This window comes from Castanea sativa, chromosome 7 (genome assembly GCF_040712315.1).
Source record: "Castanea sativa cultivar Marrone di Chiusa Pesio chromosome 7, ASM4071231v1".
NCBI classification, from domain to species: Eukaryota; Viridiplantae; Streptophyta; class Magnoliopsida; order Fagales; family Fagaceae; genus Castanea; species Castanea sativa.
In genome coordinates this window covers 10,732,743-10,784,602 of record NC_134019.1, presented here as the reverse complement: position 1 = coordinate 10,784,602, position 51,860 = coordinate 10,732,743, and the positions used below count along the sequence as shown (strand labels likewise).

General features: G+C 39.2%; 3 protein-coding genes across 4 annotated transcripts; 2 read left to right on the top strand and 1 right to left on the bottom strand.

Moving 5' to 3' along the window:
* Window positions 1-13,668: 13,668 nt before the first annotated feature.
* On the top strand, window positions 13,669-18,174 carry LOC142642373 (small RNA-binding protein 11, chloroplastic). Of its 2 annotated transcripts, XM_075816724.1 has the most exons (5): window positions 13,669-13,944; window positions 14,029-14,080; window positions 17,411-17,479; window positions 17,572-17,678; window positions 17,797-18,174. In XM_075816724.1, exons 1-5 carry the CDS (start codon window positions 13,798-13,800, stop codon window positions 17,944-17,946), a joined length of 525 nt encoding a protein of 174 aa, XP_075672839.1. In that variant the 5' UTR covers window positions 13,669-13,797; the 3' UTR covers window positions 17,947-18,174. The 2 variants fall into 2 exon arrangements, with proteins under 2 accessions (XP_075672839.1, XP_075672840.1); XM_075816725.1 differs by lacking the exon at window positions 14,029-14,080 and having other exon boundaries at window positions 13,674-13,951.
* Window positions 18,175-29,882: 11,708 nt separating this feature from the next.
* LOC142643951 (uncharacterized) lies at window positions 29,883-30,446 on the bottom strand. The gene has a single exon (XM_075818652.1). It carries the CDS (start codon window positions 30,444-30,446, stop codon window positions 29,883-29,885), a length of 564 nt encoding a protein of 187 aa, XP_075674767.1.
* A 6,298-nt stretch (window positions 30,447-36,744) lies between these two features.
* On the top strand, window positions 36,745-43,536 carry LOC142643308 (choline-phosphate cytidylyltransferase 2-like). The gene is made up of 8 exons (XM_075817873.1): window positions 36,745-36,961; window positions 38,074-38,187; window positions 39,613-39,708; window positions 40,661-40,703; window positions 41,258-41,413; window positions 41,509-41,589; window positions 42,710-42,820; window positions 42,995-43,536. The coding sequence occupies exons 1-8, from the start codon at window positions 36,870-36,872 to the stop codon at window positions 43,151-43,153; spliced, it is 852 nt and encodes a 283-aa protein (XP_075673988.1). The 5' UTR covers window positions 36,745-36,869; the 3' UTR covers window positions 43,154-43,536.
* Window positions 43,537-51,860: the final 8,324 nt, after the last annotated feature.

Genomic DNA, 51,860 nt, shown 5'->3' with positions numbered 1-51,860 from the left:
AAAGAATGGGTAGATTTGCATCCCTGGTGGATTCAAACGAAAAAATAGAGCAGTTTAAGGTTAGGTACAAAATTCCCTCGAATGTATCCATTAGGTACTGTAACGAGGAAGAGTATTATACAAAAAGAAAAACGGGGGAAGTTGTAATCCCGATGATTGCGTTCATCGAAGGGGGAATGAAAATCCCCATGGGAACTGTGACTAGGGATTATCTTAGGGCTTTTAGATTGGCTCCCACCCAGTGCGCCCCAAATGTCTTTAGGATCCTAGGTTCCATAGATGCTTTAAATGAGAAGATGAACCTAGGGCTCACTCACCACGACGTGAACTGGGTTTATAACCTCCATCACCTAAGCAAAAAAGATGAATATTACCTAAAGTCTAGACACCCAGAAGTCAGGCTAATTCAATGTCTGCCTGAATCAAATAAGGGCCTAAAAAATGACTTCCTGATCGTATCAGGAAATTGGCACGACGGCCTCCCCTGTCCGACAAGGGAAGGGACTCCAGGTGAAGTTTCTTTTACATACTATTATCTTTCGTCTTTTTACTTATTCTTACCCACTTTTACTTGGATAACTCTGCAGATCCACACGCAGCGGATCGTCATCCTAACCTTGTGGATTTCGGGCGGTTGGATAGGATCCTACAAGCCGAGATCTTCGTGCATACCGACGGCCAACTCCGTGCGGCTCATCTGATCCTCGGCTACACTCCAATATCTAAAGCCTTTCAGGCGCCGAAGTGCGTGATTAAAGCCCGCGATCCTCGTCTTCCTCGGATTAGCGTTGTCGTGGAGGGTTTTTTGCTACCGGGGGGGACTACCATTCCTCAAGGTACTTTGGTCACCCAACCAATCCAACCGTCACAATTTGTTCCAGTTGGGATTCCCACAGTTCCTCTCTCCACAAAATTAACCTCTGGTGAAGCTGCGTCTTCCCACCTTACTGTAAAGGAAGAAGAAGAAGAAGAAGAAGAAGTTGAGGTACCAGATTCCGAAGACGAGTTTGAGGTTTTTAATCAACTCTACTCTCCTAAAGATTCAACTTCCATCCTCGGAACTTCTACCCAAATCTCAAAGGTTACCACTGAAGAACTTGACGATATGGGCATTCAACGAAAGATTAAGCCCAGCCTGAAAGATGTCCTTGAGGGCATTGACAAGGACCCTAGAGTCCAAGAACCTCCAAAAGAGGTGCGCCCTCGGACTCAAGAAAAGGGTGCTGACAAACGCCCTGAAGCTAGGCTTCCTCCTCCTCCCCCGTCCTCCCAAACTCAACGCACCAACATAGCTGATCTCAAAAGAAAAAGGGATCAGCCGAAAGGGAAGGAAGTTATGGAGGTAGGAAAGGGCTCTGTTTCCAAGGAGCCCGAGGTGGAAAAGGGTGGAAAGCAGGCCCGCACCATACAGATTAGGTCGGAAAGAAGAACCGACCAACAGGCGGTCGTGCGCGCCCCCGTATGGCTTCCTGACCTTTCTATGGACGATGAGGTCATTACCGTGGATGCGTCCATTAGAAATTCCGATGAAGGGACAGCGGCATGTGTTGCAGATGCTTTGGAGCAGGCACTGTTACTCCCCGAGGATATGATTGAGCTTAGAAAGAAAAGGGACCACACCGTCTTCATGACTTTGAAGAAGGAGCTTGCAATGGTGAGTTTTCTCTAAAAACCTTCACTTTTGTTTTTATTTCCTATATATATTTATATGTCTAAGTTTTATATGTTTTGTTCGTAGGCCGTTCAATCTGCCCACAGGGCAGAAGAGATTGCCATCAATTCCTACAAGTCTCTGAGGGCCGAGGAGTCCAGGCGTGAAACTGCTCAAAAGATCTCGGACCTTCATAAGAAAAAACTGCAGGAGGTCACAGCAACATTGGCTAAGGCTGAGAGTGCTAAGGCGGGTTTAGAGGCTGATCTGAAAACGACGACTAAACAGGCCGAGGATCAGTGCCTAATGCTTCGCCAAGCCGAGGATAACCTCTTAGTAGCACGAAGGCTCGTAGAGGATCTTAAGAAAGATCTGAACGAGTCTGAGAAGGCCAAAGAGGAAGCCATCAAGGGCAAAGAAGAAGCCATTGAGGAGAAGAAAAAGGCTGAGAAAGCAAAAGAAGAGGCCGAGAACTCAAGGGACCAAGCCGAACAAGACGGTTATGATATAGGCGTGAAGGAGGTCACTGAAACCTTCAAGGCTCAGGTTCCCGAGGTATGTAGGCACTACTGCCTCCAAGTGTGGAATGAGGCACTTTCCCAAGCTGGGGTTGATGCCTCTTCCACTCTTTGGAAAGCAGAGAGTGTCTACTATCCTCCCGTAATTCGCGATTCTTCCATTCCTGACGCTGCCCAAGAAGCTGCCCAGGGATCATCTGAGGATAAGGGGGGTGATTTGGCTGAAGACTCAACTCTTCCTGAAGATGCCCCTGAACAAGTTGACCCAGCATAAGAAAAGGCACTTGAAGACGTACAGCCTTCAAGTGATCTTCGGGAATCTTCAAAGGATGAGTTGGGTGATCAAGCTAATCCAATAACCTTGATAGATGATCCCAAAGGCAAAGGAATTGCCGTTGAGTCCTCGGCTCAGCTTCCATCTCCTCAAGACCCCAAAGGCCCTCTGAAGATTAAGCTGAAACAGTGACTGCTTGTCTGTCTTTCCTTTCTTTATTTTTAATTTATTTTGTCTCTAAGTGTAATACCTAAGTATAGGTGCAAAAGTACTATTTTGGAATCTAATATAAGAATGAATGTTGTTTTTAGATGATTCTTACTTTTTTGCTTTATGTTGATCATATTTTCCAAAAAGTATCATACTTTTGCTTTTCACCTAACTTAATAGCAACAAACTGGATTGAAATTGATACTTCAGGAAGGTTTAATTATGCCGGGAACTGCATCTAAGTGATGCACTTAAGTAATTGATTCTTCACTTTGGATCTCTATTTGAACTATGTAAAAATAAGGCATATGGTCTTTTAACTTAGGTATGTAAAGATTTCATGTTTTGACAAACAAGAATAGAAATGCTAATTCTTCCCAAGTAAATGATCCGAGGACCAAGCCTAACTTAGGTTTTGTTTAACACTTAGTAAAGAATATTAATTTAGTCGAGGTATGTGGTCCGAGGATCCAGGCATACCAAGCTTCAGCTTGATACTTAGACGAGTAAATTGAAATGTTAATTTTCTCGAAGTAGATGATCTGAGGATCAGACGTAACTTAGGTTCTGTTTAACACTTAGTAAAGACTATCAATTTAGACGAGGTATGTGGTCCGAGGATCCAGGCATACCAAGCTTCAGTTTGATATTTGAATACATTGAAATGTTAATTTTCCCAAAGTAGATGATCTGAGGATCAGACGTAACTTAGGTTCTGTTTAACACTTAGTAAAGATTATCAATTTCGACGAGGTATGTGGTCCGAGGATCCAGGCATACCAAGCTTCAGTTTGATATTTGAATAGATTGAAATGTTAATTTTCCCAAAGTAGATGATCCGAGGATCAGAAGTAACTTAGGTTCTGTTTAACACTTAGTAAAGATTATCAATTTCGACGAGGTATGTGGTCCGAGGATCCAGGCATACCAAGCTTCAGTTTGATATTTGAATACATTGAAATGTTAATTTTCCCAAAGTAGATGATCCGAGGATCAGACGTAACTTAGGTTCTGTTTAACACTTAGTAAAGATTATCAATTTCGACGAGGTATGTGGTCCGAGGATCCAGGCATACCAAGCTTCAGTTTGATATTTGAATACATTGAAATGTTAATTTTCCCAAAGTAGATGATCCGAGGATCAGACGTAACTTAGGTTCTGTTTAACACTTAGTAAAGATTATCAATTTCGACGAGGTATGTGGTCCGAGGATCCAGGCATACCAAGCTTCAGCTTGATATTTAGACGAACGAAGATAATGAATGCAATGTAGTTTATAACAAAAAACGGCCGAAGTGCCTTTTATTTAGTAATAGTACCTTCGTAGATTATTTACATTCCAGGGACGTTGTACAACATTTTCGTCCAAATCTTCCAGATTGTAGGCCCCTATTCCTGCGACCGAAGTAATACGATAAGGTCCTTCCCAATTGGGCCCCAATTTTCCCCACGCAGGATTCTTCATCGTGCCCAAAACTTTCCTTAATACTAAGTCACCTGGTCCAAGAGGTTGAAGTTTCACATGAGAATCATACCCCTGCTTGAGCTTATGTTGATAATAAGCTAGTTGAACATGGCGCTTTCTCGCCGTTCCTCAACTAAGTCTAAGTTTCTCATTAACAGATCATCATTGCTATCTGGAATAAAGCAGCTTTTCTTCAGGGTTGGGAACCCAGTTTCTAAGGGTATTACTGCCTCGGCTCCATAAGTCATGGCGAAGGGTGTTTTACCTGTGGATCTTCGTGGTGTAGTTCGATACGTCCACAAGACATGTGGCAGTTCTTCCACCCACCTCCCCTTGGCGTCACCCAACCTCTTTTTGAGTCCGCTCACTATTACTTTGTTGACAGCCTCGGCTTGCCCATTTGTAATGCCCAGATCACAGCAGTATTTCCGAAAGGCTTTGCTATCAAATTGTAAACCGTTATCTGAAATGAGAGTATGAGGGATGCCGAACCTGGTAACGATATTCTTCCATACAAACTTTTTTGCTTCCATGTCTCTGATGTTTGATAATGGCTCAGCTTCAACCCATTTGGTGAAGTAATCTGTTCCCACGAGAAGCCACCGTCTGTTTCCCGTTGCTTTGGGGAAGGGTCCAACAATGTCCAAGCCCCATTGGGCAAAAGGCCATGGGCTAGATAGAGGATTCAGGACTCCCCCTGGTTGATGTATGTTCGGAGCGAACCTTTGACATTGGTCGCACTTCTTTGCATAATCTTGCGCTTCTCTCTGCATATTTGGCCACCAATAGCCCTGAGTGAGGGCTCTGTGAGCCAAAGACCTTCCCCCTGTGTGACTTCCACAAATCCCTTCGTGTAACTCTTCCAAAAGTAGCTCCGTTGCCTCGGGGTGTATACATAACAAATATGGTCCGGAAAAAGAACGTTTGTACAATTTCTGGTCCTCGGACAACCAAAAACGAGTGGCTTTCCTGCGAACTTTATCTGCTTCAGTCTTTTCTCCAGGCAGGATGTCATTTCTGAGAAATGTTACTATTTGATCCATCCAACTAGGCCCAGTCCTAATTTGGAGAATTTGAGTAGACTTACCGTCCGTCCCAGTGGGTTTGAACAGATCTTCAACAAGGATAATTCGTGGTAGACTTTGTGCCGAGGACGTTGCGAGCGTGGCTAATGAGTCGGCATGGGTATTGCCACATCTGGATACATGCAATAGTAAAAAAGACTCAAATTTAGATTGCATATACCTGACCTGGGTTAGGTACTCTCGCATTCTGGAATCCCTTGCTTCTAGCTTCCCTTCTACTTGGCCTACCACCAATAGTGAATCCGAGAACATTTGCACCGTCTTTCCTCCCATTTTATGAACCATGTTCATCCCTGCGAGGACGGCCTCATACTCTGCTTCGTTGTTGGTGGCCGAGAACCCTAATCTCAAAGATTTCTCAAAAGTAATTCCCTCTGGGGATATCAAAACTAGTCCTATACCTGACCCCCTCTGATTTGCTGCTCCATCAACATGGACTTTCCATAATGGAGGCCCTTCACACGAAATCATGCCTACTGATTTTTTACCCATGCCTTCTTGATAGTCTTCTAACGAAGGCTCAGCAAATTCCGCCACAAGGTCCACGATGACCTGTCCCTTTATAGAGGTGCGAGGCATATACTTGATATCGAAAGCTCCTAGGACAGTTCCCCATTTGGCAATTCTTCCCATATAATCTGCACTTCGCAGAATTGATTTAAGAGGGAGTTGTGTAAGAACAACAACTATATGAGACTGGAAGTAATGGGGAAGTCTTCGTGTAGCATGTACCACCGCCAAGATAGCTTTCTCCAGTGGTAAATAACTCAGCTCGACCTCGTGCAGAGATTTACTTACATAATAAACCGGTCTCTGGATGTTATTGTCATTTCGGATAAGAACCAAACTAACTGCATGGTTGGCCACCGCAATATATGCAAACAGAATTTCATCCACTTCTGGTCGAGACATAACTGGTGGTCGCGAGAGATACTCCTTTAGCTGTTGGAAAGCCACTGCGCACTCCTCGGTCCATTCAAAACCTTTCCATTTATTTAATAATTGAAAGAAAGGTCTGCATCTGTCCGCGGACCGGGATATAAATCGGTTGAGAGCAGCAGTCATACCTGTTAGTCTTTGCACTTCTTTAGGATTCCGAGGTGGGTGTAAGCTGTTTATTGCCTTAACCTGAGCAGGATTCACTTCAATCCCCCGGTGAGTCACCATATATCCTAGAAACTTGCCCAATCCTACACCGAAAGAGCATTTAGAGGCATTGAGCCGCAATTTATATTCTCTCAACTTTTGAAAAGTGTTGCTCAGATCCTCCAGATGTGCAGAAACTTCTTTACTCTTTACAACCATGTCATCCACGTATACCTCAATAGTTTTTCCTAGTTGGGCCTCAAACATTCTCGTCATCATCCTTTGGTAGGTAGCCCCTGCGTTTTTCAAACCAAAGGGCATTACCTTATAGTGATAATTTCCTGTAGGAGTGACGAATGCAGTCTTCTCCTGGTCCTCGGCGGCTAAGGGTATCTGGTGGTAACCTTGGAAAGCATCGAGAAAACTCATCCGAGGATGCCCAACAGTAGCGTCAACTAACTGGTCAATCTGAGGCATTGGGAATGAGTCCTTCGGGCAAGTTTTGTTTAAATCTGTGAAGTCTACACAAACTCTCCACTTCCCGTTCTTCTTTTTCACCACCACCGTATGGGCTAACCATTCAGGATAAAACACTTCTTTGATAGCCCCTGCCTCCTTGAGTTTGAGCACTTCCTCTTTTACGGCTTCAGAATGTTCTCTGGAGCACCTCCGAGGTGGTTGCCTCCTTGGCACTACAGTTGGGTTGACCTTTAAATGATGACATATGAAGTTCGGATCAACCCCAGGGGCCTCATACGCGTTCCAAGCAAATACATCCATATTTTTCTTTAAAAATAAAATCAGTTCTGCCTTCTCTTCCTGCGGCAATTGAACTCCAACCTGGAAGAACTTCTCAGGATCATTGTCTATGAGAATTTTCTCCAATTCTTCACATACCGCTTCATCTACCCTGGCTGTGGGAAGAGACTTTGATTGCTATGCCTCTCCGTTAGCCGAGGCCGAGGAGTCTGGTTCTGGTCGACGCAGAATTGCAGCCGTAACACACTGTCGAGCCACAGACTGACTCCCAAGCAACTCCACCACCTGGTCTCCAGAATGAAATTTGACTTTGACATGCAAGGTTGAGGAAACAGCCCCTAATGCATGCAGCCAAGGTCTTGCCATAATAGCCGTATAGGGAGAATAAGCATCGACCACATGAAATCTACGTCTACCACCTCCGGACCTGATTGCACAGGCAGTCTAATTTGTCCCTTCGGAATAACAGCTCTCCCTTCGAAGCTTATCAAGGGTGAGTCATATGGCATAAGATCTTCAACTCTTAACTTCAAGCCTCTAAATAGGTCAGGGTACATGATATCTGCGCCACTGCCTTGATCAACCATTACCCTTTTTACATCATAGTTCCCTATTCTGAGGGTTACCACTAAGGCATCATCATGAGGCTGGATGGTCCCCATCTTGTCCTCTTCAGAGAAACTTAGGACTGGCAGGATATTTGCCTTAATCCTCTTCGGCTGATCCCGTGAATCCTCGGCCAATGTTCGAGCTACTGACATTACCCTGAAAGGAGCTGAGCCAGTCCTACCAGGTGCTACAAAAATGACATTGATAGTACCTAGAGGAGGTCTAGATGAAGGACCGTCGTGGTTTGCCACTCCTGATTGGTTTCCTCGCCCGTTGGGTTGGTACAGAAACTGCTTCAGCTTTCCCTCCTTAACCAATTGTTCCAAATGATTCCACAAAGTGCGACAATCCTCGGTGGTATGACCTCGCTCCTGGTGATAATGGCAATGGATATTTTGGTTGCGTCTCAAAAGGTCCCCTGCCATTTTATTTGGCCATTTGAAAAAAGGCTCATGCCTTATTTTCTCCAACAGCTGCTGCACCGGCTCCCTGAAGACGGTGTTGACCACTTGTGGGGGTATGTGACCAGCCTGCCTGGAAAAATCCCGCGCAGGTATATTGTTGTTGTATCTGTCCGACCTGAAATCCCTCCTTTCTTGTGGGATAACCTTCGCCTTGCCTTTTCCCTGCTGCTGATCTTCCTCAACCCTTTTGTACTCGTCGATGCGATCCATCAGTCGACGTACGCTTCTTACAAGCTTCTTCGTCAAGGATTTCCTCAAGTCATGCTCTGTTGGTAGGCCGACCTTGAAGGTCCTTATTGCTACATCGTCAAAGTCTCCGTCAATTTCGTTGAACATTTCCCAATATCTGTCCGAATACGTTTTTAGGGTTTCCCCTTCCCTCATGGCCATGGATAGTAAAGAATCCAATGGACGAGGAACTCTACTGCACGTGATAAAGCGAGAACCGAATGCTCTAGTAAGCTCTTTGAAAGAATCAATAGAGCCTGCCCTTAGGCCGTCAAACCATCTCATGGCTACGGGCCCTAGGCTAGAAGGAAAAATCTTGCATAACAAAGTTTCATTCCGGGAATGCACTGCCATTCTCTGACTGAAATGGCTTACGTGCTCCACAGGATCCGTCCGACCATTGTAAAGAGTGAAGGCCGGTTGTGTGAAGCGCTGAGGCAACCTCCCTTCCTCCAATCTGCGCGCGAAGGGTGACCTGGAGATTTGGTGTAACGCTCTGCCCATTGCGTCATTTCCTAAGCCCCTAGGGGGGTAGTCTCTGCCATGCCTCCCATGCAGATTGTCCTCCTTGGAGGAGACATATTCACCTGGGGGAGTTCTGGATCTCTACCCGTAATTGTCATCCTCGGATCCTTCCGAAGAGGGGTCAGAGACCGGAGGAGTTCTCCTTCTCCTTTCATGACGCAGTCTCCTCTTTAGGCCGTCAATCTCCTTCTGCATGGCCCTGGCATTTCTCTCATAAGGAACTCTACTTCCTCCTTGCGAATGACCAGCACTTCTGATGGTGTGTGTAGTATGTACACTTCCTTCTCGGTTCTCTCCATGATCAGGATGTAAGGAGTGATCCTCACGCTGGGAGCCCACGGACTCTGCACTGCGTGGTGGTTCTGATCCTACCATGATGTCCTAAACTTCCTTCAAAACTAAATCCCCACAGACGGCGCCAATTGTAAGGACACAATTCAAATTCCCAAACCACGACTGGGAGGAAAATGGGCTTGAAAGGCCTTTCTTCACAATGAATTTGTAGAGGGTGGGTTGGTAATTTAGATTTCAAGAACGGTTTAGACAATTACAAAAAAAGAACGGGCTTTGGGCCCAATGGAACAAAACAAAGAATCGTTTGCAAAGAGTAAGACTGAGAAATCGTCCTCGGATTGTTTCCGAGGATGGTTTATAATAATATTTCTCAAGTTTGAATACAAGTGTTCATCATCATTTACTATTGACTCTACCTCTTCTACTCCAAAAGTCCTCATTTTCTTCGTATGCCTTCCCTCCTATTTATATTCTTTTCTTTCCCTTCATCACCTTCCACTTTTTGGTTGCAATCCTCATTTTCGGATACTTGTCCCATCCATTCTTCCCTAAAGCCCGCTGGGATTAGGGACCAAGTTCCAAGCTCTATGCTCAGGTCCCATCCTTCCATCTATCCAGTCAGCGTATCAATTACAAAGCTTTTAATGTATGGGCGGTGGTAGCAGCTTTATTTTTAGACTTTCCACCGTTCTTTCTATTGTCCTCCACGTATACTGTGTATCCCCATAGTTGTAGGACTCTTTATAATATAACCCAGGGATACTAAACTTCTCTTCCTATGTCCTCGGCCTAGTAATCCGAGGACAAATCTGCTCCTCGGACGTATTCGGCTATTTAAATAGTCCACGATCATTTTGATGTCTTCGGATTTGGGTTTCCAGCCCAAAATACTTCGTTGGGCCATCCTTCATATATTACTGGGCCCAACACCCCTACATTTCTTATAGGCAGATTTATGGACACTGAGAACATGCTCTATTAGCTTGAACTCACATGTTTATAACAAAAACTACTCAAAGAAGAGATAAACTCGTGCATCGTACAGGTTAGCGACTAGTTAAAATAATAAAAAAAGTGAGAGAATTTGAATTTTTTAATTGAAGAAAGAGATATAATCTTAATAAAATATTTTATTTCATTTTAAACAACTTGCTACAGTCAACTGGTATTCAAATACTAGTTTAATGTAATTGCAAAAAATTTAGTTTTAGCTTCTCCAATAACACATGATTTTTTGGTTCTTTGGTGGTAAAATAGTTTTTTTTTTTTTTTTTGCTAAAAAATACAATCATCATTGTAAATATTTTTATTACTTTTGTTAAGTTTTTAGGTTGGATAGTTGTTATTTGAGTGATGCTTGCTAGGCTTATTGAGGAGAAGGGAGCCTAAGGTTTTGTAAAGATGCCCAACTGCAAAATAAAAAATATATATAATAACTAAAAAAAAATTTGGACTCGGGGGGGCCTGGGCCCCCACCTGAGTCCGTCCCTGCTTGGCGTAGAGCCACCTTTGTATCTTCTCTATTTATTTTACTGTTTTTTGGTCATCCATGACCTAATAAGGTTATGGCTAAATCATGTAGTATCTTTGAAAAATGCTAGGAATCTAACTTATTGCATAAATATTTCCTACAATTTGGCCATATGATGAATTGTGAGCGGTGAAGAAAAAGTAATGTGTCCATACAATTTCACATTTTCACCACTTATAACTCACCACGTATAAATAAATTGTGCTCCTAGTATTGCCAGTATCTTTCTTTTCCTTATTATTTTTTGATTTAGCTATACATTTAGTTCTCAACATTTTACCCCGTGTTTAAATTGATGTTCATTATTTGAACGACAAATTTGGTTGTAGCCTAAGCTTACAATTCTACTCAATATCCTATTATTGGATGTGAATCTTGACAAATCCACCATTGGATTACATTTTATTCTTATATCCTTCATGCTTGTAAAATTTATAAATAATAAAAGATCAATAACTATGTTATCAATTAAGTATTTAAATTTCAAGTTTTTGTAGGATAAAATTATGTATAAAAAATAAGTTTATGATTGAATGTTAGTAAATAATATCTGATTGACATTAAAGTTGACATGTATGTTAGGAACATAAAGAACATGCAATTCAACAGTTGAATTTTCAAAATATATAACCATGTTAATTTTTTTAGTGGAAGTTGTAGTCTTAAGCTACAATGAAGTTTGTAGCTGAATTTTTTCCTTATTTTCATTGTATTTCTTGTACTTTTAATTTTGTGTAAAAAAGTGTGCCATTAACTTTTTTTTTGATTTTCTTCTTCTACAAACAGGTATAAAAGAACTTAACAAAATATATATATATATTATACAAGATAGTAGAATATATATATTTTTTATATAAGATAGAATTCTACTCTAGCCTAATCTAAATGTATATGTGTGTGAATCTCCCTCCTAGAGACTTGAACTCCGACCCTTGCCCCTCACACCCCACAAGTACTTATACTTGTGGAGTGACCATCACACCAAGGGCGTGCGGTGGTCTTAACAAAATATTTGAATAACCAATCTTTTCACCTTTACTACTATCAAAATCCCTAAGATTTCGCTAAATCGATCTCAACTTAAAACCAAAGCAAGAGTAATGATATGGACCTTTTTAACACTACTTAAAAGTATATGGACTAAGATGAACATTTCAAATGATATGGACTATTTTGAAACATGGGACAAAGATTGAGAACTAAATCTATTATCAAATCTTATCATTTTTACAATTTTTACTTTAATTATGCTAGGCGTTAATATATTTTTTGGATTTAACATGTATACTCATTTCAAGTTTAAATGACGTGACATTAAATATAATTTTAAATTTATAATATTTAATATGAATTATGATTTGAAATATATTTACTTTAAATAGAGAGGATATATATTCTTTTGGAACATTTTAATATTATATAATTAAAATTGATTTATATTACAATATAAATATAAAGATGTGAGAATTAATATGGAAGATAAAGAATTAGTGAAAATGTTTAATCTTACATTGAAAATGAGAGAAATTATTTTATTATTTTTAATTGTAGTGATTAATGTGCTAATATGAATTGATTCAGTTATTGGGTTAGATACGTGCGTAAGGAAGAGGTGAAGAGAGGAGGTGTCAAAAATGAAAGCACTCTTATACACTAAAAAATAGAAAGGTTCTAGTGCTTGAGCACTTTGTGCTTAATTTTAAAAGTTTATAAATTTAAAAAGATTATGAGGGTAAAACAAAGCCCTCTAAAATATATTAAAACCAAAAAGCATTTGCATCAATGGGGAAAAACAGTAGCAATTATATATTTTACGTTTATTAGCCGTCACAAATTCAAATATTTGGGGGAAAATATTCCCACCATATATTTCTTTGTCAAAGGATAATAAGAAATTGTAGAAAGTACTTTATTGGTAGAATTATAAATTACTATCTTTAAATTTTTCCAAAATTCAATTTAATTTTGTAATTTTTGATTTATTTATATCGATCCTATGACTTTAACTTTTACTCAACGAAGTCTTTTTGTTCACTCCTATTAAGTGAGTTGTCATTAAGCACTCTTAAAATGATGTTGTTTTGAAATCTAAGAACTAGAAAAATGATGTCATTTTTAAGATAGTTAATGCAATGTTGTAATAAAGGGGACGAAAAAGACTATATTGAACACATTATCTTTTTTCTCCATCTTAATATATTAAGGAAATTGTCATCCAAGTTAAGTTAGAATGCGTGAAATCTGGATTTTTGTTAACCAAAATTTGTTTGAAAAATTCATAATTCGTGGCATTCTATACTTGTATGTGAGATTAGGTTCTAGCGGCCAATCACCTCATTCTCTACTTAACAAAAAAAAAAAAAAAATCATTTTTTGTAATCAAGTTATTAGTTAGTATTTTTAATTTTTTTAACTTTTCTAATAATTTAATATTTATAATGATAGAATATTTAATAGGGTTAAACTTTAAGCCTCTTTATTAAAAATACTAAGACGTGTGACTTGACTTGAGACAAAAAACATTAGTTAATATGTAATGTAAAAAAAATAACAAAAAAAAAAAAAAGGTAAACTACGTATTTGGTCTTTATTCTATACACCATATTTCAATTTGATCCCAACCTTTCAATTGTGTCAATTTAGTCCCTAACCTTTTAGTACTGTGTCAATTTAGTCCCTATAGTTATCTTTTAGATGAAAATTGATGACATGTCTAATGGCCAAATTAAAAAATTAGTTTCCATTGATATGATAATAAACTAAAATTTTATTTTGGCCGTTTGTCATGTAAGCAATTTTCATCTAATATATAATGGCAAGGACTAAATTGATATAACATTAAAAGGTTAAGGACCAAATTGACATAATTAAAAGGTTAAAGACCAAATTAAAATATAGTGTAAAGATTAGGGACTAAATATGTAGTTTACCCAAAAAAAAAAAATGGTAAAACGAACCCAAGTTTTGGCAGTCCCTGAAACGCAACGTTTCGAGCTTCCGCAGCTCTTCATTCCTTCAGTTTCAGGCTTATGAGCTAGTGTCGAAGTGGAAGACCAAAGAGAAAGATACATTTGACACTGTTGTTGATCTCGAAACCATGTGGGCAGCAACTACAATGGTCTCTTTCCCTTTTTACACAAAGGCGAAGCCACCAAATTCTCTATCTAGTTTTGCTACTAATAACCGCAACTCTCTGAAGCTCAAAGCATCTCTCTCTGACTATCCCCTTGCAAGCAGAATCATGGTCAGAAGTAAAGTCTCTCTCTCTCTCTCTCTCTCTCTCTGTATATTTTAATTCATTTCTCATCTGGGTTTTCTTCCATTACAGTTAAATTTGAACCTTTTGATTGATTTCTCATCTGGGTATTCTTTAATTCGAGGTATAATGCGTGGCTTTTTTAATTTGTTTGAGTTTAAGAGTTTGTTTTGTGTGTAAATTCTGTTGTTAGTATGAGTTTTTATATGTTTGTTTCTCTAAATTTCTTTAGTTAGTACTATAATAATAATTCATGAATTTCTGAGTTCATTAAGTCCTTAAGAGTATGTTGCTACTTAATTGTTTTCATCCTTGGGTTTCTCTAGTTCTTTATGCACAACTGTGGTTGAATAACCCATCTTGGTTTTCTTTAACCAGTGATAAAATGCATGAATTCTTAAGTTGATTTAGCATGAATTCTCTGCTATTTGTGCAATTATGTGTCTAGATTCTTCATTTTTGCAAATGCTTTCTATTGTGTGATTGTGTTGATTATGTTCTAGTGAGTTTGGTTCCATAACTAGCCCTCCATCATGTGCTGTGTGTGTGTGTGTGTCTGTGGATAAAGTGGTCTGTACATAGAAATTGTGGGTTAAGAGGGGAGAGAGAGGAGGAAGTCTCTAGGTGTATGCTTTTTGTAAATGATACAGTTTTAGTGGATGAATCTAGAAGTTGAGTTGATGACAAGTTAGAAATTTGGCTGGACTTTGCAATCTAAAGGCTTGTGGTTAATTAAGACTAAGAGTACATGAAATGTAAGTTTAGTAAAAGTTGAAACAAAGATGAAGGGGCAATAAGACATGATGGTTAAAAGATACCAAAGAGTGATAGTTTTCTAATATCTTGGATGAATAATTCATAAAGATGGAGAGACTAAAAAGGATGTGAATCATAGGATAAAAGCGAGGATAAAGTGGACAAGCACATCAAGAGTATTGTCTGATTGTAGAATACCTATTAATTTAAAAAAAAAAAAAAAATACATGATACACAGTTTTGGCGAGTGGGCTCTTGTATTTGTGGTTTACTCCCCAGGCGTGGGTCGAAATGGCCCTGCCTTGATGAGGTTCCACGTCATCAAAAAAAAAGTTGAAAAAAAAATTATAAGATTGCTATAAGACCGGTTATTAAGCAACTTATTGATAAAATGAGGGCAGTTGAAATGAGAATATGAGGGAAGGTTGCTTGAGATGGTTTGGTCATGTTTAGAGTAGAGTGATTAATGTGCTGGTGAGTAAAAGTGGGTTGATTCAAGTTGAAGGGGGAAAAAAGAGGTAGGGGGAGACAAAAAATAACATCAATAGAAGTTGTTAAAAAGGACATGTCAATTAGAAGTATCAAAGAGTATGACTTCGGATAGAACATTATATTCTTGAAATTGATAACATACTCTTGAAATTTCTTGTTATCAATTAGTTATGTTCTTGAAATTTCTTGTTTTTTTTTTTTTTTTTTTTTTGATAGGTAAAGAAGATAGATGAATTCTTGAAATTTCTGAAAGTTCTAAGTTATTTTTTAACTTGCAAAATAGTAGATTAATAACAATAAATAAGTAAATGAAATATGTAAGTAATGCCAATGAGCTCTGGCTTAAGATATGGTCCACACAGAGGACTATTGTTCTTGAAATCAAATCTATCCCCATCAGATTGTCATGTTAGGTCAAGAAGTAGACTACAGTGGTATCCAATCTCCAAAATTCAAGAGCCTGCTATAGCATTTAATGCAAAGTATGAAATTGGTTTGGGATATCTAGACTTTTGCCAACTCAATTCAAACTACCTACTCTGGGAAAGCAATTGTCTTAGATATAGGAGAGTTATTGGGGCGGGAAGAGGGGGTTGAAAAAATTGAGGTTTCAGTTATTTTCATTGGTTTGGGAGAAGTTCCGATGATGTCCTTTATGGCATGTTTGGGAGTTTAGAGAGGGAGGAGAGTAGAGGGGAGTAGAGGGGAGGGAAGTAGTGGGGAGGAGAGTAGAGGAGAATGATTACCCTCCACCTTGTTTGGATGTTTTTATAATTAGTAAGGGGGAAGGGAGTAATTAGCCCTTCCCCTTGTTTTTAACATTGTAATTTTATAAATATAATAAGGGTAAATTAGGTAATTTACTTTATCAATAATTTTATGTGCTCTACTCTCCCTCCAAATCTCTCCAATTTGGGGGAATTAAAAATGAGGGGGTTGGAGGTAGTTGAAACCCCTTCAAACCCTTCCCCCTCCTTCCTTAAAAAACTCTCAAACAAGGTAATTGAATTACTCCCCTTCCCTCTACTCTACTCTCCCTCCTTTTTTAAACATCCAAACAGACCATTAGTGAGACCACTTTATTAGTGTAAGTGTGTCTTGCATCTCATCAGTCCTCCAACAAATTGTTTAAAGAAAAAAGTGAAGATGCCAAACCATGTCATTTTATTCAACTGCAGCATCACTTGACATTTAAAGCGTTGATTGTGAGTAGAGCTGGACAGAGGGATCAAATTGACAACTTTATTGACATTACTAAAATTGGAACGATCCCAACTTTAGTGAGTTAATCCCTTATGTTGCCTCAATTACTGTTGGACATCTATGGAGAAGTTACTGTTGGAATTTTTCATCAACATCATTAATAAAAAGGAAATTGGTTATTGTGAAATTGGCAATGGCTGCATGAGTTTTCCACTTGTAATTAAACGTGTAGCACACATGCAATGTGTAACATATGTGACGGTTGTTGCCACTTTTGTTTTGTGTACAAACTAGCTTGAAATTCGATGTTAATGTTTATAGGTGGTTACATTTGAGGTTATAAAGTGACACCTGGTCAGCTTTTCTAATCAGTTAATTTCCATGTTACAAAATGCCCTCCAGTTGAGATTTCAACCGCTATATGTACTAATCCTTGTAATTTCTATATTTTACCTTTAAAATTTTAACTTTTAATATGATGTTTTCAATAAATACCAACCCCCCCCCCCCCCCCCAAAAAAAAAAAAAAATCATCACCTTTGTTACCGCTGCTAGTGGTTGTGATTAATTGAGCTTTGTGAATCAAATTTGACCGATTGTTGAACTCTTTAGATGTAGTCAGTGATTTTTGTTAACTGATTACAGATTACCTAGGCATTGGGTGAATGAGCACAGAGCCTACGGAGGCAATTGTCGGCTCTGGATAACTTTCCTGAATCTCTCTAGAAAGAAATACCAAAAGGGATTGTTTGATTTTTTTTTGATAAGTAAAAAAGGGATTGTTTGATATACAGGACCCATGCTCCATAGCATGTTGAAATGTCTACAATACCATAAATATACTAATAGAAAGTCCTAAAATTTAAAAATTCCATTGTTTTTTCATTTCTTGAAGAACACAAGTAGAATTAGTCAATTGCTTTTTGAATGCGATACTCATCTAATATTCCTTGTTTACATAGCTCTCTTCTTGCAAGTTCTAATTCTGTATATTACAGTGCAGATTTACCATATTCAACCAATGAAAGTAGTTTGCAACAGCAATTTTCAAATTTTGGCCAGATAGCTGAAGGTAAATGTCATATTATAAGTTTGGTATGTTTTAAACTTTCTTCCTGCCCTGCATTGGTTTCACTATGCTACTGTATTTACTATATCTGGCAGTGAAACTAGTCAAGAATGGAGCCACAAACAGGTCAAAAGGCTTTGCATTTATTCAATATACTTGTCAAGAAGATGCCATGCTTGCTCTAGAGACTATGGATAACAAGGTTCTACTTTGCCTCCTCCCTCTTGTTTTTCTGGATATATTAACCTCAAAGATTTACCTACAATAAGAAACTATATATTATATATCAAGTTAAGAGACTAATGTGATCTTTTTGTCAGAACTTTGATGGCAGGGTAATTTATGTAGAGCTAGCAAAGCCTGGGGGTGACGCCTTTAAAGGATACCTGAGAACCTTGGGACCACCAAAGTTGCCGCATTTGCATTTGCATTTGCAGGAGCAGGATGAGGTGCCAGATTGCTGGTACTAATCATTTGCTTTTGATCAAAATCAAGAAAATAGGATAGGTGACAATATGGGGGTGGAGTTACAATGGAGCATTGCTGTTCAAGTAGATCTGGACTATATGATCAATGTAACTGATAATGTCTGTGATTTACCAATGGCATTGGTTCTAATCAAGAGAATATGATAAAAAACTCTCCGAGCACTTGGTACCCTCAATAAATAATTGCATCACTATATTTTACACCTATAATCTGTGATCTCTGCGAACCAGAAAGCCATGCTTTGTTGCCTCAACAAAGAGGAGACATAATACTGAGATAAAAAAGATGAATAAATAGTTACTTGAATTTTTGTTGCAGGTATGCAAGGGTGACATTCTAAAAGTTCTCTTTTACTCACATGATCACTAAATAATCTTAATTGATCTTGTGACTAATAAATACATTATATGTTTTATAAACACAAGTTAATGATCACCAAATAATGGTTTAGAGAAAATTTTCTTCGTACTGTCTTTTTTTCAATAGTCAGTCTTGTGAACAATAACATAGTGGGTTGGACTGTCCCTAAACATAGGTTGGAAGAAAACTTTGGGTTTGTTTGGCTGGGAAAAAAAACAGGGAGAGGGTGGAAAACTTAAAAAGAGAAAATGGTGTGGTGTATTTCTTCCTAGGTCCACAAAAAAAAAACAAAAAAAAAATTTCTCTACAAATCGGAAATAAAATAAAGCAAGAAACTTCCCCTAATTGGAAAATGAGGCAAGTTTTTACTTCAAAACTTGTAAGTTCACACGTCATCTTTTTCTTCTTCTATTCATGCCCTTTACCAACCAACAGAAAGTATATTTGTTTTTCATCATTCTACTTTTTTATCCTCCCTTGGAAAATAATAATTTTTTTTTTTAATTTAATCTCATTTTTCTATCTTCCTATATTACCCATCCTTCTAATTTTCCCTCATCCTAACGGTAAGAGCACGAAACTTAGCGGCCCAAACCCGCTTAAAAGTGTGAAGTTCGTACCTCCTCACTAGGCCCAAACTAATAGATATTTGTTAAGAGATAGTGGATAAAAACAAGTTGAGCTTAATCCGAAGATTCAAACACGAAGGGAATGAACCGAAGTTAAAGTTAAATATATTGGAGGTTCTTTATAAGCTCGCCTGAGGACGATGTTCTTATGCTAAGATATACACTGTTCTTGTTCTTTCTCTCTATCACTGTTCTTGTTCTAATCTCTTTTTCTTTATTTTTTCCGGATCCCTTCATTTGGAACTTCCCTTCCTTTATATACTCCGCAGTTTCTTGCATCCTACCCCAACATCTGCAATCCTCTAGGCCCTCCTCAGGACACTTGTCCCCTTAGATTTCTGTAAAAGGTGGTAGAAGGAGCTACTTAGCTGTGAATCTACTGTTCAGGAGTCATTTCCTCATCAATGCGACTGAAAAAGCTGTTGCCAGTCATTTAATGCGGAGGCAGCAGGTGAGCTTTCACATGAAACTTCTTTCAACTACCTAGACTCTCTCTCTCTCTCTCTCTCTCAGTGCCATTCTCTCTACTCGGACTTCTAGGAAGTATTTTGTCTCTTCCCATCCTATTCTTGGGCGAACCCACTCCTCGGGCTTAAAGGGCTTCCATTTGAAGAACGGATAATGGTCACAGCAGTTCTATTCTTCCTCGGTCCTTGAGTCCCTACAATAGCCCCCTAAAACCTTGCTATTAGCTCTAAGGTAAAAGGTAAGATTTTAGTCATACTATCCTAAGTGATACGTGCCAACCGCGTTCCCACATGGTAACGTCTCTTCATCTATCTTCAGCATGTTCCTAATGCTTCGGTATCCACAATCTCGCATTTATTATGTCAGGTGGCTGCTTATCCCCCATGTTCTGCTATACGATAGTGATCCTACGATCGTCATTTACTCTAAGTTATGGCGGGAAATTTACCGCTCATTTTTCACTCTTATATAAGGAGAGGTTGGTGCTAATTTTGCTCCATTTATTCTTCTTGCAATTTTTTTTCATTAAAGTAGCAGTCCGAGGAGAGGTTCTTCCATTACTTATAGGTGCGTTTGGATTCATTTATTTTTATACATAGATTCTTTATTTCCCTTACTACAAATTTCCATGGGTAGATTTGCTAGGCTAGTGGATACCCTCGAAGGCATGGCTGCCTTTAAGGCTAAATATAGAATCCCTGACGGTGTTGAACTCCAACACTGTGAGTTAGGCGAATGGCTGGTCATAGACAAACCTCCTATTTCAGTAGTGATTCTGATGATCTCCTTCATAGAAGGAGGGATGGAAATACCCATGGGTAGGGTTACTGAAGACTTCCTTATCAACTGTAGGTTGTCCCCTACACAATGTTCCCCCAATGTCTTCAAGGTCCTCTGTAGCGTAAATATGATAAACCGAAAAATGGGGATCAACCTTACCCGGCACGATGTGAATCGGGTGTACAATTGCCAAAAAAGGAAGGATATCGATTATTATGTCAAATGTAGGGTCCCAATTGTTAGGTTAATTTCTTGTATGCTTGAGTCAAATAAGGGCATGGACCAGGACTTCCTTATCGTCTCAGGAGACTAGCATGACGGATTGCACTGTCCCACCCAAGATGGGGAACTAGGTAGGGTTCCCACAGACCTTAGACGAGCTTAGGATTTTCATAATTATATAAAGAAAACTTTTATAAGGACTTTTACTAACCTATGATTTATGTTGTATGTTTATTGGTAGACGAATTTCACACCGCTCCGGTCAAGAGCTTAGTGAATTTTCCCAAGCTAAACCGAATCCTCAAGTTAGAAATTTTTCTTCACAAAGACGGACAACTTCAGGCGATGCACGTAATCCTTGGGTTTAACCTCATCTTCAAACGTTTCCAAAACTCCAAACACGTAATCAAAGCTAAGGGCCCCAGGCTAGCTTTAATTGACATAGCAGTTCTTAGCTTCTTAATAACTCCTCCTTTCGGAACTCAGGATGCACAACTACCAGCCTTGCTCATAACCAAGCTACTTCACTCCCAGGAGCAACCCATACCTTTAAACGACGAGGTTGAAGAGTGCACTCCTGAACCCACTCAAGAGGTTACAGATAAAGACTTTGAAGTCTTCTATCAGTAGAAGGATCCCGAAGACCTCCTTGACCCCTCTCATCATCATCTACTACTTGCCCAGGTTAACACCAGCCAAGAAGCGGCCAACATCCTTGAAGGAATGGTGCTAGAAGAGAAAACCCTAGGCTTGCTGGCATTGCTTACTACCCATGCTAAGGGTGCTTCCCTAGCAGTTCCAGTGGTACCTCGACCACCAACTCCTGCCCCCATATGTGCATCCTTTGGTGATGCCGCTGACAAAAAAAGAAAAAGGGTCCAAGGGGGCAAGGGATCTGATGGTGCTGAAGAGGGAGAGATCACACGCCGGACGTAATAGCCACTAGCCAAGGAGCCCCACACAACAAGGGCTCAACAGAAAAAGAGTGCCCCTTCAGGGACCTCTAAAAGCTCTAAGGGGAGACAATAGCTAAAGGCTTCCGTCTGAAAGGCTTCCATATGGAAGCCCTCATTCGTGTTGAGCTCAAGGGACCCTGTCATGGATGATGCTACCCTCAGGGATCCCCAGAAGGGTAGGTCGGGCATTCTCTCTGAATGCCTAGAAAAGGCTCTTCTCCTTCCCAAAGACATGCACGAGCTTCAGTCTTTGCAGAAGTGTGAGGTCTTTCTATCACTCAAGAGAGACCTTGCCAAGGTACACACTCAACCTTTCATTTTTATAAACTTATATAAAACTTGTACATATACTCACACTTAGCAATTTTGCAGTCGGTGCAAGCAACTTTCATGGCTGAGGAGTGGGTGGACCACACCCTAGGCCAGGCCCGTGAAGCCGAGGGTAAGTTGGAGGTAGTTGAGAAGGCCCATGCTACGTTCGAGAAACAGCTCAAAGACACCCTCTTCCACCTGGCCGAGGTGGAAGAGTCTAAAAAAAACGATGAGTTTGCCTTGACTGTTTATGAGAAACAAGTTGAAGAGTCTAGGGCCTCCTTGAAAAAGGTTGAAACTCGACTGGCCTTGGCCATTGCAAAGACTAAGCAGTAATAGAAACAATTGGAGGCCAAGGATGCTGAAAAAGCTAAGGCAGAGTAGGCTGCCTATGATGCGGGCATGACCAAAACTGCCTAGAGTCTGACAGCCCAGCTTAGGGATGTTGCTCAAGCCTTCTGCCTTGAGGTCTGGGGTCAAGCCTTCAGTGCAGCTGGAGTTAGCACTGAATCATATCTTTGTGCTCTTGATAAAGTCTACTATCCTCCAGCTTTGCTCCTGACTCTCATCCTGACTCAGTCCTCAGCTAATCCCAGTTCAACATCAGCCTCGGCCCAACCTACCACCACTTCAATTGCTACACCCACCACTGAAAAAGAACAGATCAACCAACCCCTATTCCCATGGTGGACGTGGAATCAGAGGAAGTTGATAAAGCAGAGCAGTTGAAAAGGAAGAAGAAGGAAAAAGAGAAAGAGAAAAAGGTCTTGGCGTAATTTAGTCATAGGTCAAAATTATAAGTTAATTTTGTACTCGGACTTGGCTTAGTTAATGCCATTATCTTTATCTGACTGTAATCAAACTTTTGAACTTAAATGAATATATCCAAGTTTTACTTTACATTTTTTCATTTGTCTAAGTATAACTCGTGTTCCTTCCTTTTCTAATACTACTTGAAATGCACTGAACCATGTTTAACTTAATTTATTTCCAATATTATACCTTCCAATCTTGAATGTATCTCGAGGTAGCTATGGAATTGATACTTAATGTAATTCATGGTAATATTCTAATACTCAGACAAAATGTCAAATAGAACTTACCTTACCTAGGACTTATGATGTTCAAAGGCCAATCTGCTTAAGACTTGTGAGCTGAGGACTCGAACAAGACTATGATTCCACTCAACACTTAGAAACTTTTTGACAAAAGTTAATTTACCCAAGGCTTGTGACCCAAGGAGTCAAACAAGGCCAAGATTTTGTTTAACACTTAGAGATTTTTACCCCTAGGTTAATTTACCCAAGGCATATGACCCGAGGAGTTGAATAAGGCCGAGGTTTTGTTTAACACTTAGAGACTTTTACCCCTAGGTTAATTTACCCAAGGCTTGTGACCTGAGGAGTCGAACAAGGCCGATGTTCTGTTTAACACTTAAAGACTTTTACCCCTAGGTTAATTTACCCAAGGCTTGTGACCTGAGGAGTCGAACAAGGCCGATGTTCTGTTTAACACTTAAAGACTTTTACACAAAGGTTAATTTACCCAAGGCTTGTGACCCAAGGAGTTGAACAAGGCCGATGTTCTGTTTAACATTCAGAGACTTTTGCATTAAGAGATTATGAAATAACTTGCAGCCACAATAATGCATAGATGAACCAGAAATGAACAAAAAGAACTTCATATTATCAATAATAATAATGTCGTAAATTATTTACATTCCAAGGGCGTGGAATCACATTCTTGTTTAAGTCTTCCAAGTAATATGCCCCAATGCCTACCATTGATGTTATTTGGTATGGGCCTTCCCAATTGGGACCCAGCTTCCCCCAGGCTGAGTTCCTTACTATTCTTACTACCTTTCTCAAAACTAAATCCCCCGAGGTTAGTGGCCTCAACTTCACTCCTTTGTCATACCCTTGCGTAAGTCTTTGTTGGTAATGCACCATTTTCACCATAGCCACTTCCTTTCTTTCCTCAACAAGCTCCAAGCTGGTTGAGAGCAAGCAATTACTCTCCTCGACGTTGAACTGATCAGTTCCTAAGGTTGGGAATCTTGATTCAATAGGGATCACTACTTCAGCTCCGTAAGTCATTGAAAAAGGAGTTTCTCTAGTTGATTTTTGAGGTGTAGTGCGGTAAGTCCATAATACGTGGGGCAATTCATCCATCCACCTTCCTTTTGCATTATCTAGTCTCTTCCTCAGTCCAGAAACTATGTCCTTATTTGTAGCCTCTGCCTGTCCATTCCTTTGTGGATAGGCAAGAGTAGAATATCTATTCCTGATTCCTGATTCTTCGTCATACCTTCGAAAGGCCTTACTATCAAATTGAAGTCCATTGTCCGAGATCAATGTGTGTGGGACCCCAAACCTGGTGATGATGTTTCTCCATATAAACCTTTTAGCATCCATATGTCTGATATTAAACCTTTTAGCATTCATATGTCTGATATTGGAAAGAGGTTTAGCCTCCACCCACTTAGTAAAATAATTTGTCCCAACGAGCAACCATCTTTGGTTCTTGGGACTCGAGGAAATGGCCCCACTATGTCCAAGCCCCATTGTGCAAACGTGTGAGACCTAAAACCTGGTGATAATGTTTCTCTATATAAACCTTTTAGCATCCACATGTCTGATATTAAACCTTTTAGCATCCACATGTCTGATATTGGAAAGAGGTTTAGCCTTCATCCATTTATTAAAATAATTTGTCCCAACGAGCAGCCATCTTTGGTTCCTGGGACTCGAGAAAATGGCCCCATTATGTCCAAGCCCCATTGTGCAAACGGCCAAGGACTAGAAAGTGGGTTCAGAGCTCCTCCCGATTGATGAATATTTGGGGCATACCTTTGGCACAAGTCGCACTTCTGAACATAATCTTGAGAAGTTTTCTGTATGCTCAGCCATCAGTATCCTTGGGTAAGGGCTCTATAGGCCAAAGACCTCCCACTTGTATGACTTTCACAAAACCCCTCGTGTAACTACTCTAATAAAGGTTCCACTGCCTTGAGATGCACACATAGTAGATACGGTCCCGAATGAGAAAATCTACAATTTCTGCTCTTCGGATAACCAGTAACGTGAGGCTTTCCTACGTATTTTCTTTGCCTCACCCCTATCTTTAGGTTACAGTCCTTACCTTAAGAATGTAGTCAAGGGGTCCATCCAACTTGGCCAAACCTAGACACTATATACCCCGAACAAGGGCTTCTCTAGAAGGCTGGGATGGGTGTTGACACCTCATTTTGCAACTCGCATTTAACCTCACATGGAGGGTAAAAGAGTAATTTTGCCTTGGAAATATTCATCTTGATTCTGGTCATTAGATTCTTAATCTCATTTCACCAAAATGATCTTGATATTGTAACGATCAAATTGATTAGTCATAAGCCCTAATCGGACCATCAGATTAAAAGTTATCATCAAATCAAGTTTTAATGACCGAGATGCACTATCACAAATTGAGTCCGACTATATGTGATTATGAACAATTGATTCCAATTGGTTATAATTATAATCAATTTGAGATTAATGATGTGTCATGATTTGATTGGTTAGGACTATATTTTATGGTAAGGTTGCACACATCTAATTAATTATATAGTTAAACATTAATTATTCAATGAATAATTTGTGCAATTATCTTTTAATTATAGTAAATTTGGAATCAACTAAGTTTGAAATGAGAGTGATTGGAGCCATTTAATGTTAATTGAGAGCTAATTTGGAACCTATTAATGTTAATTGTGCTGAAATCATTTTCTAACAAATGACCTCTGCTCACCATTTCATCAATATCTCTCTGAATATTTTGAATCTATGAATGAGGTTAATTTTCTCAGAAACTAGACATCTGGGGCTTCAATTTGAGCACAAGAATGAGATAATTCCGATCAGAATTGAGTCATATATGATTTTTCGAAATTGGCTCTACGGGCTGTTACAGCAGCTATGGGAAAACCTAATTTTGGCTTGCTCCTTACTTCCATCAATCTCTATATTTAATGCACCAGATTTTCCCAAAGGTTAAAATGAGTTCTAGGTTCATGATTCTTTGTCAACCCTCATTAAATGACCTTCCATTCATATTTCCTCAACCACTACTATATAATCCCCCCCCTCTCCTCTATTCCAGGACACACAAAAACCCCCTCTTTTTCCCTCTCTTAAGTTCTAGTGAAGTTGAGTAGTCTTGTCATATCTTGATCTTCATGAGACTCAAGGTATTGAGTGAGACTCACTCTTCCTCTCTTAACTCTTCTTTTCCTCCACCCTTCGGAACTCTACCAAGAGTCTCCTCCTCCACCATATAGATTTTGCATGAAGGTATAATCCCTTTCCCTAACTTGTTTTTTGTGTTTCCATGATGAGAATTTAAGATTAAAGCATGATAGTAATTATTTAAATTCTCTTGAATATGTTTGAATATTCTTAAATGTTTTTATTTGTTCTTCACATGTTCTTGGTTTTTCATCACATGTTCATGCATAAACACTAGTTTTGATCTTAAATCCACATAAAAAATATAAAAAACATGTTTGTTTCATAATTCTTTCAAATCCTTGAATCTAAGATATCACCATACACACACATTCACTAGAATTTATTTTTCAATCCAAACGTAATGCTTAATAAATTGAATTAGAGTTCATCACATTCAACATGCAAATTGATTGACATATGAGATGATATGATATGAACGTTGGCCACCATAGTCTAGAAGACTGGTTTCACCGGGCAAGGTGGGTGCCTAACACCTTTCCACCTTGTAACATAGCCTCCGAGCTTAGATCAAGGGTTAGTAGATCCAATGTTTATCCATGTAATTTTTCAATTTTTAGATTGTAACTAGGAAACAAAGCCATGTACTTTATCTTAGATTGTACCTAGGACCAAAGCCATATAATTTTCTTATGATCAATGCAAATTCAATTGAAAATTAATAAAATGAGAAATTTTTTAATTTTGGTTTTCTTATTTATCCCAATAATTAAATAAGTGGCGACTTCATTGTAAAACCCTTAATCTAAAAGGGAAAATATAACTATTCGAACCTCCATTTTGAGAGGTAATAACACAACTCCATCCATTCACGTGGGTTTGGCCCGGCACCATATAAAAAAGGGGGCCGAGGGCGCGGTCTCTCACAATGGGGCATATCCACAACCATAACGACCTGAGGTAGATTTGACTCCAAAGAAGTTGCCAGCATAGCTAAAGAGTCTGCATGGGAGTTCTACCCCCTCGGGATTTGCTTTAAAGTAAAACTCTTGAAACGGGCTAGAGCTTGTTTGACCTTAATAAGGTATCCCTACATACGTTCATCTCTGGCTTCAAACTCACCATTGACTTGTCCTACAACCAATCACGAATCTAAATACACCAATACGGCTTCTCCCTCTAGCTTGTTAACCACCGTCATTCCAGCCAACAAAGTTTCATACTCAGCTTCATTGTTCGTAGCTAGAAACCCAAACACAATGATTTTTCCATCACCAGCTTCTCAGGGGTTATCAACACAATTCCCACTCCTGACCCTTTTCGGTTAGCTGCTTCATCCGTGTACACCTCCTAGGTGGCAACAACGGAGGCCGAAACCATAAAAGCATTTACTATTACTTTCCCATCATCTGCCCTACTCTTTGTAAACTCTGCCACAAAATTTGTCAAGACTTGTCCCTTTATGGCAGTACGAGGTATATACCTAATGTCATAGGCACCTAGCATGGTTTCCCATTTAGCGATCCTACTCATGTAATATGATTTTCTTAAGAATGCTTACAAGGGGAGCTGGGTGAGCACCACCACAGTATATGCTTGAAAATAATGTGGAAGCTTCCTCGTGGCATGTACGATGGCCAACACCGCCTTTTCCAAGGGTAAATAACGTGCCTCAGCTTCATGTAAGGATTTAACATAGTAAATGGGTCTTTGTGCTCCATTCTCATTCCTGACCAGAACTAGACTAACTGCGTAATACCTCTTCCTTCTCAGGTCTAGAGAGGACAGGGGGGTGTGATAGATGCTGTTTAAGCTCCCCAAAGGCCAATGCACGCTCCTTGGTCCATTGAAAGTCTTTCCACTTATGGAGAAACTGGAAAAATGGACGACACTTATCTACTGAGCGAAAGATAAATCTATTTAAAGCTGCTGCCAACCCTGTCAACTTCTGTACCTCCTTAGGACTCTGAGGAGGATGTAAACTATTAATAGCCTTAATTTGATCGGGATTGACTTCAATTCCTAGGTGCATGATCATGCAGCCTAAGAACTTTCCTGAGCTAACCCCGAAAGAACATTTAGATGCATTTAAGCATAGTCTATGTTCCCGTAATACTGAAAACACCTCCCCTAGGCTTGCCAAGTGCTCCCTAACTTGTTTACTTTTTATCACCATGTCATCAATATATGCCTCCAAATTCCTCCCCATTTATGCTTCAAACATTCACATCACCATTCTTTAATATGTGGATCCAGCATTTTTAAGACCAAAGGGCATCACCCGATAATGATAATTGCCGGTGGGAGCTCGGAAAGCAGTCTTCTTCTGGTTGGGTAATGCTAAAGGTATCTGATAATACCCTTGAAAAGCATCCAAGAAACTCATCCAAGGAGGTCCAACTATTGCATCCACCAACTGGTCAATTCAGGGAACGGGGAAAGGATCCTTCGGGCACACTTTATTCAAATCCGTGAAATCCACACACACACACGCCATTTCCCATTTTTCTTCTTCACCACCACAGTGTTGGCCAACCACTTGGGATAAAAGATTTCATTGATTGCCCCTGCCTGCTTAAGTTTATTAACTTCAACCCTTACTGCCTCAGCATGTTCTTTTGACGAACGCCGAGGTGATTGCCTTCGTGGTACCACATCTAGATTCACATTCAACCAGTGACATATAAACTCTTGATCAATCCCGGGTACGTCATAAGCACTTCAGGCAAACACATCAATATTGTCTTCTAAAAACTTCACCAACACTACTTTCTCTAAGGGTGGCAACTAAGAGCCCACTTGAAAGTATTTCTCCTCATTCTGACCAATCAAAACCCTTTCCTATTCCTCGGACAACACCCCTTGCGACTCGGCCCCAAGTCCACCTTTGGGATCCTTTAGTTGCTATGGGATTTGCTCCCCTTCCACCAAGGATTGATCCATGGGATTTTGTGTAATGGTTACCACCAGACATTGTCTAGCCGTTGCTTGACTTCTCACCAATTCCCCTACTCTTTCCTACGTGGGATACTTATTTAAATGCAAAGTTGACGATACTGCCCCCATAGCATGATGTCACGGTTTGACCAGGATAGCTATGTAAGGGGAATAGGCTTCCACTACAATAAAATTAACTTGCCCCTCTTCGTCTCCAGCCTACACAAGTAACCTTATCACCCCACGGGGGATTATCAATCTCCCATCAAAGCCCACTAGCGGTGAATTGTACCTTTCTAAGTCGTTGGGTTTGAAATTTAACCATTTAAAAAAATCTGGGTACATAATCTCCACTCCACTCCTTTGATCTACCAAGAACCTCTTTACATCATACCCACCAATCTTAATGGTTACCACCAAGGCATCATCGTATGGCTGGAATGTTCCCTCCTTATCTTCTTCTGAGAAACCCAAGGTGGGCATAGCCACCAATTTGGCCTTTTTGAGAGCATGACTCCTATCTTTTCAAGTCAGGGCCTGAAACCACAGACATAACCCTTGAGTAGATCCCAGCTTCGCTTATAGGCTTAGCAAAAATGACATTAATTGTGCTCAGGGCTGGCCGAGGAGCCCCATCCCTCTGATACCCAGCTTCAGGTTGCCCGAATTGACCCGCAAATTGTTGCAAGAATTGCCTCAACTTCCCTGCTCTCACCAATTGACCCAGATGATCAAGCAAAGTCCTGCAATCTTCCATTGTGTGTCCTTTTTCCTGATGATAATGGCAGTAAAAGCTATAGTTTCTCTTGGACAGGTCCCCACCCATTTTATTGGGCCATTTGAAATACGGTTCATTTTTTATCTTTTCTAGTATCTGATAAATTGGTTTCTTAAACAACAAACTAACCACTTGAGCACCTGCTGAGGGTGTTTGGTTGGGGAAATCTCTCCTTAGACGGTTATTGTGAAATCCTCCTCCTTAAGAATCCCTCCTTTCAGGAAAAGCTTTCACCTTGCCTTTTCCTTGAGTCTAATCTTCCTCTACTCGTTTGTACTTATCAATGCGATCCATAAGATAGTGCATACTATGGGCATGCTTCATTGTTAGTGACTTCCTCAGTTCATGCTCCGTTGGAAGCCCTAATTTAAAAGTTCTTACTTCCACATCCTCAAAATCTCTATCTATTTTGTTGAACGTCTCCCAATATTTGTTTGAATAGGTCTTAAGAGTCTCACCTTCCCTCATAACCATAGACAACAGGGAATCTAAGGGCTTGGGAACCCTGCTGCACGTCACAAATCTAGCACCAAACGCCATTGTCAACTCTTCAAAGGATCTTATTGAACCTTCCTCTAAAGCATCAAACCAACGCATAGCCACAGACTCGAAACTAGAGGAGAATACCTTGCACATGAAAGCTTCATCACCAGTATAAACTGCCATCTTCTGATTGAAGTGACTCACATGCTCTACTGGATCAAACCTTCCATTATAGATGGTGAACGTTGGTTGTGAAAAATGGTGGGGAAGTTTGGCCTTATTAATCCCCCCAACGAAAGGTGACTTCGAAATTTGATGAAATGCCTTACTCATTGCGTCATTCCCTATGCTATGATGAGATGACCCTTGCGCATGCTTAGACTTGCCCTTTTTCAGTTTATCCAAGCGAGAAGATGCTGAGAAGGACTCATTAGAGGGGGTTCTTGACCTATGGCTATTTGAACAATCCTTACTCTACCTTGACCCATCATTTGATGAGGGTGATGAATTTCCTCTATCACGCTCCCTTCACCGCAACTTTTGACGCAAGTGATCTATCTCTAGCTTCAATTTCTGCGTCTCCTGTTTGTGTGAAACATGACTTCTAATCCTTGAGTGACTCCTTTCACTACGCTCCGTATGGTATGATTCTACCACAACACTAGGTGTACGGTGTCTGTCTCTCTAGGTTAGCCATAGCTTGTCAAAACAAACCCAAAACAAAACCTTGTATTTCTTCCCATAGATGGCGCCAATTGTAAGAGCACGAAACTCAGCGGCCCAAACCCACCTAAAATTGTGAAGTTCGTACCACCTTACTAAGCCTAAACTAATAGATATTTGTTAAGAGAGAGTGGATAGAAACAAGTTGAGCTTAGTCCAAAGATTCAAACACGAAGGGAATGAACCGAAGTTAAAGTTAAATATATTGGAGGTTTTTTACAAGCTCGCCCAAGGACGATGTTCTTATGCTAAGATATACATTGTTCTTGTTCTTTCTCTCTATCACTTTTCTTGTTCTAATCTTTTTTTCTTTATTTTTTCCGGATCCCTTCATTTGGAAATTCCCTTCCTTTATATACTCCTCAGTTTCTTGCATCCTAGCCCAACATCTACAATCCTCTAGGCCCTTCTCAGGACACTTGTCCCCTTAGATTTTTGTAGAAGGTGGTAGAAGGAGCTGCTTAACTGTGAATCTATTATTCAGGGGTCATTTTCTCATTAATGTAGTTGATAAAGCTGTTGCCAGTCATTTAATGCGGAGGCAGCAAGTGAGCTTTCACAGGAAACTTCTTTCAACTACCTAGACTCTCTCCCTCTCTCTCAGTGCCATTTTCTCTACTCGGACTTCTAGGAAGTATTTTGTCTTTTCCCATCCTATCCTCGGGCGAACCCACTCCTCTGGCTTAAAGGGATTCTATTTGAAGAACGGATAGTGGTCATAGCGGTTCTATTCTTCCTCGGTCCTCTGGTCGACACACTAACCAAATGAACCATTTGGGCCTAATGCTCCAATGTCAATGTCAAGCAATCACCCATATTAGGTTAAAAAGATTTTAACTTAGGTGCAATTCAACTTCTTTAGATTTTTTCCCCTTTGCTTGTGTATCTCCAATTAGTAGGATTTGTGTTTGACTTGTTTGTCTTAAATACATATGAATTTGTTGAAGCAGTTTATCACATGAGGGACCTTGAACTATAAATACTCGTGAAAAGAAAGAAACAACACCAAAATCTAATTGTTAATCTCACTAGCTGTTAACTCGTGCTTTGCACGGTTTTTTTTTTTTTTTTTTTAAATTTATAAATTAATTGTTAATTCGTACCATGTACATGCATATAAACCAGTGAAGCAGATACTATACCGTACCGGTTGTACCGGTCGGTAAATACCATACCAACTAGTGCACCGATTAAGATATTCCCCTGTTTCGTACCGGAAAATATACCGGCTGTACCGAATGCGTACCGGCCGTACCGGCGAAATCCGGCCATACTGGATGCGTACCGACTGTACTGAGCCGAAACACTCCAATCCACTTTTTTGTTGTTGTAATTTTGACAAATTTTCAAGGGCAATATAGTAATTGTGCTAATCCTAATTTTGAAAATCGTTGCCATTGTATAATATAAGTTTTGCATAAGGTTTTAGAAATTTGTATTTTTATACGAGTATCTTGCAATTGTTCCATCATATCATTCTTCAGAATTTCTTGATGCAAAACATAGAATTTATTTATTTTCTTTTTCAGTTTTGTTGCTTTTTTTTTTTTTTTTTTTTATAGTTTCTGTACTTTGAAATTTATTTTTATATTTTTGTAATTAATTTTGGTTTACTTTCATTTGTTATAAGGCGGTTGTTTCTTTTTTTGGAGAGACAATTTTACAGGTTTATTATGAAATGCAATTTCAACATTATGTTTATTTAATTTCACTAAAGAAAAATGAGGCCAATTTATACTTGTCATGCATCTATAACTTTTCTCTAATGATGAATTACCTCGGCAAAGTTGTTCCTTTGTGTTGTAATTCCTATGCTTCTTGGGGCAGAAGAATAGTGGATAATCTTGTAAACATGATTCTAGAGATTTTGTGCATGTGTGTGTATGTGTGTGTGTGTGTGTGTGTGTATATATATATAAAATAGCGGTAAACTCGAAACGGTACACCGGTATTGACCGGTACCCGAAATATATCGTACTGCTAGCCAAACCGGTACAGCTTTCGGTACGGTATTGACTTCCTTGATATAAAATGGTCACTGCAACTTTCTAAAACTCGTTAGTTTTGTTCCTCAAAAAAAAAAAAAAAAAAAAAAAACCCTCAAAAGACCATTTACTAAGTTCTTCTACAACTTACTTTATAATCAATTAATCATGGTTCTTCACTTTCTTGAGTATTTCTCAAGTGGATTGAATCAGTTCATAACTATAAGTGCCTTTTGAAATGTTCATGAATTATGGATTATGGATTATGTAACGTTCTAAATCCATAGATAAGAGTTTAGCACTCTAAACTGAAGGCCAAAATGGGCTTTTGCCCTTTTCGCCGAAAAAATCAGCATGTTGCCCCCTTTCCCAATCTAATTAGGGAAATGCCCCTCTTTTGAAATTCGATTTTGAGATTAAGCCCTATAGCGACGTTTTAAGGAGCCTATAGTGACGTTTTTAAGGACCTATAGTGGCATTTTGTAACTCGATCTCCGTGAAGTTGAGTTATAGGTAAAAAAAACTTGCATGTAACTTGATTTCATGGAGGTTGAGTTATAAAACGCCGCTATAAGTCCTTAAAACGTCACTATAGGCTCCTTAAAATGTCGCTATAGGGCTCCAGAAATTTTTTTTTTTTTTTGAAACTCGATTTTGAGAAAATCGAGTTTCAAAAGAGGGGCATTTCTCTAATTAGTTTGGGAAATGGGACATTTGCCCATTTTCGCCCTAAACTAAATGATGACTTCTATAAAACCATTTTTTTACCTCACTAAACGGAACTACTGTAAAACAACATGAACAAAATATAACAAAACAAAATATTCACATTCATCATACCTTAGGGTTTGAGCGACTTCCCCAATAAAGTAGATGTGAAAAAATAGCAATTTCAAATTATTTGCTAAAGCTATCTACCTATTATTGATACTCTTATTTACTCAATTGAACACCACATCCATTCTCTACATATCTGCCAAGAGCTTCTAGATGTCTTCTACTACTATTAGCATCTCCCAAGCCATATATAGCCATAGACAGCCATAGATCTCATTTCCGAGCTCCATTTTTCCATGGCTCTCTATTGTGGTGTTGATGAAGGAATCGTTAAATAATGAATATATGCCATAATGGAAATTAGATATTTATACTGTTTTCAGTTTTATTAATGATATGGGAAGAGGAGAAAGCGTGCACATTTTGAGAAGAGAAATGAAGGAAATGTAACGGCTAATTAATCATATGTAGATTGAATAATAAAAAATTGTAGATGAAAAAAATGAGAGAAAACGAAATCAAAGGTTGGTTAATAGAATCCATTTAAGTTGTATTTATTGCTTTTTATTTTCCCACTTGAATCGTATAACTACTATACTCATGGTCATATGGACATGGACAACCTTTTTCCAATTTTGAGCATTGTAATTGCATCGTCTTTCCATTCATGATGTATTAATTGCATTTTTTTCCACTTGAATTTTATAATTGCTATACTCATGGACAACTGATTTTTTGCTATCAAATGTTTCCAATTTTTAGCATTGTAGGGTCCGTTTGGTAAGAGATTTCTAATAACATTGTTTAAGTGTTGTAGAAATACGTTTGGATGAAAAAGTGTTGTGGTATTTAAATAACGAAAACTATTATTTAAACAACAGTACCAAATGGGCCCATAATTGCAGCGTCTTTTTATGCTCCTCTCATATTGTAACACTTAAATCTTTTCAGTTCTCCCCCCACCCCCCACCAAAAATGAAGTGTAATAACAAAGAACAATATGTATATGTTTGGATTTAGCATTTGCGTCTGTGCGTTTCACGTTTGCGTGTTTCCTCTTTTTTTTTTGGATGCACTCGTTTCAGGAAATATAGAACATTATTCAGTGGGTCTCATGCACTGTTCACGAGACCCAGTGACCCACAAGTACTTTATTCAGAAAAAATATTAAAAATGGGTTCCATGATACTATTCACACAATATTTTGCTACAGTATTTTCAGTTTTTAATAAAATAAGCTATATCTAAATAGACTTTACATTGCAATTAAATTGGCAGTATTTTGTAAGACAAAAGGATGTGTATTATTGTATTTTATTAATTCAACATTCACATATTTAATGAATAGGTATGGTGGCACATGCCATTATAATTAGCTTTGATAAAACACGTGTCATCGTAGTGTGCATCCTCAAATTCAACTTTTATAATATATTATAGATTATTTATGTCCAATGAGTTACTCTCTTATCCTATGTTTAAGTCAACAAACGTGGGTCTATAATCTCTAGTACAAATATAAATAGACTTCTAGTACAAATCAAGTTTTTTATTTTTTTATTTATACTCTCCTATCTTATATTTAAGTCAACAAACATGAAGTTAAACTCTATGGATAATAGACTTCTAGTGCAAGTATAAATAGAAGAATTTTTTTTTTTTTAATATAATAGAAGACTTGATTAGTATACCAAATAGAAATGAACTTGAGACTATATTATTAGTCTAATATATAATATATCTCAAACAGTGGTTTTTTGGAATATATGAGGATGCCCATTAGTTGCCCCTTTGCCCCCCATTCCCAAACCTAACCGTATACTTGTCTCAAGCTTTGGGAACCTGTGCCTTCCCAAAATCTGGTGACAGTTTTCTTTAGTAGGAAATGTGGGAGGCACATCTGATATTACCTTGCCTTCATGGTAACTAGATGTGATGTGAAATCAACTATTTTAGTCTCAAGGCCACATGTGACATTTCCCCATCGAGGTCGTTTCCCTATCTCCGTGCTTGACTGACATTTACTTAGCACGTGTTCCTTGAAAGCCCATATTCCAATACATGGATTTTCCATTAGAGGTTCAAAGTTCAAACCCAAATATTTAAAGGGTCAAGCCTAAAAAACAGAGTATCAAGGCCCCCATGACGGGACAAATAAAAGTCAAAACCCAAAATTTCCTCTATTTCACGGCCACTAGACGAAGAATCAAACAAAAAGATTATTGAAAAAAGAAAAGTAAAATAAAATTATATAAAAAAAGAAAATAAATTCTCTCCAACGAGCACTAAAGAAGAGGAAGAGGAAGAAAAAGATAAATTCAATTACTTGATATAAGCTAAAAAGAAAAAATAAACAATGCAAAGATAAAGAAAAGTTGAACCCCAGTTGAATGCGAAAAAAGAAAAAGGAAATCATACGACAAAGGCTAAAAAGTTAAAATAAAGAATGAAAAAGATTTAAAAAAAAAGGGAAAAGGAAAGAGCATAGTAGTAGAAAATAAATTATTAAAAAGTGTCTACCGTTAAAATTAGGTTTACTATCTAACTTTTAGGTCACTTAAATTATGTTATGCATAAGATGAGATCACCCAAGAATTAGGTAGAACATATTACTATTTAAACCCACAACTTAAGTACTAGGTGAGACATACCACTACCCGAACCTACAACCTTAAGCTCTCAAGATGATTGAGAGCAAAAACTTCCAACAATTATTCTATCTCCATGAGTGGTGAGTAAAGTAATCCCACAGGTTTAAAAAATCTAATCAAACCGACCGGTTCAATTGAAAATCGAACCCTTAATCGGTCCAATATAAGTTAAGTAAAAAACTAGTAAAAGCCAAAACTAGATCTAATTCTGAATCTTTGACCGTTTTGGCTTTTAAAATAAAACCAGGGCTAGGTAGTAGGCACTAGGTACTAGGTAGGAAGCAGTGTTTGGGTTTTTTTTTTTTGAAATAAAAGGAGGTCCAAAATGACAAAAACAAGGGGCCGTACAAAACTAGGAAATCGGTAGAGTTATAATAGTAGTAGTAGACTATAAAATAGTAGAAAAAGACTACTTGTAGTAGTAGTCAAATAATCATGGACGAAAAAGGCTTGTATTGTATACATACCTTTTTTTTTTTTTTTGGGTGTTGCCTTAAACGCAAGCAAAGCATAACCCATATTAACAAACCAGTTCAATTCTCACGCCCAAAAACAATTACTCACATTACACAACTTTCTTCTTTCTTCTTCTATAGAGAGAGAGAGAGAGAGAGAGTGGAATGGAGGAGCGGCCGCTTAGAGTATATGCGGATGGAATCTATGATCTCTTCCACTTCGGCCACGCCCGTGCTCTCGAGCAAGCCAAGAAACTGTCTGTATTTACTCTCTTTATTTTCTGTTTGTTTCCCGGGAAAACTTAAAACAGAAAAATAAACAGCTTTTCCGGGGAATTTTTTTTTTTTTAATGGGTTTCATTAATTTTGGAATTTGATCTCGTTTTCAGACAATTGGGTTGCTTAATTTTCATTAGGTTTTGCATAATATATAATAGATTTCTCTGTGTATGTGTGTGTGTGTGGATTGTAAGTTTGTTATGGGCTTAGTAATTTTGATGCTAAACGTTGAGCTGTAGTTGAATTGCTCCATACTTATTGTTTTCTATTTCTATGTGCAAGTTTGGGCATTAATATGATATGATTATCAATAAGAGAAAAGATGGTGGATATCTTTTCCCGGAAAAATTTTGTTCCTTTACTTGATGGGCTTCATTAGTTTTGGAATTTGAGTTTGTTTTAAGGGCCCAATTCATGATGATTTGTAAGTTTATCATGGGCTTAGTAATTTGGTGCTGAATTGTGGATTTTCCATGTAAATTATTTGGTGAAGGTTGATTACGAATGTACTTTAGATAATAATATAAGGGTTTGTTTGGACATCCTTTGATAATCGAATTACCCCATCCTGATTGTGTTTTGCAAATTTTTCCATCATTTCATATCATGATCAATAAGAAATATGGTGGTATTGAAAAGTTTTGAAGTATTGTTAAAATTTTGACATGGGAATTTCATGGTAATCAAAAATTTCATCTTATAATGATAAACCAATAGTCTTTGTTTTTTGTTTTTTTAATAGTTTATTTTCAGATGATGGATTTGTTGGTTTAGATATTGTAGTAAAAATATGGGGGAATTCGATTGCAATGGCGTGTCCAAAGATGCCTTCCTTGAATTTGTTATTAAATTTTTGTCCCTCTCATGTGTGATTCTGCTTTACTGATTTCTGGTTTTCCTTTGCTTTGTTCCGTATCCCGATGAATTTTTATATTGCGAAGTGTAAGTGAAGGAAATTTTGTGCAGCCAAAAATATAGCCTATTGAATTTTCTTTTGTTTTCAGTCTGAAAAGAAACATGACCATATGCTTTGAAATTTGAGCGAAGTTTATTTAACTTTACGCTGCCTTCCACATTGTTTAATGCCTAGTTTTCCAAATACTTATCTGCTTGTTGGATGCTGCAATGATGAACTCACCCACAAGTATAAGGGCAAAACTGTTATGAATGAGAAGGAACGATACGAGTCTCTCCGCCACTGCAGGTTGGTCTATGTATTTTTTTTTAAAGATTTATATTTTCATTCATTTAGCCTCTGTCAGTTGCTGCTAAAACACAGGAAAATGATAACTTGTAGAGTCTTAAGAAGGTTACTTCTTCTTTTGCCTCCCCTCCTTTCCCCCCTTTCAAAAATAAAAAGAAATAGAAAAAAGAGAAAAGGGGTAAAAAAAAAGAAAAAGGAAAGAAGAAAAGTATCAGGTTACACAACTGAGCCCAAAGGTTGTATGAGGTGTACTGCAGTGCTTTTCAGAGTGGAGCTTTGTTTCTCAGAAGTGAGAGAATGTTAAATTTTGAAAACCCTAGAATACCTCATTCTATGCCAAGTGCCATAACTAACTTTGAGCTTAGTCCTACAACTAATAGACGTATCAACTAACAAACAAAATTCAAAAAGCATATCCTTTGGCTTTTGGTGGTTATTGTAGTATTTTTGCTTTTAGAAAAAACCAAGTTTAACTGAAACTAAGTAAAAATCAATGGAAACTAGAAAACCAAAGTTAAGAGAAACTAACATTCGTAATCATAGTCCAAAAGAAAAAGTCCCTTTCTCTCAATACAAAGAGGAAACAATGTGATCTCACTGTTCACGGTTCCAAGGGTTGAGAGTATTTGTAATTGATAAAGGAATCATCAGAGTTGAGGTTACAAGAAATCATCTGCAGAAGTTATGGATAACTGTGGTTATAGCTTTCAGTCTGAAATAGCTTCCTCTTATCTGTCAGGTGCTTGCAAAACAAGGTTGATTTTAATTTGCTAGCTCTTTGGAGCATCAGCTGCTTTCTTTGATTTTTTGTTTTGTGAGTTGGACTAATCTTGAGTTCTTTTTCTAAGCTAAGGTTATTTTTTAAGGTTTAGGAGTTAACATCAAATAGTTTTTCTTCTCAAGCCCATATATGACCTTTAAAGAAACAATTAATCTGCCTTATTGTTAAGCTTATTATTGGATTTTTTTATGATATCATGTTTATGCTGCTAGAAGTTGAGTTGGTTTATGGAGCTGTGTTAGGATTTTAATAATATCCTATATACATTATTGGGGTTTGATGGTGGTGGATTTGTGCACTCAGTGAAATAGCATTATCCTACTAATAGAATTTCATTGTGGTTTTTAGCTACTAGACCTGAGAATCAAGGTATTTATATGTTTTGTTGACAAGATATTTAAAGATGAATAATAAAGAAAAGTACCATAGTAGCACCATGTGTCATGACGAATCCAACTCTCTACCTGTCTCTGTCAGAGCTTAGGGTAGCTTCTAAACTAAGCCGAAGACTTATAGGAACAGTTTTAATGCATCTGGATTGCTGGTTGATTCTTGAATAATATATGTGCAGTATCATACTCAATTAATGTCTTTGTATATTTGGATTAGAGTGAATGAATAATGCTTTTTTGTGCTTGATGCAGATGGGTTGATGAGGTTATCCCTGATGCACCATGGGTGCTTACACAGGAGTTCATTGACAAACATCAGATTGACTATGTTGCACACGATTCTCTTCCGTAAGTATAACCAACCCAAGATAAGATACTTTCAATGTTTTTTAGCTTAGGATTTTATAAAAATCTTTAGGTGCCAAAAAGTTCACGTGTTTCATTTTCCCTGGCTTTAAATTCTAATCTTCTAGATTATTTGTTAACATGAAGGGGAGGGCAAGGGAAGGGAAAGGGAGGGGGCTGAAGGGAACGTTATCTCCCTTTGGGTCTTTGGTTGCATTGAAGGAATTGGTTTGGAAGGAAAATATTGTCACAACACTTCAATTATTAAACACTGAAACTGACTCTTTTACTTTTCTCTTAGTTCCACTTCCTCCCAATTTGGGAGAAAAAAAAAAAAGATGGGCCTGTAGCTGAAAGGAATCCTTTTATATCCTTTTCCTTTCCACTTCCACCCAACCAAGCAAAGGAAATTTACTATCCTTCTTTTTACATCCTCCTTTATTTTTTTCCTCTTTGATTTTCCCTCATGCTAAACATAATGAAAGAGAAAAAATATGGCCTATGTATAGCAAATGAATGGTATCTTGAATTTGGGTTGATTAGGGTAAAATAAAAGAAAGTTTCACTATGGTCTACATGGAAAAAAAAATATATATTCATAATTTAGTAATGATTATTCAGAACATGGCCAAGGTCTTCAATAGTTGACTAGCTTACTACTGTTTCATTATACATGCACATAATGGATTTTGTACCCATGATCTCACCCTCCATCCAGCTTCTTTATGATTTTTGATGCCATAATCTCTAGATAACATGATGTTTGTGCATTCCAGTATATGATCTCGTGGAAATATATTCAAATATGTATCTGAAAATAGTGGAAATAGATATATATATATATTCTTTTAAATGATTTCTTATAGCCTGATTACTAACTTCTGTAACTTGTTTGTCTTAAGTTCATTATGTCCTCAAGTATGTTAATTGTCTATTCTTTGCCTGGGAATTGTAGTTATGCTGATGCGAGTGGAGCTGGAAACGACGTCTATGAATTTGTAAGTCTGTGTGTTTACTGAACTCTATGATTATATGCTTTTTTGATCATTGGGTATTTTCTTCCCCTCCCTCTTCTCCCTCCTCCCCCTTTCTTATGGTCAGACTATAGCTTAACATGATGTAACACATTATTAATCTGAACTCAACTTATTCAAAAAAAAAATGAAAAAGAAAAAAGAAAATTCTGATTCAACTGGATAAGGAATATATATATATATATATATATATATATATATATATATATATATATATATATATATTTCCTGTTTAATATTTTGCTACTGGGTCTTTGTTATCCATTTTATCTTGCATCTTTCTTGTTGTCACTCTTTCCTCAATTGTCTGGTCTTTGATAAATGTGTGTATCCAAATATTTTAGCTAATTTTTTTTTAAAGTATTCTGTTATCCACTGATCCTCCTTTTGCTACTGCAGTTCCATTAACTTCCACATGTTGTGGATATATTTCTTGGTTTCTTGATTGTTTCATCATTCTCCACCATAAAGTTTTGATGGTCTCATTCCAATATGTTTATCATAAATCTATGATGCAGGTTAAGTCCATTGGGAAATTTAAGGAAACAAAACGGACTGATGGGATATCTACATCTGATATTATAATGAGGATTCTCAAAGATTACAATCAGTATGTGATGCGTAATTTGGCCCGTGGATATACAAGAAAGGACCTAGGTGTTAGCTATGTCAAGGTGTTTTCTTGTTCATATATCACGTTTATCTACTTCTTTAAGATGGTTGATCCAGTGCATGAACTGATCTCTATCATGCTATTTCTTGCTATCAGGAAAAGCGGCTTAGAGTGAACATGGGTCTGAAGAAATTGCAGGAGAGAGTGAAGAAACAACAAGAGAAAGTCGGAGAGAAGGTATGTTTGTTGTAATGCTGAAATCATTATAAATTGTCATTGTATATGCATCTTCTGCTAAAATTACTTGGAACTTCATGAAAAATATGTTAGTGTTACAGCATGGATCATGTTCTTGTTCTGAATATTTACAATCTTGATAGTTTTAAAAAAACATGCCTAGGTGGGTTCTAGTTGGTTCAACTCATAAATTTTTTTGTTGTCGAATATGGAACTTGAGTTCGAATTCTGTTTATACCAAATATCAATTGATGTCTTGGATTGATGATAAAGAGCAATAATCATGTAGTGGACACTATTGGTTCAAATCCTATTGTCTCTTTAAAAAAAATAATAACAACAATAATAAACGTGCCTAGGATGAGGGGAAGGAAAAAGAAAATTGCAATAGGCATGCATGGTAACCCAAAAGATATTAATCTCACACTGTAAATATGTAACTCATGCACCCTACAGGATTTAAATACTGTCTACAATGCTTGCTTGCTGGGATCACCGTTATCTAGAAGAGACAAAAAATCACTAATAATTAATGTCAGCAGTTGTTCCAAATGTGTTAGTAAATTTCAAAAGTGATGTAGATGACCTAATTTTCAAGGGGAACGAGTGTTTGGAAAATAAAAGAAAAAAGAAATAAAACTTTGGGAGTCATGACCTAAGGTTGCCTAGAGTTAGTACCATGCGGTGGTAATAGGGATAAAACCTAGGAATAAGATAATAGGTTGCTTGGGGTCGAGTTCAATTAGTGGAAAATAGGGCTGTCCATGTACTGGTTCGGATTGGGTTTAGGGTCAGCCTGTCACCCGACCTGCTCAAGTCGGGGTGGATGGATCTCCGACCTGCTATCAACTGTATGGTCAGTTGAAACCGAATTTGTCGGTTCTTCGGTTGGATGGGTCGGTTTTCTTTGGGTTATCAGATTTGAAGGAAAAACAAGAGAAATGAAACAGAGAAAGAGATTGAATTAGAGAAAGAGATCGATTCAAATAACTTGTAACCAATTGCATCAGATACAGCTACAAATTATTCTCAAAAAAGAAAAAAAAGAAAAAAAAAGATACAGCTACAAACTGTAGTAAAAACTGCTGATGGGATTTTTTTTTTTTTGCTGACTTTGCAGATACAAATTGTAGCAAAAACTGCTAGAGTACATCGTAATGAATGGGTGGATAATGCTGATCGATGGGTTGCTGGATTTCTTGAGATGTTTGAAGAAGGTTGCCATAAAATGGTCAGCTCTCTCTCTCTTTCTCTCTCTCTCTCTCTCTCACACACACACACACACACACACACACACACACGGGCTTCATTAAATAAATAATTATTGCACACACAAGCTGATGCACCTAAAGTTAGTACTGATTTATGTTTTGAGATTTTAACATTTGTTTTGGGCTGACGTCAGGGAACGGCCATTAGAGACCGAATACAAGAGCGACTTAGGGTGCAGCAGTTGAAAGGACTTATATATGATGAGGAAGTTGATGACGAGTACTATGAAGACTCTGAAGAAGAAGAAGAAGAAGAAGAAGAAGAATACTATGACTATGAAGAGGAAAAATGAGTTGCTCTTTATGTTCCTTTATGGGGTGCTGATTTTGTTCATGGTGTCAAAAGCATAGTAGTTTATATTAACCTCTACTCGGGTGATCTTCCTGGCAGATACAGGATAGACTTAAGCTTGGAAACCAGTTAAAGGGTAGCCTGGATCTTTCATATTCAGTTATTAGTATATGCATATCTGGTTTGAGCAAAGAAAATTAGTATATGCATATCTGCTTTGAGCAAAGAAAAGCAGTTGCGTGTTGAAAATAGCTCGTGATAGCATATGTATGGAAAAAGGCAAAACTTGTGTGAAGGGATTTGGAAGTGATACTGATTTGTATGTAAGGTAAAAAATACTTAAAAACTTTTGAAAGTTAGACCGAGCAAACCAAAGTTTATTAACTTGCCTTTTACCCAAAGAAAAAAGTCAGAAATAAGGTTCACTACCAAAAAACCTAAACCTTCCCCACACATCACTTTCTTATCTCACTTTTCCATACTTTCTCTCATTTTCAACTAAAGCCCTTTAAGCAAAAAGGAAGACATGGAAACACGAAAAGAGAGAACATTTCAAACATTCATACAATCAGCTCTCACAAGTCACACCACTGACCACACTTGGATCATTAGTTACTATCTTTAATCCCTTCTTGACTCATATACAAGGGAGGAGCCAAAGGAAACCATCTTCACTATACTTCATTTCACTTCACTGCGCTAAAAAGACCCTTCAAATAAAGAAAGTTATTCATGAAGGAAGAGCCCAAATTCCTTTGGTTGTTGATTAATTAAAGGATTTGATCCATTAACCCTAATCTTTTGAAGCTTTATGTATAAACTCATTATAGTTTCTTGTTTTATAACCACTAGATTCACAATTATTCTTCCCACTGAACTTGTATTATTTTGCCATCATTTTATTGTTGAACTCGAAACCATTTTTGTTATTAAATTTGTATTGCTTTACCGCTTTTTTTACCACTGGACTCAGAAACTGTTTTTGACATTAGAAATAGTGGATAAATTACTGTCTCTACCTCCGAATGTGTATTGTTTCAATATTACTTCACCATTGAACTTGTGTTTTTTTACTAATATTTATCGTTGGATTCACGAATATTCGAGAACTGTTTTGCTTTTTTATGGCTGAAAGAGAACTGTTTTGCTTAACTTTTATTTAACCTCTAAACTTGCATTATCCTATTCACACTCATTAATTGTTCAAGAATTAAAAAGTTACCAAAATTCAAGAATAAATTTATAAATAAAAAAGACAAAGTTTAGTTACAAACTTAATTATAGTTAATAGTTACAATTCCCACTAAAAAAATTAACATTGTTATATATTTTGAAAATCTAACTATTGGATCACATGTTATTTACGTCCTTAACGCATATGTAAAATTTCGTACAAATTAGATGTTATTTACAATTTGGTCCATAGAATTAGTTTTGTGCATAATTTTAGATTATAAAAACTTAAAATATAAAGTTTTAATTGATCATGTGGGGAGTAAAATGGCCCAAATGGGCATGTGGGCCTTTGGGCTATAACATGGAGGGCCGACCTGCTCCAGGGTTAAACTCTATGAGTCGGCCCATACGCCGAGGGTCTGAGGATACAGCCGAGGACGAGATTCTCCTCGAAAAAGCCCTAGAGAGTTCAAAGTTTCATTATGAAGGTCAAAGCACAACTCTAGAGAGACCAGTGGTTAAAAGGGGACATCCTGAATCTTCTAGATGCACCAGTATTAAAGAAAATATCAAGAATAAAGGCTGTCACCTCCGCATTAAAGGCTCTGCACCTACCTCTCTGGCCGCATTAATGGGGAGGTGACCCCTAAACAGTGAGGTGGAAACTTCTAGTCACTGTTCAAAAAGTATCAGGGAAGGCAGTATAAAAGGGGGGTAAAGGCCAAAGAAAAAAGGGGAATCGGAAAACTAAGAAAGAAATTAAGAACTTGTAATTTTGAAGGAAGAAAGAGAAATAATAAAGAAATAGTCCTCGGTTTGAGTCCGAGGAGACACATTTGTCATTATCGTTCTTTATTTACTTGTGTTTGCTTATAAAAGCCTGTTATCAAGATCCCAGCGTTTCTAACCTAGGTTTCAAGCCCACACTCTACAAATCTTATTGTTTAAGGCTCATTGGGCCTGAGCCCGTGATTATCTTTGGGTCCAGGTGCAATTGTGCACTTACAATTGACGCCGTCTGTGGGAAATCTAGTCTAGAAGAGGTAGGGATACTATGGCAGGCTTAGGTGCTCACCATGCAGAGTCACAGGGATCACAGCCGGAAGATCATTTCGAACGTCTTGAACATCTAAGGGATCGTGAGGGAAGTGTCCATACAGAATACCCAGGCGCTAGCCATATTCATGAAGGGGGTAGCACTACCCACGATGAGGGTTCTAAATCCATGCAGAAGGAAATCAATCGTTTGAAGAGAAGGTTATGCCGTGCTAAGCGTAGGCTTTCACCGTCCTCATCTAATTCTTCCTCAGATGAGGATAGGGGAGGTGGCTACAGCTCAAGGTCGCGCTCTCCCACCAGTGCAACATCCTCCGGTGAGGAGGACGACCAGCCAACTCGCAGACGTAAGAAGCCTCATTCTAGGGGCTTAGGCAACGATGCTATGAGTAGGGTGTTGCACCAGCTCTCCAAATCTCCATTTACACGGAGGATTGAGAAAGGAAGGCTTCCCAGAAGGTTTACCCAGCCCACTTTCACCATCTATAATGGCCGGACTGATCCGGTGGAGCATGTGAGTCACTTTAACCAGAGGATGGCGGTGCACCCTCACAACGAGACCCTGATGTGTAAAGTTTTCCCCTCTAGCCTGGGACCTGTTGCTATGAGGTGGTTCAACGGCCTTAAGTCGGGGTCTATAAGTTCGTTTGGGGAGCTTACTAGAGCATTCGCTTCGCGGTTCATTACGTGTAACAGAGTACCTCGGCCATTGGACTCGCTGTTATCCATGACCATGAGGGAAGGGGAGACGTTGAAAGCATACTCCGACCGTTATTGGGAGATGTTAATGAAATAGATGGCGATTTTGATGAGGTGGCGCTTAATACCTTTAAGGTAGGCCTTCCTACTGATCACGACCTGAGAAAGACTTTGACTAAAAAGCCTGTTTGCAGTGTACGTCGCCTCATGGACCGTATTGACGAGTATAAGAGAGTGGAGGAAGACCAACAGCAAGGAAAGGGAAAGGAGAAGGTTATCCCGCAGGAGAGAAGGGATTTCAGGTCGGACAGATACCACAATAACAGGCAGAGGAGGGATTATGTTGGGCAGCCTGCCTCGGCAGCACCTCAGGCCGTGAACACTGTATTCCGGGAACCAGTACATCAGCTGCTGGAGAAAGTTCGTAAGGAACCCTTCTTTAAATGGCCTGATAAGATGGCAGGAGACCCTGCGAAGAGAAATCAGAACCTCTTTTGCCAGTACCACCGGGATGTGGGCCATACTACTGAGAACTGTCGGACCCTTTGGAACCACTTGGAGCAGCTTGTCAGTGAAGGAAAACTGAAGCAGCACCTGTGCCAACCTAGCGGGCAGGGCAGTCAATCTGGTTCAAATAATCAGAGGAATAATTCATCTCGGCCGGCTTTAGGAACAAGTAATGTTATTTTTGCTGCACCTGGCAGGACCGGTTCAGCTCCCACTAGGGTGATGGCAGTTTCTCATTCTCAGGCCGAGGATACAGGCTGCAGGCCGAAGAGGTTGAAGCTCAATTTGCCCGTCTTGGGATTTTCTGAGGAGGATAAAATAGGGACTATCCAGCCCCATGACGATGCCCTTGTAGTTACGCTTAGGATAGGGAATTATGATGTGAAGAGGGTGATGATAGATCAGGGTAGCGGTGCAGATATCATGTACCCTAATCTATTTAAGGGGTTAAGGTTGAAGTTGGAAGATCTTACTCCTTATGATTCGCCGCTTATAAGCTTTGAGGGGAGAGCCATTGTGCCGAAGGGACAGATCCGTTTGCCTGTTCAATCCGGCTCAAAAACGGTTGAGGTGGATTTCATTGTGGTTGACGCGTACTCTCCATATACAGCCATCCTCGCCAGGCCTTGGCTGCACGCGCTTGGAGCCGTCTCCTCTACCTTACATGTTAAAATTAAATTCCCCTCGGGGGAATGTGTTGAGGAAATCCTCGGCAGCCAATCGGTAGCCAGACAGTGCATATCGGCTGCAGTACTGCATCAGACAGAAGCCAAGTCTTCGGCTTTAATCACCAAAGACTTATAGCAGTTAATAGCTCCTAGTTCATTTGGGATGGTGACAGGAGAGGAGACACATTGCGAGGAGTTAGAGAAGTTTCCAGTAGCTGATAATCCAGAGAGGTTCTTCCAGGTTGGCATACTTTTGCCACACCAAGAGAAGATCGAATTGTTAGAATTTCTGAAGGACAATATTGACGTTTTTGCGTGGGATCCTTACGAAGCTCCAGGCGTCGATCCGAGCTTCATTTGTCATCATTTAAATGTCAACCCAGCTATTGTTCCGAAGAGGCAGCCACCTCGGCGCTCTTCTAGAGAACATTCCGAGGCTGTGAAGGAAGAGGTGCTTAAACTCAAGAGGGCTGGGGCTATCAAAGAAGTTTTCTACCCCGAGTGGTTGACCCATACAGTCGTTGTTAAAAAGAAGAATGGAACGTGGAGGGTATGTGTGGACTTTACTGATCTGAACAAGGCCTGTCCCAAAGATTCGTTCCCAATGCCGCGTTTTGATCAACTGGTGGATGCCACTGTCGGACATCCTTGGATGAGTTTTTTGGACGCTTTCCAAGGTTACCACCAGATTCCTTTGGCATTGGAGGACCAAGAGAAGACTGCCTTCATTACTCCGACGGGGAATTATCATTATAAGGTCATGCCATTTGGTTTGAAAAATGCTAGGGCTACTTACCAAAGAATGATGACCAGGATGTTCGAACATCAGTTGGGGAAGACTATTGAGGTGTATGTGGACGATATGGTGGTAAAGAGCAAAACGATACCTTCACACGTGAGAGACCTGGTTGACACCTTTCAAGTGTTAAGAAAGTACAAGTTGCGCCTTAATGCCTCGAAATGCTCTTTCGGCGTTGGGTCTGGAAAGTTTTTGGGGTACATGATCACTCATAGAGGCATAGAGGTAAACCTAGCACAGGTGAAGGCCATTCAGGACTTGCAGCCTCCTCGCAACCCAAAGGAAATCCAGAAATTGACCGGGATGATTGCCGCATTGAATAGGTTTATCTCTCGGTCAGCTGACCGATGTCGTCCCTTCTTCCAATTGTTGAATAAGTGGAAAGGGTTTCAATGGACCGAGGACTGCGTGTTAGCTTTCCAGCAGCTTAAACAATATCTTTCTCGGCCACCCATTTTGTCTCGCCCCGAGGCGGACGAGGTCTTGTTTGCTTATCTGGCAGTGGCCGTACACGCGGTCAGCCTGGTCCTTATCAGGAATGAAAGTGGGGTGCAAAGACCGGTCTATTACGTTAGTAAGTCTTTGAATGAGGCCGAGGTGCGCTACTTGCTCTTGGAGAAAGCGCTTTTGGCCATAGTTCAGGCCACGCGGAAGCTCCCTCATTATTTTCAGTCTCATACTGTGGTGGTTCTGACCCAATTGCCTCTCAAGGCAGTGTTACGCAGCGCCGACTACACTGGTAGGGTAGTAAAGTGGGGAACCATATTAGGAGCTTTTGATGTTAAATACAAACCTCGCACCTCGGTGAAGGGCCAGGTCTTCGCTGACTTGGTGGCCGAGTTTACTGAACCATTGCCAGAAGAGACTCTAAAAGAAGCACGCATGGAGGGAAATTCAGTTGGTGTGATCACGGCCGCAGGGCCTTCGCCTTGGAAAATGTATGTAGATGGGGCAGCTAATCAGAGAGGGTCTGGTGTGGGACTTGTTCTGATATCCCCGGAGGGAATTATCTTTGAAAAATCTCTAAGGTTATCATTCTCGGCCACTAAAAATGAAGCCGAATACGAAGCAGTTCTGGTAGGCATGAACATGTTACATAAGATGGGTGCAAAGGAAGTCCATGCGTTCTCGGACTCTCAGTTAGTGGTCGGCCAGGTCATGGGGACCATGGAGGCCAGGGACACAAGAATGCAAGAATATCTGGCCCAGGTCAAGCGTCAGTAAGCAGAGTTTGACTCCTTTGTCTTAGCTCACATCCCTAGGAGTGGGAACACTCATGCCGATTCCTTGGCTACGTTAGTAACGTCCTCGGCTCAAGACTTGCCCAAGATTATCCTTGTGGAGGATCTGCTGGAGCCCACTCCTATCCCCGCCAGGGCGGCTCGCGTACATCTAATAAGGTTTGGACCTAGTTGGATGGACCCAGTCGTATCTTTTCTTAAGAACGACATCCTCCTTGAGGACAAGTCTGAAGCAGAGAAGGTGCGTCGAAAGGCGCCACGTTTTTGGCTATCCGAGGATCAGAAGTTGTATAAACGATCATTTTCAGGACCGTACTTGTTATGTGTGCACCCTGAATCAACGGAAGCGTTACTGGAGGAACTGCATGAGGGAATTTGTGGGAGCCACACTGGGGGAAGGTCCTTAGCCCATAGAGCTCTAACTCAGGGTTATTGGTGGCCCAACATGCAGAGAGAGGCCCTGGACTATGCCAGAAAATGTGATCAATGCCAGAGGTTCGCCCCTAATATTCATCAACCTGGTGGGGTTCTTAACCCTCTCTCCAGTTCTTGGCCTTTTGCGCAATGGGGATTGGACATGGTGGGGCCATTTCCGAGAGCAGCAGGAAATAAAAGATGGCTTCTTGTGGGAACAGACTATTTCACCAAATGGGTTGAGGCCGAGCCCTTAGCAAATATCAGAGATATTGATTCCAAGAAGTTTGTCTGGAAAAATATTGTCACTAGATTCGGTATACCACACACACTTATCTCCGACAATGGCGTTCAATTTGATAGCAAGGCCTTTAGGCAATATTATGGTGACATGGGTATCATAAACAGATACTCCACCCCAGCTTATCCTCAGAGAAATAGGCAAGTCGAGGCCGTTAACAAGGTCATAGTCAGTGGGCTTAAGAAAAGGTTGGACGATGCGAAGGGCAGATGGGTAGAAGAGCTCCCTCATGTTCTATGGACGTATCGGACCACACCGCGCAGGTCCATGGGAGAAACGCCATTCTCTATGACTTATGGAGCCGAGGCGGTGATACCTCTGGAATCTAGTTTTCCCACTCTAAAGACAAGCTCCTTTAGCCCGGAGAATAACAATGGACTCCTGGAGAAAGGTCTTGATTTACTTGAGGAACGACGTGAGGCAGCTATGGTCCAAATGGCTTATTATCAACAGAAGCTAAAACGGGGATATGACGCCCACGTCAAGCTAAGACCACTTGCACCTGGTGATCTTGTACTAAGGAAAGTTGTAGGCACTTCTAAGAACCCAGCTTGGGGTAAGCTGGGATCCAACTGGGAAGGCCCCTATCGCATTGTTTCAGTAGCAGGCATAGGGTCATATCGGCTAGCTGACCTAGACGAAAGAATTGTACCACGTCCGTGGAATGTAAATAATCTTAGAAGGTATTATTATTAATAAAATGTGCTTTTGACAGTTAATATTTCAAAGTTATGAGTACCTCTGACGCATACAGTTACAATCCTTAAGAATCAAACAGAAACTTGGTTAAGTGTAGTCCTCGGACCACAAACCTTGTGAAAATTGATGTCTTGTCATTTGTTAAACAGAACCTTAGTTATGCCGGGTCCTCGGACCTCCTACTTTGGGAAAATTAACATTTGAGGCTACTGTTCTTAAGAATCAAACAGAAACTTGGTTAAGTGTAGTCCTCGGACCACAAACCTTGTGGAAATTGATGTCTTGTCATTTGTTAAACAGAACCTTAGTTATGCCGGGTTCTCGGACCTCCTACTTTGGGGAAATTAACATTTGAGGCTACTGTTCTTAAGAATCAAACAGAAACTTGGTTAAGTATAGTCCTCGGACCACAAACCTTGTGGAAATTGATGTCTTGTCATTTGTTAAACAGAACCTTAGTTATGCCGGGTCCTCGGACCTCCTACTTTGGGGAAATTAACATTTGAGGCTACTGCTCTTAAGAATCAAACAGAAACTTGGTTGAGTGTAGTCCTCGGACCACAAATCTTGTGGAAATTGATGTCTTGTCATTTGTTAAACAGAACCTTAGTTATGCCGGGTCCTCGGACCTCCTACTTTGGGGAAATTAACATTTGAGGCTACTGTTCTTAAGAATCAAACAGAAACTTGGTTAAGTGTAGTCCTCGGACCACAAATCTTGTGGAAATTGATGTCTTGTCATTTGTTAAACAGAACCTTAGTTAGGACCTCCTACTTTGGGGAAATTAACATTTGAGGCTACTGTTCTTAAGAATCAAACAGAAACTTGGTTAAGTGTAGTCCTCGGACCACAAACCTTGTGGAAATTGATGTCTTGTCATTTGTTAAACAGAACCTTAGTTATGCCGGGTCCTCAGACCTCCTACTTTGGGAAAATTGACATTTAAACTTATTGATCTTAAGAATCAAATGGGAAATTGGTTAAGTCTTGTCCTCGGACCACAAACTTGATTAAAGTTAATTTCTTATTGCGCCTGGAAATTAGTGCCTTACTGGTCATTAACTCGGATCTTAAGTTCTATATCTTTAAGCGTTAAGCAAATTTATATAAGGAATGGTCCTCGGATCTTACATCCTACTGAAAACAA

Bases quoted from the DNA above. Each gene is read 5' to 3' on its own strand.
- LOC142643951 (XM_075818652.1), bottom strand. From the start codon at position 30,446: ATGAGTAAGGCATTTCATCAAATTTCGAAGTCACCTTTCGTTGGGGGG.
- LOC142642373 (XM_075816724.1), top strand. From the start codon at position 13,798: ATGTGGGCAGCAACTACAATGGTCTCTTTCCCTTTTTACACAAAGGCG. The intron at 14,081-17,410 runs GTATAATGCGTG...ATTACAGTGCAG, and splicing joins TGGGTATTCTTTAATTCGAG to ATTTACCATATTCAACCAAT. The intron at 17,679-17,796 runs GTTCTACTTTGC...TCTTTTTGTCAG, and splicing joins TAGAGACTATGGATAACAAG to AACTTTGATGGCAGGGTAAT.
- LOC142643308 (XM_075817873.1), top strand. From the start codon at position 36,870: ATGGAGGAGCGGCCGCTTAGAGTATATGCGGATGGAATCTATGATCTC. The intron at 36,962-38,073 runs GTCTGTATTTAC...TTTAATGCCTAG, and splicing joins CTCGAGCAAGCCAAGAAACT to TTTTCCAAATACTTATCTGC. The intron at 42,821-42,994 runs GTCAGCTCTCTC...GGCTGACGTCAG, and splicing joins AAGAAGGTTGCCATAAAATG to GGAACGGCCATTAGAGACCG.